The sequence below is a fragment of the Gossypium arboreum genome, chromosome 12, assembly GCF_025698485.1.
Source record: "Gossypium arboreum isolate Shixiya-1 chromosome 12, ASM2569848v2, whole genome shotgun sequence".
NCBI lineage: Eukaryota > Viridiplantae > Streptophyta > Magnoliopsida > Malvales > Malvaceae > Gossypium > Gossypium arboreum.
The window spans coordinates 110,806,392-110,878,480 of record NC_069081.1 but is presented as its reverse complement, the minus strand read 5'-3'; the positions used below and the strand labels follow the sequence as shown (position 1 = coordinate 110,878,480).

The following is a 72,089-nucleotide window of genomic DNA, read 5'->3' as shown; positions in this document are numbered from 1 at the left end:
TTGTAGATATGAAAATAAATTGAAAATTCTAACTATAAAATACTTAATTTTAAGAATTATTACATGATGCAATTTTCTGTGGGATTATAAATATTATTAGTAGAATTGTGTTTATATAAATTACATTATCATTTGTTTTGTAATAAAGAATCAATTGAAGATATAGACTTTGTTGCAATTATTGTGAATCTTTTAGAGGAACAATCATAATTATAAGGACAATACAAATTATAAATAAAATAGGTTCCATCAAATAAAATTAAATTAGAATTAGCTTAATACAATAGAAAAACACAATAAATTGAAAATTAGAATGTATTCAAATTAAAACTAGAATAAATCTAAATAAAATCTACACAAAACTCTCTAATAACATTTATGCATAATAAAATTTAAACTTGGTATCTCAAAGTTTCAACCCTCATTTACTAAAACTAGTGTACCTACTTGGAATTGTGATTTGAAAATTTCTGAAAATTGTTTACAAGGAAATAGCTAAAGCTCGGTAGATGTCAACGAGAGCTTATAAATTTCCCTTTTATCTCTCAACAATTTTTTTTTTATCAATTTTATTATATAATGTTTAGAACTACTTATAGTCTTTTCCCAACTCATAAATAGAAGGATAATACGTTTTAGCGCACTCAAACGCATGTCCTTTTACATTGGCAACAATGCCTATACTAACCGAGCTAAGACTCAATCAGCAACAATTCAAATTTTTAAAATTACTGTTTTTTTTTCTTTCTCGAAAGGATGTTATCATATGTTAATCATTTCTATGGGTAGAAGCAAATGCAATTTGGATGAACTGAATCTACATTTTACTATAAATATTTTTTGGGTAGCAAATAAAAAATACATGCCTAAAAATTAGGAATGTATAGAAATAAAATTCTCCACATGGAGAGAGCTATGAATATCCTCCTCTAGCAGTCTTCTTAAATACTGTAGTGGATATGTGAGAATAATGCCTGCTGCTACTTTGGCAAAGCAGTCAACCACCTTATTATTTCCTTTCAATATATGTTTTGAACTTCACTTTTCAATCCTGAGTTTAACCGAGTTTCTGCAATGTTACTAATTGATGCGAAACTATTTCAAATAGTATTAATTAACATTGCATTATCACAATAAACCACTACTTGATTGAAGCCTTTTGACCAAACCAACTTCAAGCTTCAACAATCATCTGTGCCTCAATCTGGAAACTATCGGACACCCTTGTTACCATATCAAAACTTGTCAGCCAACTTTCGCTTGAATCTCTCACCATATGAATTATTCATTCCACTGCCTTTCCACATTATTCACAAAAAGAGAAGAAAATCATACATTTTCGTGTGTGCTCCTCATTTGTCAAACATCTACTCCGGATAAGCAGCCACGTTATCCTATAAAGTCACATGAATCTAATATACATCACTATAAACATTTTTTTTCCTCCTTGATGCTTTTGTCTGAAAAACAAAATCGGACCAAAAATTAAATTGGTCTGACTTTCTGTTTCGATCTAATAATTGCTTCAACTGGTTGCCACTTGTCAGTTTATCTAAATGGATTTTAAAAATTCTTAAAATGATTTTAATGTTAAATAAATGGTAAATATATTAACTAATTAGTTACGATTTTAAGTCTTATCACTTACAAAAATAATCGAATAATAATTAAATGTTTTATAAAATAAAGATATTTTTATGCTTTCTTTTCCCAATTTTTACTATTTTTAATTTTTTTAAGGTTAGATTTAAACAAGAGATTTTCTAGCTTAAGAGGAATTCAATTTAAATAAGAAAATATTTCAAATTTAGATTTAATTATCAAATATATAAATATATATATTAGTGAAATGGGTTGTTGAACTAAATTGGACTAATTTAATTCGAGCTTAATCTTAATTTTAAAAGATTTATTTAATTTATAGATAAATCTAGTTTATTCGTTTTTTAAATAATTTTATTATAGATTTCAATCTATAGATAATATGCTTTAGAACCTACATCCTCCTCGTGTCAATACAACTAAAACTCAATTAACATAAATAAATTTAATTAAATAGATGTATTTGATTTGAAATTTTAATCATACTTTAATTTAATTATAATTTCGGATATATATAAAACAACATTTGTTCATTTTAAATTACAATTATTAGTATTTAAAAAATATTCCACATCAAGCACTTTCCATCGCACTTTCTCTCATCCCTCATTTCTAGTTTTCCTTCAGTAGTATAAAGCTCAAGAACTTATCTACCCTTTTTATTTATTTAATTAATTTTCTTTTGGTGGTGGGCTTTCAACTTTCCAAATGCTAACCTTATATACAGAGTGGAAATAAATCCTTATCCTATGTCTGCCCTGCCCAATTCTTCGGACCAAATGCTATGTATAATTAATCCGGCTCAAGAAAAAGAAAAGTTGCTTGATTAATTTGCTGACAATTTTTCTAATAATAATATATAATTTCATAAATGATAAAATGGAAGTTAATCTGACCTGAAAAATAAAGTTGGAAAAACATTTTACGAGAAATAAAATTAGTTGATACGAGAGAATGTAGCTTAAATCTTAAATTAAGTAGATAGTTAAACCTAATAAAGGCAGCCATGCATGTTGCCCACACCCACCATTGCTGCCCACTTTGGATTCTTTTTCTTTTCCGGAAATTTTACGTAATGAACATACGAATTATATTAAATTAAATTAAAATAAGAAAAGATATTTAGTTCCCTCCTTATTATTATTATTATATCGTATGGATGATGTTCTGGATAATGTAACCATCCATTTCTGTAATCCATACGAACATAAACAAAAGCAATGGATATTTCATTCTTTTTGCAAATGCAAGTTGAACCTGGATTAGGTTTTCGGACTTTAAACAACTTTCACAATATTTTATACTTTATATATTTTTTGTTATTATTTATCTTATTTCATCATTTTAAAATTAGTTATACTCACTATAATTTTAAATTTCTAATCTTAATGTTAATAACTAATTGTTGGTGGAGTGACAAATCACTTATTTTCAATATCAAATTTTCAATTAACACAAGTTCAAACTTAGACAAGATGATAAATCTCACACTTTATATATATATATACTAGATTTTATCACAACCAGGATATAGGTGAATGGAAATATTTTATATTAAAAAATATTTATAAAAATATATCAGCAAATGATGATTATTAGTGGAGTGGTAAGAGTTTTCTATATGATTGTTGGTCTTGTGTTTGATTCTTAAATAATGTTGTTCAATTGTTTTGTTTAAAATTTATATAAAAGTTTAAAAGATAAAAATACCCTACTAATAATATTAATTACCCTTTAAAATAAAGAGTATTTTAATAATTTTACAACTGAATTGGTGTTAAGTTGACTCGTGACACCTACTCAGTTAGCCATTGTTTATATAGTATATATATAATTCTGGCATTGTCATCTACTACTTTGGCCTTGAATATAGATTTATTTATAGATCGGATTTGGCTAGACTATGTCGACTCATATTATTTTTTTGAAATTTCATTTTTTTTTACAAGTTAAAAACTTATTAAATGTTTAAAATGATTTAATATATTAATATTTAAAGATGGAGTTGAAATAGTAAAATCCTTAATTCATATGGGCCAAACCTATTACAGTTGACAAAGAGTAGGAGTCCTGTATTTAGAATTAACTGCGAGAAGATAAAAAGAAAAATGAGAAAAAAGAGAAGTGTTGCTTGTTTTAGTAAATAAGAAAGAACATCAAGATTATGTTGCATGGTGATGGTGGATGGATTGTGGAGGGTTGGATGGGGATGGATCCATTCAGTTCATGCCTAAGCAAGTGCGATTACACCTGGGAGTAAAAAGATGTCACTAAAAATCATGACTTTTAAGATCCCTCAACTCAAAAGAACTCATCAGATGGAGCAAGTGGGTTAGATTCTCTTTATGTATGGATATCCATTATACATTCCTATGCAGTTTTGTGTTACCCTATAGCATCCCATCACCATACATACATACATCATCATAATCTTTTCTCCTCGAAGAAAATTTCATCTAACAAATAATTAAAAAAATCAAAATATGATTAGTTTAAACATTTTCATGATTATAAGTATTAATAATCTAACATAAGATTACGTGGGTCTCAATTTAATTTATTGATGAAAAACAAAATTACAAGACGAAAAACATTCAAAATCTTAAAAGTTCATACGTGTTTAAGCATAAATCATTGTATTGATTACATTATATTTGGATTTATCGAGTGACTAATCTACCTATAGTGGTTTTTGTTTTTTTTCCTTTTTTTTGTGAGACTTGTATCTCATTGATGATCATTTTTTTTAAAAACTTTTAATAAAATTTTGACTTAACAGAAAAAAAACATTTAAGCATATAGTCTTAAATCGAAGGTCTTTATCAAAATCATTTTAAACCATGTGTTTATATATACTATGTTGTTATGTGGTACTGATATGGTATGTCATAATGGTAGCAGGGCAACTTTTTCTAAATAGGGCAATAGATACCCAAGTTGTGGAGAGGAATGAGGAAATTACATGGCAAGTTCCACGAACCCAAATGAGACCCAATCAGGTGTGAGTTGTAAACCTTAAAACCACATGGTGGGTGACACATCATAAAGGGATCAATGTAGGACCCATATGGGAGCATTGTGTAAATATATGTGTGTAGTAGGAAATATATAAGGTTAATGTGATGTAGGGGGGTTTAATTAGGTGGGATTAGGGGTGCTTGCATTCAATTCAAGATCAACCGTCCTATTTGGGATTAATACACCTTTGTCTATTGCTAGGAAGGGAGCTTATTTGGAAGTTTAATTACAAAAGCTCTTTTTACCTATTGACACCTTTTGTATTTCTAAAAGCTCACTGCCCAAGAAAAAAACAAATTAATACTCTTTTAATGCATACCACACATTCAAAAATAATTTTAATTAAGTAGACTGGTTAAATGATGATTTATTTAGAATGACAAAATCATTTATCAATTCAATGGTTTTATGATTTTTTATTTTTGCTAGAATTGTGATTTTATATATTTTTTTATTTTTAGCTATAATTAATGATATGTTATTCTTTAATTATTGAGATTTATGTTAAATTTTATACTAGAATTACAGTTTTTAAATATATATAAATTATTTATTAAATAGTGGATTCAGAATTACAATTTTTAAATATCTTGTACTACAGTATTTAATTTTATCGTCATTGTTATTTTTACACTAATTATAAATAAACTCACCTTTAATATTAAATTATAAAAAATACAATTAAATTGAACATGAATTAGAGGTGTGATTTGTTTTTTTTTTTTTTTGTTCACAGCAATAATCAGATTTAAAAAGTAAGGAGAATTAAAAATTCAAATATTGCATATGATAAAATAAAACTTGACCTTCCTTGTCGTTTCTTCATCCCCAGCCCCTTCTCCTCGGCTATAAATATAAACCTTGATTGCTTCACAGATCGTGGAAGTAAGAGATAGAAAGAGCTTCTTCACTTTGACAACAATACTCACTTTCTCTTACAGAGATTGAGAGAAAATCACAAACACACATTTATATAGCACAGTGATCATCATGGCTCTTCACTTGTCTTGGGTTTTCGTTTTTGGTATTCTAGGTATATATACACACACACATATTCTTCATGTTTATTATTCTTCCTTTTAGTGAATATTATCAGCTTTACTATTCAATCCCTTTTGACGTTTCGTTAATTTGTCGTCATGTTTTCTAGGCAACGCTGTTTCATTCATGGTTTCCTTGGCTCCACTGTGAGTTTTCTCGTCAGCTCTATTATTTTTATTTTGCTGTATGATGTTAGTGAGAGTTTGTGTTATTAATGGAGGGTATTATGTTATCCATTAATGTTTCAGGCCAACATTTTACCAAATATTCAAGAAGAAAACATCGGAAGGTTTCCAGTCGATTCCCTACGTGGTTTCGCTCTTCAGTGCGATGCTTTGGATTTACTATGCACTGCTTAAGAAAGATGCCATTTTCCTCATTACCATCAACACTTTCTGCGTTTTCATTCAAACTTTTTACATTGTTACTTACTTTTACTACGGCCCAAAGAAAGAAAAGGTAACACTCTCTTTACATCCATCAATTACTTCTCAACATATATATATAGTTTATACATATCTGATTCAAATACGTTGAAATGGGTGAATTTGCAGATCGTCACGGTGAAGCTTATGCTTCTCTTCAACGTTTTCGGGTTCGGAGTTATCTTTCTCGCAACTTACTTCCTAAAAAACCCTTCCCTTCGTCTCCTGATTTTGGGTTACATTTGCATGGCATTCGCTTTGGCTGTGTTCGTCGCACCTCTCGCCATTGTGGTGAGGATAACTCATCAATTTTTAAGCTAATAATTAACATAATAAACGTAAACCCTTTAAACTAATAATTTTAAAATAGATTAATTTTTTGATTTTTTTTTTTTTTTGCAGAGAAAAGTCATAAAAACGAAGAGCGTTGAGTACATGCCATTTACTTTATCAGTGTTCCTCACTTTAGGAGCTGTGATGTGGTTCTTCTATGGCCTTTGTTTAAAAGATATGAATGTCGCCGTACGTTAATTATCTCATTTAACCACAAATCAATTGATTTAAACATTTATATCTACTTTTGTTTTTTATCTTTAATGATTGTGGGTTAACGTCTAATCAACAACAGGTTCCAAATATCCTCGGATTCATCTTTGGAGTACTTCAAATGATACTTTATGCCGTTTACAAGAACCATCCCAAGAAAACAGTGGAAGAATCAGACCCCAAGCTTCAATTATCGGACCACCCAGTCGTCGTCGTTGATGTTGCCAAGCTTGGCTCGAATGTAAACGCCATCATTCCTAACTCAACCAACTCTAACAACGGCGGCAACAACGGCGGAAGAACTGAAGGGAATGCTTTCAGCAAAGTTTAAAAAAAAAAAAAAAAAAAAGTTTATTTCGAGTGGGTGATATGAAAAAGAGGTTTCCACTTGAAACATGTCTTTAAGCTTACGTGTTTACTTTGATTTTTGCATGGGCTGAGGTTAACCCATGCAAAACAATAACTTTTAAAAAGAAAAAAGAAAAGAAAAAATTAATGTCTAATAATGTGGGTTTAATTTCTTTGTCTTTTCAGTCAACATCGTGAAATCTTTGTCTCTCTTTCATTTCTTTTCAAATCTATAATAATCATATGTAATCTGTAATTAGCATTCTGTACTTACTGTTTTATTAATGAAACGTACTTCTTTTATAATTATTTTCTTCATCCTATGTTTTTCATGTTATTACCGATTTTAATATATACTTTATAAAGATAAAAGAAAATAGATATTATTTAAATAATAAAAACAAAATTACATATAAAAATCGAATTTAAATATATTAAGTTACACTTTTATTTGGATTTAATAAGAAATTATTTTCGGGCATATAATTTTATTAATAAAAAACTCTCTTACTTTTAAGCCTTTTTTTGCGGATTGTTATCCTTTTAAGCTAGCCAAAACCGAACAGAGAAGACTTTAATTTACTGTTCCTTTTTGCCACTCATTTATGTTTCTTGTCTTTTTTCCTACCGAAGATTAAAGTTAAAAGGACAAATTTGGGTTTTGACTTTTCTTTATTATGAATAATTAAGTTCGACTATAGTTATACACATTTTTTTAAAAAAAAACAAAATTCTAAACATCCTTCAGAATTCTCAATATATTTATCTTAATTTTTCATTTTAATTTGAACAAATTACCCCTCGATTGTTAGTGAAGTTTTTTTTTATTATCATTTAATTCTCATATATAATAACATTATTTATATTAAGATTCATTAAAAATATGAGATATTAGTAGATTTTATTTTACATTTTACCCTAATTAAATTATTTTAGTTGTATAGAAATTGTTTCAATCCTAAAGTTTTTGTAAAAGAAATTTGAAACACCTAAATCAGCAATATATTCTTAGGTGAACCTCGAATCACAATTATAAAAGATGGTTAATAACAACAAAAGAAATTATAGGGCATATATATATATAAGCACTTTTAGGGTTGGCTCTTCGAAAATTGAACGGGCTGAAAATATATTGTAATGGATTATAAATATTGAGATTGGAATATAAAAACATGTAATATATATATTATCTGTGGAAGGGTATTTTAGAAATTCTCCTACTGATGGGTGTATTATATAATATTGATCATAGACTTATTGTTTTGAAATGGTGCAAATGGAAGGCCCACAAACAGGAGCAGGTGTCTTGCTGTTTATCAGGTGATTATTTGGTTAATGCCAAACCTGAAGCACTTCCCAGCATCTGGTATTATTTACTCATTATCTTCAGTTTGGGATCCCAGCACTTTATTGCTTAATGACAAACCCATGCCCACTATGCATATCTTTCTGAAATTTCAACACTCAATCATTGATACTTGTTTTTGGCTTGGGGTTTCACTAAATAATTTCTTACAATTTTATTGGACAAGTCAATTTTGACATGTTTAACTCAATCTAATTTCAACGTATTACAAGTTTTTGATTTTAATTGTGAATTTTATAACTATGAATTTTTTTAGTAAATAAAAATAAGATAGTTTGATTTAGGGTAGACTTTCTTTGGCCAAGGTGATCCACTAACCCACATTTTGCCAATTTGCTGTTTGTACCTTGTGAAATTGATTCTTTCTTTAATCCCTCTAGGATTTTATTTTATTTTATTTTTAAAATTTTGGCTCTGTAGAGAAGTACCTTTTGCACTCAAAGATCAAACGAGGAGCGCCTGCCTACCCTCCTAAGTCTAAATCTAAAATAGTGGAGAGTCTCAGATTCTTGTATCAATAGTGTTCAATGACTCTAAAGCAGAGTACCTAAATGCCCCACCACATCAATTTTCTACGATGCTGAAATTTTAAACCAAACAAATGGTAGGGGATTTAAATTTCTTTGAAAAAATTATCATAAAATTCAATTTTTAGTTTAATTTATTTGTACAATATTTCTAATAAGATTCTATCCTGCAACTTCTCCTCCATCCCTAAGTTAAAAATCACTTTATAATTTATACAAAAGAATAAATAAATAAAAAGCAAAATTTATTTTCTTACCCTAAGCTTACAACAACTTTACACATATAGGGTTTAGAATTTAATATTTAAGGTCAATTGAATTCTAATTTAATTGACATTAATTTTATTGCAATAATATGAAAGATGTGGTTCAAATTAACGTACACATAATACCCTTTATTGTTAAAAGAAAAAAAAACCCTTCTCTACCCCGAGCTAACAATCATATATAATTTCTTTTTGATCCCCGAATTAACTATCTCTTTATATCAAAAAAGAAAGAAAAAAAAAGACTGTAGAAATTTTCTTTGATGCCGTACGATTCTTTGGTTGAATACTAAACCATTAATTTTAGTGGTCAATGCTTAATTTGTAGAAAAGTTTCGGGATTTTGTTGAAAACGTATGTGATATAACCCTTTTTGCTTAAGAAAGAGAGGTACTATTTGTTTGGCAAGGTTGTCTTGGTTGAGGAAATTATATATAATTGTTTATGTTCAAAGAATTGGGTCTCATTGTTTCAACAAATTAGGCACTATTTTTAGGGCCCAAGGTGTGCCCTACATCTTAGTATTGATAGTGGATTGTGGGGAATATTGCCCTTAACATAATAGGTGTAGATAGATAGAACCATTCCCAGATCAAATTAATTGTTTCTTACCCTTTAACATTTATATATATATATATATTTCCTCGGATAAAATTAATATTAATTAACATTAATTTACTTCTAATTAATATATAAATATATTCATTCTTTTATTGTTGGTATTGTTGTGCTGATAAATTAATTCATTTTAGATGAAAACGAGAGAAATTAAATTCTTCTGTATTGAATACATCTTCTCGTTTGGGTTTCATATTTTCTTTATTTTCACTTTACTTAAATATTTTCCGATTTTAATGAATATATACTGATTTTTAAATAAAAATTTAGCTTTTTGAACAAAACAAAAGTGTATAATTAATTAATGGCTCATAATGACTGATGCAGATAATTAATGAAGATATTAAAATGTTTTACTTATTGTTTATTAATTTAAGTTTTAAGTAGATTAGTATATAATTTTATATAATGTTTGTAGATTAAATGATAATGAATTATTAAAACTTTTAAAATAAATCGATGAAATTTAAAATTTGATGATTTATCATAATCGACTCATAATAGTATATAAAATCATAAGCGAATATAAACCCTAAGTTTGATTATAAAACTTCATGCGGATTAAATTCTATTTTATTATAAATATAAGTATTTTATTATATATAAAGTGGTTGATTAAGTTGATGTCACGAGCCAATTTAGTTGTGAAATTACTTTAAAAGATATTTTCATCTATTCATCTTTTTATAAACTATTTAAATAAAATAATCAAAATATTATTTGAAAATCGAATACAAGATCAACAAATTTATATAAAAAACTTTAACTACTCTACTAATAATCATATTGATTGATATACTTTTTATAAATATATATTTCTTAATATAAAATATTCTCTTTTGCTCCTATTGTGAGTGTGATAAAAGATGCTGTAAATTAAATTATTTTTTATGAGAAAGCATTTATTAATATTTGTTAAGGATTTAAACCCTCATACACACCTCACCAAGATAAGAAAGAAGATATGGGGAGGTGCAGTACTTGAAAGATATTTGCATTGCAAACAACAGCAAAGTAGCCTTTTTTAGCCCAATAATTTCCCCTTCCTTTTACAATCCAATTATGATGAAAGCTCATGTAGAAAGAGATGAAGTTGGATTTATCTCCTAAATATAATGTGTTAGAATTTATTTGATTAGAAGGCACTAAATCATACGATTTGAGTCCCCCTTTTTTAAGTTTTTTGGAGGGATAAGGGCTGAATTGCCTGTAAGTGGAGGCCGCACGTCATATATTTCTTTATAAATTTCCCCTTTTTTCACTCAAATCTCGGTGATCCAAAAACAAAAAGGATATTCTAATAATTGAGATTGGTATCAATGGTGGCCAATATATTTTCCTCTTTATTTAAATTACAAGATAAGATATATGGGGTATGATTTTAAGCTTAGCCCTAACCCCCCACACCAAATTTCCCATGCAAAAAAGGAATTTTTAAATAAATAAATAAATAATTTCCTTTTAAGAAAAAGAAATGCTGAATATTGTGATGATAAGGTTGACACTTTGATACAAATGGCGTCAAGTTACTAAATAATTTCAGTCATATATATATAATATATGAAAAGGTTGAATACGATTTGAGACAAGCAAGGAGAAATACGTCATGATAAATGCTTTTTTCTTTCTCTTTACCGTTTCGTTTTTGCAAAGTTGAGACGATAAGATCACTCTTACATAAGCATATGTTTTTTTTTTTTTTTTCTTTTCCACTCCTTTTTTTTCGGTGTTAAAGTGCATCTCTCTACTAGGGTTTACATGATTATAATATGGGATTATTGTTCGCTCAATCATTGGTCCGATTAATAAAAAATTGTATTTAAATTTTTATAAACACTAATTTCAGATAACTTTATCATTTATCTTTATATCAATTATATATAAGATTATTAATAGTTTAGTTTGTATGAATTGAAATATTAAACATAATTAGCGTTGAACTTAATATAAAAATAACATAAATATAATATAAATACTTAAAATTTTAAATTTTGACTTAGTCTTAGATAATAATAAAAAAACACGTGGACTAATCAATAAACACCTCTAATCAGAATATATGTAAAATACAACGAATAAAATATGAATACATGAGGGAAACAAAACTTAAATAAAATACATATATAAAAGTAATATGAATAGAGGAATTATGAAAATGGAAAGAAAGTGGGGAATCACCAACTCAACTATGCTTTTCATCTATCAAAGTGTATGAATTATCCTTAGTCCATTCATCCTAAAAATAATGCAGCAAACTTTTTTTTTTTTTTTTAATTGGGCGTTCTTTATATCTGAAATATGCAGCCACAGCACAGTTTGCATGACATCAGAGAATACTAATGATTTTTCATTGCTCTTTTCTTTTTATTTCAATCATCGAAAAGTGCAGTAAATTTAAAACCACATGTTCAGCAACTCGAACTTTTGTCGGACGCCTTAACATTAAAAAAAAAAAAAAAAGACCATCTCCATCACTCACGTATCTATTTTTTATTTAATTATGCCACTTAGCTAAATGTTATTTAAAAAAATAAAAATCTTTTACACTAACAAAGATTAACACTTGACTAGGGTTCCCTGATGTCCCTGAATTTTTAAGGTTCTATCATATACTAGACTGATATAAGGGTCCATATGAATTTATCTTAAATGATATATCGTATATGCATATATATATATATATATATATATATATATATATATATGTTAGAATTAAGTGAACCAAATTCTTATTTAAATAAAATACGATGGAAAATAAAATAAAAGTAAAATCCATATAGAACTAGACTTCTTTTATTTTATTTTAGAATAAGGTTTTAAACCTTATTAAACTCCATCTATTTTATATTGATTAGGATAAGGTGTTTCAATCCTACTAGAATATGGCTTTGCAAGCCTATAAATAGACATAGTCTATTCCTCTTGTATTTGAGTAAAAATTTTTCGACATAGTGAATTTTCTTCTCCTCTGCCGTGGTTTTTTTTCCGAAAGGGTTTCACGTAAAATTTATGTGTTCTTTATTTTTATTTATTTTATTCTATTTTATTTTTCACAAATTGGTATCGAGCTTAGGGTTATTCATCTCGATCACGGTAATGGCGTCTTTGAAGTATGAAATTCATTGTTGGATCGCAACACAGATTTGCGTTGTGGCAAATTAAGATGCAAGCGTTCTTGCAGATGGATCTAGAGGATGCCCGCTAGGATAGATAAGATGCCTTCGACATTATGAGATGAAGAGAAGAAGCGTAAGGATCGAAAGGCATTAACACAATTACATCGCATTTGTCCAACGAAATTTTGCAGGATGTGATGAAAGAGAAAAGCTGCATTGCATTATGGAAGAGGCTAGAACAAATATGTATGTCGAAAACTCTAACAAGCAAGTTGCATATGAAGCGGCGTCTTTATGCTCATCGTTTGGAGGAAGGTGCGTCGTACACGAACACTTAACAAAGTGTTTAAAGAAATTCTCTCAAACTTGGAGGCCATGGAGGTTCGATATGATAAGGAAGATCTAGGGTTGATTCTTCTTTGTTCGTTGCCCCGTCTTATTCAACCTTTAGAGACACGATTTTATATAGCCGCGAGTCTCTCACGGTTGATAAGGTTTATGATTCTTTAACCTCGTATGATAAGATGAAGCATCTTGTGGTTAAACCCAACTCTCGGGGAGAGGGTCTCATTGTTCGTGGGAGACAAGACCGGAATGTTGATGATGATCGTGGTAGAACACAGAGCGGAATCCTCGTGGTAAATCTAAGGGTAGATCGAAATCTTCAAGCAGAGGTAAAACTTGCAACTTCGCAAGAAGAAAGGGCACATTAAATCTGAGTGCTATAAGCTACAAAATAAGATTAAAAGGGAGGTTGCGAATCAAAAGGAAAACAACGGAAAATTCGGTGAAGGCGATGTTGTAGAAGACTACGGCGATGGTGAACTTCTAGTTGCTTCATCAATGATTCTAAAGTGGCGAGTGGATACTTGATTCAGTTGCACCTTCCACATGAGTCCCAATCGGGATTGGTTTACAACTTATGAAACGATGTCTGAAGGTGTTGTTTTGATGGGAAATAATGCTTCATGTAAAATCGCGGTGTTGGAACAATTAAAGTTAAGATGTTTGATGGAGTTGTCGAACACTTAGTGACGTGCGGCATGTTCCGAATTGAAAAGAAATTTAATTTCGTTGAGTACTCTTGATTCAAAAGTGCAGATACACGGTGAAAGTGGGGTTTTAAAGATTTCAAAGGGTCCCTTGTTGTGATGAAAGGGCAAAGAAAGATTGCCAAGTTATATGTTTCTGAGGTTCTATTATTCTTGGTGATGCAATTGTCGCTTCCTCTTCCTTGTCGATGATGATATTACTAAACTTTGGCATATCGCCTAGGGCATATGAGTGAGAATGGCATGGCGAATTAAGCAAAGAGGACTTCTTAATGGGAAAGGAATTTGCAAACCGAATTTACGTGAGCCTTGTGTTTTGGGAAGCAAAGAGAGTTCGATTCACTAGAGGAATCCATAACACGAAGGAAGCGTTGGAGTATATCCATTACGATCCGTAGGGGCCGTCAGAGTGCCTTCGAGAGGTGGAGCTAATTATATGCTAACCTTTATTGATGATTTTTCCGAGAAAAGTTTGGGCGTTCTTCACGAAGCGAAAAGCGATGTGTTTTCCACATTTAAGTCTTGGAAAATTATGATTGAAAAGCAGACGGAAAAGCAGATAAAATACCTCCATGCAGACAATGGCTTAGAGTTCTATTCGATGAGTTTAATAGATTGTGCAAGTCGAAGGATCATGAGACACTTGACGATTCGTCATACTCCACAACAAAAGCGGCGTTGCGAGCGAATGAACGAGCGATCATGGAGAAGGTTCGATGTATGTTGTCAAATGCCAACTTACGAAGTCATTTTGGCGAAGCGACCTCTCTGCATGTTTTTGATCAACCGATCTCCATCCGTTGCCATTGAGAAAAGACTCCACAAGAGGTATGGTGCGTAATCCGCTAATTATTACGATTTGAAGATTTTTGGGTGTCCTGCGTATGCTCATGTTGATAATGGAAAATTGGAACCAAGATCCATTAAATGCGTTTTTCTTGGTTATAAAGTGGTGTAAAAGGCTATAAGTTATGGTGTCCTGAAAATAGAAAAGTTGTGATTAGCGAGATGTTGTTTTGATGAAGCGCTATGCTACCTAACTTATCTCTTAAAGACTCTTCCAATAAAGAAAACCAAAAGCGGTGGAGCATCAGTTAATCTGAATCAACTCCTCAAGCCAAGTACAAAATTGAGAATAGAGTTGCTTCTTCACCGCAATACTCTATCGCCAAAAACAGGACAAGAAGAGAAATTAAACCTCCAAAGAAGTATGCCGAGGTTGATCTAGTTGCTTATGCTTTAAATGTGGTGAAGATATAGATGCGAATCAAGAGCCATTTAATTATTCGAGGCGATTAGTGTGAAGACTCGAGAAAAGTGGATGTTTGCTATGCAAGAGGAGATGGAATCACTCCACAAAAGCAGAACATGGGATCTTGTAAAACTTCCTAAAGGTAAAAAGGCATTCGTTGTAAATGGGTGTTTAAAAGAAAGAAGGGACTCAGGAGTTGAAGAACCCGGATATAAAGCAAGGCTTGTTGCAAAGGGTTACTGATCAAATTCGAGTGGACTTCACAGATGTGTTCTCTCCGGTTGTTAAGCATAGTTCGATTCGAGCTTTGCTTGGTATTGTGGCCATGCATGATTTGGAGCTTGAGCGGTTAGATGTAAAAGCGCATTTTGCATGGAGAACTTGAGGAAGATATTTACATGCAACAACCGAAGGTTTTATAGTCTCGAAAAAGAGGACTATGTTTGCTTCTTGAAAAAGTCCCTTTACGGTTTGAAACAGTCACCAAGACAATTGGTACAAGAGGTTTGATTCCTTTATGACTTCTCATGATTTCAAAAGAAGTAGTTTTGACAGTTGTGTCTACTTTAAGAAAAAGCAGTGATGGTTCTTTTGTGTATCTACTTCTTTATGTTGATGACATGTTGATAGCGACAAAAGATAAAAGAGAGATAAGAAAGGTTAAAGCCCAACTAAGTGAAGAATTTGAGATGAAAGATTTAGGACCAACAAAGAAGATACTTGGTATGGAGATTCTCGGAGATAGAAAAGCAAGTAAATTGTACCTAAGTCGGAAGGGGTACATTGAGAAAGTTCTTTGGAGTTCAATATGCAGAGTGCTAAGCTGTTAGTACTCCTTTAGCGACCCATTTCGGACTTTCATCGGCCTTATCTCCTCAATCGGATAATGAGATTGAGTACATGTCACATGTTCCATACTCTAGTGCGAGAGGATCTCTCATGTATGCTATGGTTTGTTCACGTCCGGTTATCATATGCGATCGGTCAGTTAGCGATACATGGCGAATCACGGTAAAGAACACTGGAAAGCGATTCGGTGGATTTTAAGATACTTACGAGGCACTACTAATGTTTGCTTACAGTTTGGAAGAACTAAAGATGGAGTTATAGGGTATGTTGATGCTGATTTTCTTTGGAGACCTTGATAGAAGAAGATCTCTCACGAGTTACGTCTTTACAATCGGAGGTTGTGCAATTAGTTGGAAAGCCACTTTGCAAACTACGATCGCTTTGTCTACCACTAAAGTGAGTACATGGCGATTCTTGAGGCTTGTAAAGAAGCTATTTGGTTGAAGGACTATTTAGTGAACTCAATTAAGACCTTCAAATCAGCCACGATATTTTGTGACGATCAGTGCCATCTTTCTTACAAAAGATCAAATGTTTCATGAGAGAACAAAACACATTGATATTCGGTATCATTTTGTTCGTGATATTATTGCTCGTGGTGATATTGTTGTGAGCAAAATTAGCACTCATGAAAATCCTGCAGATATGATGACTAAGTCACTTCCTATAACCAAGTTTGAGCATTGCTTAGACTTGGTTGGTGTTCATTGTTGAAGTTAAACCCTTAAGGGGTTTTTGGAAGAGGTGAAGAACTTGTTTATTGAAAGTTCGCGATGAAGAACTTGTTCATTGAGAATTTGTGTCAAGGTGGAGATTGTTAGAATTAAGTGACCCAAATTCTTATTTAAATAAAATACGATGGAAAATAAAATAAAAGTAAAATCCATATAGAACTAGACTTCTTTTATTTTATTTTAGAATAAGGTTTTAAACCTTATTAAACTCCATCTATTTTATATTGATTAGGATAAGGTGTTTCAATCCTACTAGAATATGGCTTTGCAAGCCTATAAATAGACATAGTCTATTTCTCTTGTATTTGAGTAAAAATTTTTCGACATAGTGAATTTTCTTCTCCTCTGCCCGTGGTTTTTTTTCCCGAAAGGGTTTCCACGTAAAATTTATGTGTTCTTTATTTTTATTTATTTTATTCTATTTTATTTTTCACAATATATTTTAATTTTTAATTTTTAAGAATAATAAAATGAATTTTCAATAAAAACTGAGTACAGGGTTTTAGCAAATCCTAAATTGCGACCTGACCCATAAAAGGAATAGGAGGGACATAAAAGCACAATATTCCAAATGGTTTGAAATCGAGACCACTACTGCATGGATTGATCCTGTTTAATTTATTTCACATTTTAATAACTAAAATAAGCTGATTGAGTTATATTTTGATAGACATGAATATAAATTAAAAAATTTATGGCTATTCAAGTTGAATTTAATTTTATTTTTATTTAATTTATAATTGATTTTAATTTTAATAATGTAAAAATAAATACTTTATATTTAAGTAATGAAAATAAAATTAAAATTTTCAATTTTAGAAAAAGTATATTCTATAAAAGAGTTTGACTACTTTTACCAAAAAAATACAAAATTAATATAAAAATTGAGAACTAATTTGGACAAAATGGACGGTTTGAAAATAAATAAATAGAAGGTTGAACCGAGAGCAACTGAAGTTACCCCTACTAATTGACAGCCAAAGGAATGAAATCTGTACAATTGTCAGCAAATTATAAAAATGAGATGAGGCGTGCATTTTGTGATAAAAGGAACAATTTTTGAGTAAATTAGGTTTTGTTCAATCATTCATGATATGTACATTCACAAACCTATACCGGTCCAGTGTACGGAAGATAATGTTTTATGCCCATTTCCTCCTTCAAGCCCATTCTATCTGCTAGTGCATATATTGGCTTTTTTATAAAATTAACCTAAAATTTTAATTAATTACATAAATGACTTAAAATCTACGGTGAAAGTTTGTGGAGCCAAAGAGTTTGGCGCCATCAATATGCCACATCAGCAACTGGGATTAAAAAATTAATTTTTTGGTGGAGCCATGTAAAATGGCGCCACCTGTATAAATATTAGGAAAATGCTGTAATTTTTGATAAATGGGGAGACTTTAATAAAAAAATTTCATTTTCTGATAGAGCTAAATAAGTTCACGCCACAAGTTCCCAATGTGATTTTTTAAGTTTTCTAAAATTTTAAATATATTAAAAAATGTTAAATATAATTAATTTTGAAAGTTTAATATATTTAAAATTTTAATATACTTAATATATATTTTAATAGGAAAAGATAAAAAATTTCTTAATATATTTAAAATTTTTAAGTTTATATTAAAAATGTTAAGTATAACTAATTTTAATATTTTAATATTTTTAATATATTTTTAAAAATTAAATATATTAAAAATTTTAAGTATAACCAATTTTAAAATTTTAATATATTTTTAATAGGTAAAGAGAAAAAGATTTCTTAATATATTTAAAATTTTAAAAACTTAAAAAATTTAAATATATTAAAATTTTAAATATGTTAAAGAAAACGTTGAGTATAATCAATTTTAAATATTTAATATATTAAAATTTTGAAACATATTAAAAGAAAATTTAAGTATAAGCAAATTTAAATTTTAAAATTTTAATATATTTTTAATAGGTAAAGACAAAAGAAAAGTAATATATTTAAAATTTTAGAAAACTTTAAAAAAAATCACAATCTAGTGGCGCCAATTTATTAGGATCCACTCGAAAATGGAAATTTTTTATTAAAGCCCCCCATTTTTTAAAAATTATAGTATTTCCCTAATATTTATACACGTAGCACCATTCTACATGGCTCCACCAAAATATTGATTTTTTTATCCCGGTTGCTGACACGGCATGTCGGTGGCTCCAAACTCTTTGGCTCTACCTATTTTTCACTATAAATTTTAGGTCATTTACGTGTTTAATAAAAAAAAATGAGTCATTTATGTAATTAATCAAATTTTTTAAGTTAATTTTATAAAAAAGCCGCATCTATTAGATTTTTGTACTAAAGTAACGAATCTTCTAAGATTATTAAATATATGGGAAAAAACTTTTATAGTATAAAATATATATTTGACCCAAAAATTCGAATAAAATTAATAAATTACTTAAATAAATCAAAGTGCTAGCTACTTGTGTTGAATCATAATTTTTAAGTAGTCTTAACTCTCAGTTAATTTTTTGATTTGTTTATATATCGTATTTTATCTTTATTAATGTTGTGAGTTTTTTTTTTTCGAACAAAAACATCTATCGAAACAAACAACTCTCTTAATAACAATTTAATGCTGAAGGAAGAAAACATTCAACAACTTAACCCACCATCTTTCTTTTTCTCCCACAATTAAAACATAAAATCTATAGATAATGATGTTTTATTCAGATGGTGATATGGGTATTAAAGCCCGAATTGTTAGTAGTAGGCTTACATGTAAGAGGGAATGTTGAGTGTTGGATTGTGGTGATCCTAAATTCAACTTGGGCTTCCCCACCTAGCGCAACAATGACTTCATTTTTTTCTCATTTTCTTCTTGCACATGGATTTCATCTACTACAAGTGGCTGAAGAAGAGACACGGTTACGAGAACACACGTTTATTTCTGCACTGCTACTTTTCCCTCTCTTGTCTCATTGGCATCAACAACATGCTGAAACAGAGATAACCAAAATGAATGCCAAATGAGAAAACTACGTTACCAAATCTCATTTTAAGTAATGAAGAATGGTTTTGGTTTCGACAGTTTTCCTTTTACTAGCGGCAGAGCAATTGATAGCTAAATTCCTATTGTTGATTACGACAATTTAAATGGTCTAATTATGTTTCAATTTGTTAGAATTTATGCCAATGTTTTAACGGTAAGGCTTTAACATGTTTGTGAGCTACAACTCACAAAACAATATATCAGTCACGTGATTATATTCTCAATTTGGATTTCTATCTTTTACTAATTTCTATTTATATAAAATAAAATACCAAATATAAGATTTTCATGTTTTTAAGTCATTATTAGGAATCTATCTAAAGAATTTTTATGAGATTTGGATATTCTTATATCATCAATTATCTTTGTGAATTTGACAAGAATCCATAATTATTAAATTGAAAATTGTTGTTGTTTGGATTTTAATTCGATTGACATAAGCATTGTTCTCAATGTAAGATGATATGGGTTCGAGTATGCTTCAGCACATTATCCTCCTATTTATGGGCTGGGGATGAACTATGAGTAATTCTAAATATTGTGTAAAAATAAATAAATAAAATCAAAACCTATAATAATATTATTCAAAAAAATATTATAATTTTTATTATTAATAAATTCAATCGAATTGAATTGAGCTGAAATTAAAAAGCTAAACTTAAATACGATTGAAAGTAGACCAAATGAGCTACCTAAACCATGAATTCCTCTAAAACTAAATCTCCAAGTAAAGCAGTGTAATACATTATTCTAATAACGCAAAGATTTATAATATTCAATTTACTCCTTTTCATTGTTTGCAATTTAGAAATTGGAAAAGAAATTAAAACCACATTCTTCTTTCACAAAATACTGAAATTCTTTTTGGTGATAATAAAAAACAAAACTAATTACAATGTAGTATTCTGAAAAGAAAAAACATTATTAATCTTATCCAAATCTATTAACATGTGCGTCATCGGATGAGGAGAATCGAATACTTGCAAATAATCAGATCCGAACAAAGCTTGTTTAGCTAGACAATCTACAACTTGATTTTGATCTCCCGGAATATACCGCAAGCACCACCGTTTTTCTGGAGATAAAATACTTTTTTCTGGAGATAAAATACTTTGGATGCGCCTAATTAACGCGAAATTTTCCCCAGTAGAATTTCTATCAAAAATGGCTTTGACAACTTCCAAACTATCAGATTGAGTGATGCCTTCATCGTGACCCCTTCGTTGAATTAGCCTGAGACCCTCCAGAATGCCCCATAATTTCGCATTAAAGATAGAACATTTTCCAAGGTGACGATTGTACCCAAGGATCCAATCTCTATTAGCATTACGAATAATTCCATCGGCTGCAGCATTTCCAATTTCAATTTGTACTGCCCTATCCGTGTTAAGAAAAATAGGATCTTCAAAAGATTCCTCTTCAATGGTAGATTTAAAACTTCCCTTAACATCTGCTTTAAGAACTAAGAAGAGTTGCATCACCCAACTTAAAGAAACTTGAATAATCTCTCTCGCGCTCTAAGATTTTCCTTGAAAAATAGAAAGGTTACGGTTCTTCCATAAGCGCCAAACAAAAAGTCCAAAAAGACAAGCCCAACTAGATCCTTCCTCGCAAACTATGCTATTATCCTGCAAATTAGCAAAAGACCAGTCTTGAGAATTAGAAGAGAAAAAATTCAATAAACAATTACCTGGAAGAACTTGACTCCAGGCTTCCTTAGAAACAGCTCAATCTCTCAAAATATGAAGAATATCCTCTGAATGGAATCCACAAATAGAGCAAGACGAATCAACTGCAAGGCCCTATCTGACCCGTTCCACATTACTAAGGAGCCTTCCTTGTAATGCAGTCCAAATGAAAAATCGAATGCATTGAGAACCTCGCAGCTTCTAAACACTCTTCCATTTCTCATCTTTCGGCTTCCAATCACCTTATTTTAACATCTTATAAGCCGATTTGACTGAAAAACCTCCAGTCGAAGTGTGGCTCCAAGAATTTTTATCAACACTAGTAGATGGATGAGGAGGCGGAATGCCCTTAATACATTGAGTCACATCATCCGAAAGCCAAACCCTGAAAAAGATCAATGTTCCACGAACCATCTTCATTAATCATCTCATTAAGTAGACAGTCCAAATCTTGTATAATATTATTTGGAATATGACGAAGTAGAGGCCCTACATTCGGAATCCAATTGTCCTTCCAGCAGCGAATTTTATTTCCATCTCCAACTGACCAGAAGAGATTTTCATGAAGTAATGGCCAAATTTTAGAAAGAGATTTTCAAAGAAAAGAACTTTTGTCTCTAGCAATACAATCCGGCAATTCCTCCTTCAAATGATACTTCGACCAAAACACACGAACCCATAATACATCATTGTTTAAAGCAATATTGAATCCCAGTTTCAAAAGAAAGGATATGTTTTGATCACAAAGTTTCCTCAGCCCTAGACCACCACACCACTTAGGTTGGCAAATTGAGTCCCACCCCACGAGTGACATCTTTTTTTTGTTATCTGACGAACCCCAAATAAACTGCTTCACCAGACTTTCAATCTCATTGCAAATCTTCCTAAGAATCATCATAGATTGCATAAAATAGCTAGGGATGGTTAAAAGGACTGACTGAGCAAGAATAACTCGACCAGCAATTGAAAGTTTTTTGGAGTCCCAACTGTGAAGCTTCCCCTGAACTTTTTCAACCACAAAATTCAGAGTACTATTCGTCACCCTTTGGTGGAAAAGAGGTACCCCAAGGTAGAGCCCTAGATCGCTAACTTTTTGAAACTCAAATAAGGAACTGATCGTATTAGCTGAAGAAACATCCACCCCTGTAGAGAAAAAAATGTTAGTCTTCCTTGCATTAATGAGATGACCAGAGAAACTACAGAAATGATCCAAAATATCTTTAATAATCCTACCATACACCAAGTCCGCTTTGCTAAAAATAATGAGATCATCCGCAAAGAACAAATGAGAGATAGGTGGCCCTGTTGAGAAAGTCATATTGGCCTCCATTTATCCGCCGAAATAGCTGAGTGAATCGAATGGACAGGCCATTCCATGCAGAGCACAAAAAGATAGGGAGAGAGTGGGTACCCTTGTCTAATACCTCTAGCCGGTCTAAATTTAGACATAAGTATAGCATTCCACATAACCTGCATAATAGAGTTCGAAATAGAGAACATAATAACTTTAATGAGATACAAAGGAATAGCTGCAGCATAGAGAGAAACATGAATAAAGTCCTATCTCACTCTATCATAGGGTTTCTCCAGGTCGATTTTAATTGTCATCCACTTCCTATTTTTCTGGCACCTCATGGAGTGAATTACCTCTTGAGCGGTAATAATGTTATCAGTTATGTTCCTACCTGCAATAAGATCGGCCTGTTCCTGCGCAATAATTTTTGGGAAAAATGCTTAAAACGATTAGCAATTACCTTCATTACTAACTTATAAAGGACAAAACAGAGGCTTATTGAACAAAACTGTCCAAAACCTTCTAGGTTCGCCACCTTAAGAATGAGAACAATCAGGGTGTTATAGCTTCAATAGATCCCCCATTGAACATCTTACTGACCCAATGACAAACTGCCCCCCCAATTTTACTCTATTGTTTCTAGAAAAAGAGGGCATAAAACCCGTCACTTCTTGGGGCTTTAAGAGGAGCCATTTCAAAAAGGGCATCATTGATCTCTTTATTAGTAACTGGATTCCCCAAAAAATTAACATCATCATACTCCAGCTGAGGAAAATTACTAGGAGGAAAATCACTGATAGAACCAGGGCCTTCCCCATAAAACTTCTGGAAAAAAAAATTCACATTAGCCTTAATAGCCTCTGGGTCAAAAATCCACTCCCCATCATTATTGCGAATAGCAGTTATGCGATTACTTTTCCTTCTTTGCAAGGTTTGAGAATGGAAGAACTTCGTGTTTCGATCTCCCAAGTGCAGCTAATCACACCTCACTTTTTGCTTCCAAAGGAGTTTTTCATAATGTAAAACATTCTCGAGCTCTTGTCTAAGACTCAAATCTTCCTAGGCAAAACGATTCGAACCAGAAACATCCATTCTACTCTGAACATTAGCAATTTTATGAGCAATGTGTCTCTTTTTGGTAGTGATATGCCTATAAACCCACTTATTCCACTCTTTTAAATTAAGAGTAAGCTTTGATAAGGAATTAGCCATGTCTCTAGTAAAATCCCATTTATCATTCATAAAATCCTCAAAAGCTAGGTGCTCAGTCCAACAGGCCAAAAACCGAAAAGGTCTTCCTCTAAGCAGAAAAACCTCAAGATTTTGGTTCAGAAGAAGATGTCGGTGATCCGATTTGATCTTAGGTAAGTGAGTAACCAAACTATTGGGGAAATTACGAATCCAGGCATCGTTATCCAAAACACGATCCAACCTTTCAAAAAGCGCACCTGTATGCCAAGTAAAAGGAGATCCTCTAAAACCCAAGTCGTGCAACTCGGCTTTCTCCACAAAATTGCCAAACTGAGGATATCTCCTTCCTTTAGTACGGCCATCAAACTTTTCTGAAGAAGATAAGATTGCATTGAAGTCACCAATAGCAATCCATGGACTATGAATAGGCAGAATAGAAGACCTCAAATCATCTCAAAGATCTTTACGTTTTACCGATTAGCACTAGTATAAACAAACAAGATAAAAACCAGATGTGGAGATGACTTTTACCAAACTTTAGTCAGAAAAAACTGAGGATGACTACGGACCACCTCAACTTGAATGGAATCTTTCCAACCAAGCCAGATACCTCCAGAGTAACCAATCGCCTATATCCGATGAGAGTACTGGAAGCCTAACTTTGAAATAATGCAATCAGCTTTTGCACTACTGACTCTGGTCTCAAGCAAACAAACTATATCTGGTTTGTGTTTGATCGCGTGATTTCGTGATAGATTTTAAATATTTATAATTAATCGTTCTTGAAACTAACTATTATCGCCATGTAGGCAAGTGTACCTATCGAACAGTAGTATAGTTTTAGCAAGACCAGATTGTCGAACCCAGAGGAACTAAAAGTACTATTAATGACTGTCTTTTTATTATCTAGCCTAAGAATAAAAGGGTTTTTGTTTGAACTAACTAATTATCTAAACTAAGAACTCACAGAAAGTAAAATTGGGGGATTACTTTTGGGAAACGATTGAATTAAGACAATACCTAAAGAAAAATCCACCTAGACTTTACTTGTTATTGTGGCTCCGAATCGGACGATTTATTCATTTAACTTGATCTGTAGAGATCTCTAAGTTATGTTATTATCCCTATTCAAGACTAATAACGTCTAATCCCTAGGTTGAATAATTAAGACCTTTCTCTAATTAACACCTTAGGGTTGCATTAACTCGATCTATGGATCCCCTTATTAGGTTTCACCCTAATCCGAAAAAATCTTGTCACCCTATCTCTAGGCGCGCAATCCACTCCGCTTAATTATGACAAATGTACTCTTAGACAGGGTCTATTCCTCCTTTGAATAAGAGCTTATCTTGAATCAGTATCTTGGGATATCAAAACAAGAATTAAGAACACATAATTAAGAACAAGTTAAATATTTATCCTACAATTCAGAAAATAATAACAAGATTCGTATTAGGTTCCATTCCCCTTAGGTATTTAGGGGTTTTAGTTCGTAACTGAATAAGAAAACATCTCAGAATAATGAAAAATACAAAACATAAAGAAAACCCAAAACTCCTGAAGGGAAATTGAGGGAAGATCTTCATTCTTGATGATAAATTCGGCTTCTGAGATGGATCAATCGGCTTCCTTCGAGTAATTTCTTTCTTCCTCCCTCCGTGTGTCCCCTTTCTTCCTCCTCTAGGGTGTATTTATAGGCTTTGGAATGCCTAAGAGCCCTCAAAATTAGCCTTTTTCGAATTGGACTCAACTTGGGCTCGGTAGGGACACGCCCGTGTGCGATTACTTCAGGCCGTGTTCGAGCCTATTAAATGGCACGGGCGTGTAGGATTCCCGTGTGAGGAAGTCCAGCCGTGTTGATTTCGTACTTTGGCCTATTTTCTCCGTTTTTGGCCCGTTTCTCATTCATTTCACTCTCTTATGCTCACCTAAGTATAAAACATGAAATTAATGCATTAGGAGCATCAAATTCACCAATTCTAAGGAAAAATCATCCATAAAATGTGTTAATCATGGGGTAAGAATATGTATAAATTACAGTTTATCAAATACCCTCACACTTAAGCATTTGCTTGTCCTCAAGCAAAATCTTCAACTCATAATCAAAATAAATTCTTCTCAACTTACAATTTCTATTGATAATGTCTTAAAATAATCCATAGGTAATCATACATTGAGAATTCAACTAAAAGAACATCAAAGTTTCAAACATTCCAAGTTGAGCATTTTATCCTGAAAACATAGGTGTCTCCCATCATCTAAGTAATTTCTTTTGATTCAGAATATCATAGAGTTTCACATCCTCACTAAAGATTCACTCAAATCACTCGAGATGTTTAAGGACATTGAATGAAGCACTCAATAGTCAGTAATGAAAAGTCATTACCATAGGCTTGCATGAAAATCAAATCTCCACCACTATAAATTAAGTTGAAACATCAATCAAAAGGTCTTTAGAGGGTTATAACGAGGCTTGGTTAGGGGGTGTGGTCACAAGCTAAAAGAAAAAAGGTTAGAATCGAGATCGAATTGAAAAATTACCTAACTAGAAAAATGACTAGTCATTAATTGCGTACAATAGAGCTTCTTCTCAGAATATGGAATTTCACTTTTTTAGCTCAAAAAATAATTATTACTAATATGTATACATATTTTTTTTAAGAACAATTTAAATAAATACAAAATAGAATAAAACATAGCTAAGCAACTATTCCAACTCATATCTCGACAAAAATAGGGATCAATTTAATTGAGGGATTTCAACAATAATGGGTTAAGGGTTAATGTTAAGGGTAATACAAGAAATAAGTTGTTAGGCTCAAAGGGGTTCACTAAGGGTCAATCGTGGAGGTAGGCTTTTCATGGCATGAATGGGTTAATCCTAAGTGCCTCTATCATCTTGACATATCAAATCAAATAGTGTGGTCTTGACATGCATAATCAGGCAAGTTCTAGAATAACAGTTTAATACTGATGCACTCAAAGTAATAATAAAAGTGAGCATGAAAGAATTAATAGATACTCAAAAAGCTCAAAAATCTCACAAAAATTATGGCTTTTTGATGTTTAAACTTGTAAATTTCCAATTCAAGATAATACCTAGACTTGGGGGAAACAACCCAGAACTTTAAATTCTTAAAAAACAACTTATCACGCTTGATTCTCTAATGTCTTAAGGTTTAAACAATCAATGCATAAATGCCTATGTTTTAATTTGAGATATATCAATAAAAATCATATATCTATCAAAATTTATCCTAAATACGATATGAGAGCTTTTCAAGAGAACAAGGCAGTCATTCAGGGATTTTTCTGATAATGAAATGAAAACCCCCCCACACTTAAGATGTACATTGCCCTCAATATACAAAGATAGATATATTGACAAATGTAAGTGTAAGTTCATAAAATAGGGAGAAAAGTGAAACTTCCTGAGTTAAAAATGGATGGAATTCCTTGATTAACAAAAGCGAGTTTATTGAAAATAAAGCTGGAGGACAGACATGATTCTGAAAGACAAAAGGAGAATTGCGGGAATAATTTGATAGTAATCATAAAGATAAGTCGTGTTTAAAAACAAAAGAATCTTCGAAAATTAATAAAATAAAAATAAAATAAAATAAGATAGATAATCTAATTCTTCAAGTGGCACGGCCGGTTCACACGCCCGTGTGGATCGTGTCTCGCCCGTGTTTGTCGCGAAGTGAAATGTTGTCACACGGCCTTCGGGCAGGCCCGTGTGTATAGGCCATGTGTCTACATGATCATGTTACACGACCGTGTGTGATGTGGTTCGCTCCTTCCACGGTCGTATAGGTGCATGCTGCGCTTGCGTGTCATTTTGATGATCACTGTTCACGGGTGCTGAGACAGGCGTGCGAGACGTCCGTGTTCATTTGGAAGATTTGACCACGACCAGGTCACACGCTCGTGGCCACTTATCGCATCCCGTGTTGGGAAAGATAACTTTTATCCTGTTTTCACACGGTCGTATCACACGGCCGTGTTTCCATTCGTGGTTGTCACATGGCCTGAAGCATGGCCGTGTGATCGGTGGAGTGGTTTTGGGAACTTGTGCTCAAAGGCTCTGTTAGTGACCTAGATGTTTTTTTAAAAATTAAAATTTAAATAATTTAAAACCATCAGTACTCGGGTTACCTCCCGAGAAGCGCTTATATATAGTCTAAGCTCGGCTTTTACCTTATTGGTTTATTCAGGGTAGTTTGTGGAATTGTAGCTCCTCTCTATCGTCTTTAAAATTCTCACCATTATAAAGTTTGAGACGATGTCCATTTACTTTGAAAGTACCGTGTGATGGTAACTTACCTCTATTGTGCCATATGAGTGAACAGATTGAATTACGAAAGGTCTTGACCATCGTGATTTAAGTTTCCTAGGAAACAATCACTACAGGAAAATAGGGCTTTAGCGACGTTTTTAGCGGCGTTTTATCAAAAAACGCCGCAAAAATTATAAAACACGGAGCAATAGCGGCGTTTTTTGTTAAAACGCCGCTAAAAACAGAGCATTAGCGGCGCTTTTGGAAAAACGCCACTAAAAACCAAAGCATTAGCGGCGCTTTCGATAAAATGCCGCTAAAAGTCATATAATCCCTAAAACCCTAAACTCCAAAAAACATCATATGGATATTGATGTGTATATACATAGATATTAATGTAAAAGCTTATGTTCATAATAAATTATGGAATTAAAACTAAATGGGGTTTGAAACGATATCACATACAATTAAAGAATTTCAATTTGAAAGAGTGTAGCTTAAAACTGAATAGGGTTTGAAAGGGAAGAAAAAGGTCTAAACCTTTGAAACATGAACTACAATTGAACAACATTGGTGTGTTGGCATACAAATTAGACGACATGTTTGATGGTATTGGGATGTCACCCAACTGTTGACTGAGTCTTAGCAATTAACATTCAACGCCAATTGTGAATTGTGAATTTATTTAAATTTTCATTTATGGATGTAATTTAATTATGATTTTAGGGTTGTTTTAGCAAAAATTAATAACTAATATTATTATCTAAACATGAATTATCATCAAATTAACTCTAAAACTGAAATTAAATACTAAAAATATCAAACTCGGTACCAAATTATACATTAAACCAAAAGAAAATATAAATTATTATTTTGGTTTTATCTTTTCAAATAAGTAAAAGGAAATTAATAGCTTCGACTTCAATACTATATTCAAATCGAGCAAAAGTGACAAAAAAACGTCAACATTTTTTTTTATAAAATCTAACACTAAAAAACAAAAATTTAAATTAGTATTTTAGGCTTTGTCTACAGAGGAAATTCATATAATCAGCATTACATCATCAAATAAATTTTACTAATTCAATAAATTAGTATTTTAAGTTTTGTCTAAAAAGGAAATTCATATATTCAAACATTTTTTTTATTCAATGAAAAACTCAGCAAAAAGTAAACAATAGTGGCGTTTTTATATGAAAACGCTGCAAAAAATATTTTCCTTCAAACATCACGCGTTTTATCCCCAAAATTTTCCCCTGTTAAACCCTTAATTTTTCCCCCGTTGGTGCCTCTTATTCTTTCTTCCATTTCAGGTGCCTTAAGAATCGCTCCCTCCCTCCTACCACATCCACTCACTCTCCCCTGCTATGCTGCTCGTCTCTCTAATTACAGCCATTTAATAAAAATTTTAGTCTTTTTTTATAAAAATCCAATTTATAAAAATAGTAATAATAAATATTTTATAAAATCATTTGACTAATAATTTTCACCAGACAAAACAAGGGATTTTAAGCAAAATAAATAAAATGATTTTTTGTGGCGTTTTTTTGAAAAACGCCGCTAAAGATAAGCAATAGTGGCGTTTTTTCATAAAAACGCCACAAAAAATCATTTTTCTTAGAACAAAACTACGCCGTTTTACTCTACTAAAAACCTATTTTGTTTCTCATAAACCACAACCTCGAAATCCCTTATTAATTTTATCCCCAAATTTTACCCATTGGAACATCTAAAATTTCCCCCTAAAATCTCCCTCTAAAATCGGTATCCCCAAAACATATCTAATTTTTCCCCCAAATCGAAATCCCCAAATCAAAATCCTTCTACCATTTCCGTGTCGCCATACTAAATCTCTAAATCGAAATCGAAATCCCCTAATCCTCAGCATCTCTCTCACTGCATTTCTTGTTTCTCTAAATCTCCATCTCTAAATCTCCATCCCTTTGATTTTCGCCGAAATCTAGTAAGTCTAAGTTCAAATCTTGTATGGGTAAGCTAATCTTTTTCCTTTTTTGGGTATTTGTGGGAGATTTATCTTCAATACATTCAAACTTTGACCTTTTTATTTAATCTATTTCTGTTATGGATATTGCATTTTCTCCTCATTTTGTAATCTTTTACCTTTGGTTTTTGTTATCTGTTCTCTTCTCATATAGTTTCATGATTGCAGATTTTAAGAAATTTAAAGGATGCTTTCTGGCCATTTCAACGTGGTACTGCTGATAGTTTATTCTTAAAGGCAGCAAATGCTACTAACTGTATAGATAAATTTAATAGCTTTGAAGATAGGTATTTTATCTATATTTCAATTCAATCTGTATTTAGATGTTATTTTGGTGTTCTAGGTTATGATTTCACATTTATTTCATGCAGTAGGTATCGGCTTGCATCTGCAAAGGCTGCTCAACATAGGCTAGATCGGGGTGTTTGGACCAGTGTTTATTTTGGGGATATGAGGCGTGCTTTATCTGGTATGATTAGATGGTGTTGCATGAGTAAATACTTTTTTATTTTAGGTATCACATATCAAGATCATTAAATGTAAAGATAATTGAAACTTATTATTGTGCGTTCCTTCTCTCGTTCTCATTCCTTGCAACAGAAAGGGTTCAAAAAATTATTTGCACTATTTCCAGTTTTAGCATTCGATCTTTCTTCCTTTTCTTGTCAGTTCAAAGCTTTTGGTTTCAGCTATTAAGTTCATTATCCTTTTTCTCCGCTTTTGAATTTCCTTTCTCAAACCTGCTTTAGGTAAAATTTCGTCTTCTTTTTGCTCATGAAGTTGTATGGCTCAATTCATTTCTGATGTAATGTCAAGGTTTATGTACTTCTATTATGATGAAATTGTTACCATATTTCCAGCATGTAAACTCTTTATTCTTCTAAGAACCAATCCGAAGGAAATGAGAGATTATAGCATTCTCCTCTATCATTGTGGATTGTACGAAGCGAGCTCGAAATTTCTCAAATTGTATCAAGATATGAAGGTAAGTTTCATGGTACACCTTAATATGCAACTTGAACTCTGTTTTGAAGAATTGGGACAAACATGTTTAGTGAACTATTTTGAGTTCTTCCACACAAAATCCGTCAACAGATCCGATTAGCAACCCGGAAGAAGGTCTTGTGAAGAAATTGATTATGCGTCTCAATCTCATTGCAATGGAGGAAGGTTGGACCTCGCCATGGTATGTCGAAATTATCTTGGCAATAAATCGAGCCATGGTAAGAGCTTCATACATTTTCTGTGGCGTTTTAAATTTCAACATTACCTTCTCCGAGTTGGATGGTCAACTTAAGAGTGAATTTACAGAAAATGAGTTCACATGTCCCTTAACTGTGCAGTTTAGAATCATAACACGAACCTGCACGTAGCATAAGACGGATTGATCCGTACTTAGGATTCGACCTAAGCATATTGCAAAATGATGAAATAAGGTAATAGATAATTGCATTTGGCCTTGGGTTCTAACATATGGTTAATTTAGTATACGAGTTTTTTAGGCTGCCTTAGTAGTATTATCTTATCCATGTACGGCAACAAAGATTTTGTTTTGGCTTACCTTAAATGGTTGTAAATGATTGTTATTTGGACCTGTTGTGTATTTAACAGTGTATGAAAATAGAAAATATGAATACACCACAAGCTATTAATATCAAACCTATACAGTAACCACTATCAAAAAAATTGAATAATAAGGCTGCTGATTTCATGGCAAATATGAGCGAAACGACTCCCTTGGTCCGATTGTGTTTGTTGAGCCGTAGAGTCGATTTTCTCCATTATATTAATTGGAGTTCCTATTTAGACTTTCTGGCTGGATTATTGTTTTCTTTTATAATAAAAATATTTTACTTAAAAAGGAAAATTGTTTTATAAGCTGTGGAAGTTTTTAACTTCATTCGAGAGTTGACAAACATCTACAAAATTTTGTTTATGGACATGATCACTCATTTATCGTTTTCCAGCTTTGGTCATAGTTGATGAGATTAACATGTTTGATAGAGCAGAGGTATCAAATTTTCATCTAGATCTTTATTCTTTCACTTTGTTTTTGAATGATATTTTTGAAACAGTTAAAGCTACGCTGGTATGGTTCGAAATCTGTGTTGTTGCTGTAGAATACACGGTCTTATTCAGAGGTAATCCTTTTAGAGTAGTATTATATTTGTTTGCATGTCCTTGTTGTGTGGTTGTCTATGTTTTGTTCAATGCTGCCAACCAGATTTAGTATTGTTAGATATGGCACATAAGAGTATTAGTTTCAAGGTTGTATCTTTGGCTTGGAGAGAAATGATAAGTTTGATGTGCATCCCCTGAACAAGTATGTTGTTCAGGGGAATTAATAGCTGAGTGATATTTTTCATGTGTATTTGGATGTGATTAAATGATTAGAGAAATTATTTTTTTATACAGTATCAAAAACCCTTGACAACATAACCACTATCATTTTGATGTTTAAATTACATTTTAAGCTATTAATATGCTTAAATTACATTTTGATGTTTTTAAAATTAGCTAATAATTTATGAAACGTGGCAATTTTAAATTAAATTAAATTAATTTAATTTAACTAATAAAAATCAAATTTAATAAAATTAAGTTTTCATTGTTTTACTCTCTCTCTTAGCATGATGATCCTTTTTTTGATGAATTTTTTAAGCTGTTAGATAATTTTTATTTGTAATTCTTTTACTGTTTTTACTCATTTTTTTCAAGTATTTGAATTTAATGTGTTATCCAATTTTTTTGTTATAGATGTTTATCTAATATTAATTATCTTATACAAAGTATATAGAAAAGAATAAAAATTTTATTTTTAAAAAAATTAATAAATGAATTTTGAATTTGGATGAAAAATGAGTCAAAATTGAGATTTAAAACAAAAAAAGCTTGCAAGTTTAGGTTTTGTTATTGAAAAGTAGGTTTGGATGAACTTGAATTTTCTATAGCTAAGTTGTTGGGTGGAGAAAAAAAAGAAATGTATATATTTATAAGTTTTTTTTAGAAAGAAGTTTAAGGAAATAAAATTATTTTTTAGTTAAATATTATCATCTATCACAAAATGATTAGATAAGTGAATTTTTTAACAGATTGGGTAATTTGAGTAACATAATGTAGTTTATATGTTACTTTGAGTAATGAAGTTTAGCTTAGGTATCAATTATGACCAAAAAAAAATTCAGTTATTTTTTTGTGGTTTAAGCCAAAAGATTTCAATTTTCATTTTAATAAAAAAATTTCCAATTTCCAATTTCCAAATTACAAAATAAAAGTAAAATTTTATTAATAAGAGTTAGTGTATTTACTTTTTGATTGGTCCTATACAGTAAGTTGACTTTCTAACTCTCAGGGTACCAAAGTTGGTTGACTAATGGTCTAAATGTTTATCTTCTTTCTATGATTATATGTGCTTGTCAACTACTAGTTTGAGTGAAAAACAAAGACATTTTGTGAGCAAAGTGTCCTTTCCTTCTAAGATATATTTTGGTGGAGCTATTAAACTTAGTTTGACATAGTGTTTTTAATTGCAAAATTTTGATAAACTTTTTAGTGTTTTGTTTTAGTCTCGATCTTGTATTTGATGGCATGGCGAACACATTTATCCAGGATGGGAAGGAGATGGCATCAGTGCTTTATACTTATCGCAGTTGTGTCAAAGCACTTCCTCAGGTATTTTAGCCTTAGTTGATTCTAATTTATACATATTTTTAAGGTAAACAATGTTCTAATATAATCTGCTAGTTTTAGTGTAAAGCAATGTTCTTTTTTATGTGGTGTAGGGGGTATGTTGGAATTCACAATTCGGGATTTAGAAACTTGTCATAAAGCAAGTCGCTTCGATCTATTGTGGATTACGGTTTTGAACATCCTTAGAAGGCAAAGTTTTAAACTCATGTCGATGTTAACATTTGTGAATTCTATGAATTAAGTCATTTTGTTTTTCTTACTTTTAGTGACTTATAATGGTGGGCGTATACAAGTTTGGTGCTTTATTATTTTGATTCTATATTTATATTTAATCTAATTTTTATTATTTATTTTAGTTTTGATTCTATATTTTTATTTTTATTTTAATTTGATAATGAAATTTAATAGAAAATTTTTATATTTAAATCATGGACATAATTCTTCTCAATATTTTGATAATGAATTTTAATTTTTTTATATATATATTTTTAAAATTTCATGACCTTTAGCGGCGTTTATGGGAAAAGCGCCGCTAAAGGTCCTGACCTTTAGCAGCATTTTTTCAAATAAACGCCGCAAAATTTTGCGGCGCCGTCTATAGCAGCGTTTTTTGCGGCGCTTGCAAAAACTCCGCGAATAGTTTTAGTGGCGCTTAAAAGCGCCGCTAAAGGCCTAAAAAAACGCCGCTAAAAGTTAGTTTTGCTGTAGTGAATTTGAGTCTTGAGTTGTATAGTAAGACAAAATCTTCAACTTCAAATTATTTTCGTTGCTTTAAACGAGTGTCATGGCGTCGCTTTGTTGCTTCCTTGTATAGGCGTGAGTTTTCATATGCATTGGCTCGCCACTCATCAAGCTCATTCAGCTGCATCAACCTGTTTTTTCCTGCAAGTTCGGGATCAAGGTTTAGAAATTTAATAGCCCAAAAAGCTTTATGCTCTAGTTCGAATGGTAGATGACAACTTTTTCCATAAAAAGTCTGTAAGGTGATGTCCCTATGGGGGTCTTAAAAGCAGTTCTGTAAGCCCATAAGGCATCATCTACCTTCATTGCCCAATCTTTTCTATTTGATTCTACTGTTTTTTCAAGGATCCATTTGATTTCTCGATTTGCCACTTCAACTTGTCCATTAGTTTGAGGATGGTATGTGGTGGTTGTTCTATGATGAACTCCGTATTTCTTAAGAGTTTTTTCAAATTGGGTATTACAAAAATGAGTGCCTCTGTAACATCCCGAAATAGGGCCTAAACGGAACAGTGGTTGCGAAACCACAAATCCGAGGTAGAATGTAACGGCCTAATTTTCAGTGGTGTCAAAAATGGTGATTTGAGATCACTAAATCGGACAAATAAGATTGAACAAGATAGTAACTTAATATTTATGAGTCAAGTAAGAATTTAGAAGAATTTGTGAAATGGTGAAATTAGTGAATTAAAATAATTTATTAGGTCGACGGGTCAAAAGCGAGGTATCGAGACCTCGAATTTGAAAATCGAGCTATAAATATTTTTATAAATATTTATGAAGTGTCATTGAGTTAGTATTAAAGTTTCGTTAGAAAATTTTGATGTTTAGATAGCTAATTAATTAAAAGGACTAAATCGAAAATAGCTCAAAATTTGTTAAATTGTGAGTAAATAGCTTAAGTATTTAAAAGATGGATTTAAAGAGCAATTAGACCCAGAGGTTAATGGCTGGACGGTTTGGGTATGAAATAAGCAAGAAAACAATGTGAACAAGGGACAAAATTGGAATTAGCATAAAAGTTAATAGTTAAAAAAATGATGTAATTGAAAATCTAGACATTTCTTCATCTTTCTCAGCCGAAACGCCGTAGCAGGTCTCCTATGCTGGTTTTTCATATTTTTGCACCATGTAAGTTCAATTTTACTATTTCTTAGTAATTTTATGTTTTTGTGACTTTTACAATTAGGTCCAATCATCTAATTCATTAGTTTTTGATTTGGTGGGTGAAATTGGAAGTTACCCTGGCTGAGTAAGGGTAGTTTATGATGAATTATTATGAAATTGAAGTTCTAATTTCATATTAAGGTTGTTTTATTAAGTCATTTTGATAGAAAATGGTATTTAGGACCTAATTGTGAGCAAAATTGTGAATTAGATGTTGGTGTTGAAATTCAGAATATCAAAGGCTGTGAAATAGTTTATAATGATAAAATAAAAGTGTTAATTTAGAAAAAAATTAGTTCAATTGATGGGTGAATTGAGCAGGGACTAAATTGTAAAAACTGTAAATTTTGGGGTAAAAGTGAAATTTCGAATTTTGAACAGCATAAATTGTGAAGTGAAATAGAAATCAAATAAATGCTAATGGGTAGAAATATTTTATATTATAGATCAAGAATCCAAAGAAGAACGAGGAAAAGAAAAAGTAAAGGACTAAAGTGTAAGGTTTAGTCACATTTTGTATCAAGGTAAGTTTACAGTAAATAAATGCAATATTCTTTTATTTTACATTATTATTGTCAATTTCCAGCATTTATATATTATGTTATGAAAATATTTAAAGTCGAATTTAAGGTGAAGTGACAGAGGAAAAGTGTTAGAAAGCCCCGGTTGAACCCTAGGAATGTTAGGATATTAGGGTTGACAGGACAGAACAGAAATGAGCCATGTAAGTCCATATTAGAAATATGGCTTTGGAGACAGGATTGAGCCATGTAAGTCCATATTATATATGGCATTGGAGACAGGAATAATTCATTTAAGTCCATGTCAAAGACATGGCATTGGCGAGATATTGATGAGCAGAGAGCGACCCTAGTATCCTTAGTATTCCGAGTGGTTCAACGGGTCAGGATCTGAGTTAAATTACAGTGAATTAACAGCAAAGGAAAAGTAGATTATACTTATGAAAAAGGAAAGGTCAGGTAAGAAAGAAGGTAAGGGAATAAAGAAGAAGATAGAAATTGAGAAGTAAAGAAATTTATGATGTTAGATGATATTATGCATAATTATCCATTATGTTGAATGTTGTGATTTATTTGCTTGTAAGCTTACTAAGCCTAGTGCTTAATCTCTTTATTTTCTTCTTCTTATAGTACTTATCTAGTCACTCGGGGATCGAAGGAAATGTCGGAGGCCGATCACACTATCAAAGAAATAACTCGGTATAACTAGACGTTTTGTTTTGGGTATGGCATGTATAGAAACTTAGCTACTTTTGGTATAATATGAATAATGAATGATGTGTAAATACTTGCTAGTTATTAGCTAAGAAAATAGCTGATGATATACATGTTTATTAATATGTATGATTGAATGATGATTATCACATGAAAATTATGAAAATGTGAAAGTAACCTAAAACAGATTCAAGTAACAGAAATGATGTAACTTTGAAAAATCACTAAAAATTGTAGAAACATAGTTTGAAGATGAATAATATATGAAATTAAAGCTTATTATGTATATTTTCTTATGGAATAAGCAAAACAGGTAAAAGTATTATATTTTATGATATATCTGAGTTTTAGTGAAATAGGGTCAGAGCGATTTCTGGATCCCCTGTTTCAAGTTTGGAAATTCACCATAAATTGTACAAAACTAATTAGAAGGTATAATTTATATGGTTAGAATTATTGTTGAATCTAGTTTTGAGAGAAATAAACGACTTAGTCATATGAATTTTGTACAGGAAGAAAAATGGTTCGTAGTAAGAAGAGGTCAGTGCAGTCGAGTTTTGAAATAGGGGAAACTTTAACTAATAAACTGTACTAATTGGCTAAGTCAAAAATTCTAGAAAAAAATTAGTAGATATATATATGAGTCTAGTTTCATGAAAAATTTACGGATCTTAATTTCGAGTTTTGAAACTCGAGAAATGAATTTTTAAGTAACCATGATGCAGAAAAACAGTTTATTCCGAAAATTAAAATAAGTGATTTAGAGTTGTTTAAAAGGTAAGATAAGTTTAGTAACACCTCAAGCTTGACTCCGGTGACGGTTTCGGGCGTGGGGGCGTTACAGCCTCTGTCACTGATAATTGCTCTAGGTGTTCCGAATCTCGAGAAGAGTTTCTTAAGAAAACATACTACCACTCTAGCATCATTAATATGTAGCTTGGGCTTCCACCCATTTGGACATATAATCAACTGCTACTAAGATATATTTATTCCAAAATGAACTAAGGAATGGGCCCATGAAATCGATACCCCAAACGTCAAATATTTCACATGAAAGCATACAGTTTTGAGGCATTTCATCACATTTAGATATGTTACCTGTCCGTTGGCATTTGTCACATAAAGTAACGTAGCTGTTAGCGTCTTTGAATAACGAGGGCCAGTAAAAACCTGATTCAAGTATTTTATGTGCGGTCTTAGTTCCACTATAGTGTTCTTCTATTGGCCCTGAGTGGCAATGTTCCAACATGTTTGATGTTTCTAATCTTCTAACACATCTTCTAATAACTTGATCTGCATATCTGCGAAAAAGAAAGGGGTCGTCCCAAAAGTAGTTTTTCACATCATTAAAGAATCGCTTCTTTTGCTGATGTGTTTACCCTTTTGGAATAATGTCAGCGGCTAAAAAATTCGCGATGTCGGCAAACCAGGGCACCTCAGAGCCAGATATAGCACAAAATTGTTCTTCAGAAAATGAATCATTTATTTCAACTTCATCTAGTTCTTTGGTATTGGAGTTCTCGAGCATGGACGAGATTTTCAGCTCCTTTCTTATCCTAAATTTCCAAGTCAAATTCCTGCAATAGGAGAATCCATCGAATGAGTCGAGGTTTTGCATCAGTTTTAGATAAAAGGTAGCGAAAGGCGGAATGGTCAGTGTAAACAACAACTTTAAATAGTATGAGATATGATCAAAATTTATCAAATGCAAAAACCACAGCTAGCAATTCTTTTTCCGTAGTAGTATAATTCTCTTGTGCAGCTGTCAAAGTTTTGCTAGCATAATAGATAGGTTGAAAATGCTTGTCTCTTCACTGTCCCAATACTGCACCTACTGCAAAAGCACTCGCATCACACATTACTTCAAATGGTAAGTTCCAGTCAGGTGCAATTATGATCAGAGCATTAATTAATTTATCCTTTAAAGTATTAAATGCTTCTAAACATTCCTGATTGAAATTAAAAGGTATATCTTTTTCTAGCAATTTAGTCAAAGGCTTAGCTATTTTAGAAAAATCCTTAATAAATCTTTTATAAAAACCAGCATGTCCTAAAAAGCTTCTAATAGCCTTAATCGAACTAGGAGGGGGTAATTTTTCGATTGTTTCTATTTTAGATTTGTCCACTTCAATCCCTTTACTGGAAATTTTATGCCCTAATACAATACCTTCTTGAACCATGAAGTGACATTTCTTCCAGTTAAGGACAAGGTTTGTTTCCTCACATCTTATTAAAACTCGTTTTAAATTTTTAAGGCAGAGATGGAAAGAGTTACCGAATACCAACAAATCATCCATAAATACCTCCATGATATCTTCCACGAGTTCGTCAAAGATGGCCATCATATAGCGCTGAAAAGTGGCAGAAGCATTACATAATCCAAAAGGCATTCTACGATAAGCGAACGTACCATATGGGCATGTGAATGTCGTCTTTTCTTGATCTTCAGGAGCTATTGGTATTTGGAAGTAGCCAGAGAGTCCGTCTAAAAAGCAGTAGTACATGTGCCCGGATAATCTTTCCAACATTTGGTCAATGAATGGCAAGGGGAAGTGATCTTTTCTTGTGGCATCATTCAGTTTCCTGTAGTCAATGCAAACTCTCCATCCGATTACTGTCCTTGTTGGGATTAATTCATTCTTCTCGTTGGTCACAACCGTCATGCCTCCTTTCTTTGGGACAATCTACACTAGACTTACCCAAGAACTGTCAGCTTGAGAATAATCGTCAACTCCATTTCTTTGAAAAGAATATTTTTAATACGATCCGAGAAAGCAATAGTAGGCATCCCGTCTACCGTGGTTGTATTCACGTCTCCATCTAGCAGATCAAAATCATTATCATGTCCCTCGTTGGAGCCATTTCGATCAAATGCGAAGTGTGAAATTTCATCTAAAAGCATGTCTTTCCACGATAATTTTAGAGACGGAACTGGATCAACAACCATCGCAGCAGTTTCCTATTCCGCTTCTTCTTTGAATCTCACTTTCTTTGTTCCGATTCCCTTCGGAGCAAAGAACACCATCACCACTGATACCAGACTCACCTATTTTTTCCATTAGCCTAATAAGTTTTAAAGCACCTGAATTTTTTTTAAAAAAAAAACTACAAAATACTGAAATTTCATAGATGAGAAAGCGCCAAAGATAGGGGAATGCATAAGTCAGTTAAATTGGTATTAACCTACCAATTTGATTAAGGAGAAATACTAAAACTATACATTAATTATGGTTTAGTTTGTAATTATATATATGAACTTCAATTTTGTACAATTTTATATATAAAATTTTGATTTGATTCAATTTTGTAAATTATTAACACAATTATTGATATAATATCATTTTATGTTTATATATTCCATATATAAATAATTATATTTATCCAATATAAAAATAAATTGATGTATTTATTTCTTTAAATGTATATGATTAAATTAAAATTAAAGTTTCAAGTATACATTTGAATTATAATTAGAGTTTCACGTGTATAATTACACCAAATTAAAGTTTATGTATACAATTGCACATTAAATTAAAATTCATATATAATTTTGAAAATTTTCCGTTTGATTAAAGGCTAATTCACCATTCCCTTAGTTGAAAAGTATTTAAACAAAAAATGATTTTGAAAAGTATGGTAAAAAGTGTATTTATTAAATTTTATTGTTTTTCATTCTGTCAAAAATTGCAATTGAAGGTAAAATGTCTTTTTAGACATGATAGTATAAAGTAATTACTTAAGTTAAATGATATTTAAATAATTTAATATAATGATACATGAAATATAAATTTTAAAATAAATAATATAAATTATCTATAAAACTAGTGATACATAAAATATTTTAAAATTTTAAATATGATAATAGCGATATTTAAATAATTTAATATAATGATAAATAAAATATAAATTAATTTTTTATATATCTTTTAAATAGTTAATATATATAAATGTATTTTGATAATTTTCACTTCCAAACGCAAAAGTCAAAAACACTTAAAAACTCAGCTTTGACATTTGAATGTAAAAGCACTTTTGAAACTTACGCAATAAAAAATGGGGTCTCCCTATATAATTTAGATATCTTCTTTGTAGTGTATGTGTTTTTAGGATGAAATTACCTCATCAATCCTTGTATTATTAATAAAGAAGCAAATACATTCTCTAACCCATAAATAAAAGGATAATACACTTTAGCGTACTCGAATCCACGTCCTCTTACATTGACAGCAATGTTCATGCCACTTGAACCAAGACTCAATTGGTAAAATATAAAAAAAAATGGTAAATTTGTTAACATTTCTAGCAAAAACCATCCAAACTGATGACATAGCACATGATGATGTGTCACAAACAACGATGGCATGACATAATATAAAATAAGCATAATGATAATTTAGCTTCTAATATTTACCCATTTTATTATTTTGGCTTTAATTTTTTCTCTTTTCTTTTTTATCACTTTATCCTTTAACCTTCCAAACTTAATTAAATTGTTTTCTTTTGTAGTGGAAAAGTTTATTGGACCATTAAAATTTTAACGATATTCACTTAGAAACTCGCTAATTGTCCATGTGTACTTTATAAAAATTTAAAAAAAAAATTAAATTAACTTTAAAAATAATTTAAAAATTGATCCATATCAACAATAAGATATACGTTGACCCATACGAGATGTTAGATTAATACCATTAAAATTTAACAATTCAATCAACTTCCTATTACAAACAAAGCAACCCCAAGCTGCCCATGCCATGGCCAATTTGGGCCAGTGTACCCGATTATTAAACCAACCCAATTTTTTTGGACAATCCTCTCTTGAATTAGATAAAAACAGAAATCTATTGTTTAATGAAATAAATGATTAAATAATTCTTCCATAATTCATTATTTAAAATAATTAATTAGTTGTCTAATTATTCTTAGATCATGCCGATTTTACCATTTAAAATTTATGTAGAAACTTATTTAATTATTGATTATTTTAATACCAAATAAAATATAATAAGAGAATCTATATCAGCTATCTCTTAACTTTGATTAAAGTTGTATTTCAGTCACTAAACTTTAAAAAATTTTGAAATTCTCACACATGTTAGTGGATTATTACAAAATGATTAGGTTACCGTTATATATCGTTATTAGAATAACATGAGTTTGATGTGACACATTAACTTACCACCTAATTTTCATGTCATCCTTTATTACCCTCACTACCGCCATCATCGCCGATCACCAAATGTTCAACATTTTAACCATCTAACAAAACCATTAGGTTATCCAAAGAAAAACTTGAGTAAGACAATAAGGTGGTGCTACCGCCAATATCAATGTGCTCTCCCCTTTTAGGCAAATCTGCTAAAGAACTTCCCATCACTAAGTAGAGTTTTGCAAATTATAAAGAAAGTTGGCCATCTTTGTTTTCTTTTGAATATCTGCTATTTTAGGCTTTGAAGAATCTAGTACTTTTACTTTTGAAGCTGCCACCGAGAGTTAAATAGGGGGTGTTGAATCTGCTATTCCGACATCTATTTTCACAGGAGTAAGTCAATTGAAAAATATAAAGCTCTTCTCCTTTCTTAGATTGCATCACTAAAAGTCAACACATAAGAACAGTCAGTCAATAGGATTATAATAGTATCGTTACTCGCCTTCATTCCATTCTTATGCTTCCCTTTAGTCCAGTTTGCATCAAGTTTGTTTAAAGGGATAAAATAAGTGCTACATCTTCAACACTAAGTTATTGAACAACAATGATATTTTTCATAAAATTTGAATAGAGTATATTTAGTTAACGAGTTTTATTTTATTATATTAATTCAATTTAAAATTTTTAAATTAAATTAAGTAAAATGAAATTTGAATTGAGTCGATTTGAATAAATTTGTTCAATTAAATTGAAAAAAATAAATCATCCATATTAAAATCTTGTTGATTATATGACTAAATTTCAAGTTAAAGAACATAAGTACCATAGAAAACTCTTGAAACAAAATATGAAAAGAAAAAGCCAAGATAATTAGTATGATAAACTTGATTTAACAATTTACTTGTTTAAGGCCTTAAATTTATCATTTTATAATTTTTTAAAATTATAATTTAACAGTTTTATATAATTTTTAAATTCTTTTAGTAATTATTAACTTTTTAATTTATATATGTTTATAAAATCTTGGAAACAGATGTTTTATAAATATCTTAAAATTTGAAAGTTTATTTTGAGTTGTTTGTAATTTTTAAAGGGACCAATGTTCTCATTTTGAAATTATCATAGACTCAAGGGGTAGTTATGTCATTCATTATTCAAATTATGTAAATTATTTGAGTTATAAAATTTAATTTGACTTTAGTTTGAAAAATCAAATTACTTATTCGAATTGATTTAAAAACAATCAAATAACTTGAATAAATTAATTTAAATTTTTTAAAAATTGATTTGTTCTCAATCAAATTAATTTTGTTACCCTAAACCAAACAATGTTTTTCTTTTTCTCATCTTTGTGTAGAGACATTGGAGATAAATATTCATGTTTCCGATTATGATTTTGTTGCGTTAGTTTTATTTTATTTTACTTTTTTAATAAAAATTATATGATGTTCTCTTTGTAGATTTCCTATTATAATTTCTTTTCTTTTTTTAAATTTTTTTTCCAAGAGATAATAAAAGAAGAATACAACTGCTTTTTGTTTCCTTATACTTTCATATATGAGTTAGTAAATTTTATGATTTTATTAACTTTTTATTTTTATTACATATAATTTATATTGATAATACATATTAAAATATTTTAATTAAAAATCATTTCTTGACTCCAAAATCGAATATCAAAATCTGCCACTGTAGATGACGATGTGAGCCTTAAAAAGTAGTTCAAATAATACAAACAAATGAAATAATGAATCTACATTGCCGTTTGTTTGTTACATGAAGATTTTTTTTATTTACAAATTTTCCAATGTAATCGAAAATTAAAAAACTCGTATAGAGTAAAACATCTATACATGCACTAAAGTAAAAGGCTTTTGCTAACTAGAAATATGGATGTAGTGATATCATTAATAGAAGATTTAAGCTCAAAAAAGGAATATGCAATGAAAATTACTTAGTTATCTTTAGCTCGGCCTCTGAATTTCTTCTGATCGATTATTAATCTCGTCTGTCTGTACAAATTCTATCACAAAATTAAGTAAAATTTATAATCAATTATTGAAAAAGGATAAAACGAAAGAAACTAACATAAAAGAGAATCTCGAAGCTGTAAGATCTTACTTGACCATTATTATTATTATTATTATTTTGGATGATCTGATTAAATTGAACTGATTTTCCTTTGAAAATTCAATCTTTCCTTTTTTTTTTTTTTTTCTCCTCCTCTTTTGCTTCTTCGTCCCCCACCCCCCAGACAAAAAGAGGGAAGAGAATCGATTAAAACGACAGCGTACTATAACTTTTAAGACAACGACTTATCTACCTCTTTTAGCAGCGAAACGACCTCGTTTCGGTGGAGCGGTTGGGGGGGCTTTTGGACTTATTTGTCGTCTTCAGTTCACCGAACTCGCAATCTTTCAAAAAGAACCATAAGAAAAATAATTCAAGAAGCCTTCAAGAAATCAACTACTACACATTAATTCAGGTTTGAATTTCGATCCTATTTCTTTTGGGTCTTACCTAAGTCATAAATTTAGTTTAATTTTCAGTTCGGTTTTAGTTGTTGAAATTTAGGCGGCGGGGTGTTACGCGGTTTGATATGATTTGATGAATCGAGAGGGCGGTGATTGGTGACTCGATTTTTTGGAAGAATTGGAACGCGTGGCAGCATCTGGTTGGTGGTAGGTGGCAGCGGCAGCGGAGGAGGAGGAGGAGAATTGAGCAGAAATGCCGGAGGAGGATTTGGTGGATATAAAGTTCAGGCTTTATGACGGGTCGGATATTGGGCCGTTTCGGTACTCCGCCACATCCACCGTGGATATGCTTAAGCAAAGAATTGTCTCTGATTGGCCCAAAGGTTTATCATCAGCCATTCCCCTTGTTCCATTTCTTTTCGAATTGCTTACGAAGTTCCTGCTGTTGGGTTTTTGTTTTGTAATTAAAATTTACATTTTTTGTAGATTTCTGGGCTTCTGGTAAATTCAGAAGAAATGTTTTGCAATATAGTATATAGTAATATTGCAGAGGTGATCCAATTTGGAGTGCGCACTTAATTATTGTGAAAACTGAAACTAAATGAAGAAAGCTGTAGGGTTAGCAATGGAATTCAATAAAAGGGGGGGGGGGGTATAGAACAAGTTGATAGTTGAGTTTTATGGTAGATAATTTTAGGAATTTTGGTTCTAACCTCTTTGCCGTGAAATGTTGTCTTTAGCTTTGTAAAGTACCCACAAACTATGTTACCCAGATTTATTTTTGCTAAAGTACTTGTGTCGGAGAGACATTGCTGGACCTGAATATGGGAATATGAGCCTTCAAATATAGCAAAAACTTTTACAACTGACCCAACCATGTGCCCAAATAGCATATGATGCCAATGGCCAAACAAAAGGGAGGAGATCCCCTTTTTTATATTGTTGTATCTGCTCCGATGATGTATTCAGAATGATCAATTAATAAGAATTGCAAATTGTCTTATGAACCTAAATTAGGAGAGAAGGTTAAACTTGGTTGTACTGTAAATACATGTTATTATCGTGAACCATTAGGCTTTTATTGGAACATTTCATTGATGCTATTGTCTCTTATTTCTTTAAGTAAATGGATTGAAAAAAGAACGATTCATGATTTTATTTCGAATATTATGAAATAACTTCAAGGAGCACATTGACTTTTGCTCCATTGTCTTGTTGCCTACGTCTATCAACTGTCTTCTGATTTTTTTTTATCTGAAGACCCAGAAGAAAGCATAAAGGCTAAGAGTTTAAAGCATTTTGTTTTAACTTTCTGCTGTCCTTAGGTAAGACAGTTGTTCCAAAGGCAGTGAATGAAGTCAAACTAATAAGCTCTGGTAAAATTTTGGAGAATGACAAGACTGTTGGCCAGTGTAAAGTACCCTTTGGTGAAGTTGCAGGTGGGATTATAATAATGCATGTCGTAGTTCAGCCATCACTTGCAAAAACTAAAACAGGTATTCTTGTCTTTATCTTCCTGTAAAACTTTTCTCTTACAGTTTTAATAGTTCTTTCCTTTTTGCAATTAAGATTAACTTGCTTACTAAAGTTAAGGTTGGGATTTCCAGCTGTTTTACTTGCATTAGTAAATGATGCTACAAGTTGAAACTTGGAATTGCTTATGACTGGGAACCGATGTTTGGATGCATGATTGATGTTGTTCTGAAGGATATGATACGTAATCCCATTTGTAGGTGGAGGGTTTTCTCTATTTTTGAAAAGTTTTGAAAACTAATTCATTTTATACATGCATTTTGGGAGAAAAATGTGGAAAGTGAGAATTACCATTTAGACTTCGTCATTAATCATTGATGAGTGTGCTACTCAAGTTATGATGAACCTATTAGAGGCCATCTTTTCCTGTTCCTTCATTCATTATGATGAGATGCTCTTAGCCATGTTTTGCCTCTTAATGAGAATCCATTGATCTCTAGAAGTTATTAGCCATGGGATTGCTTCGTCTTTAAAGTCAATAATATGTGATTCATTGACACAGTATGATTGTAATAATGTTTCTTACTGCGTTAAGTGTAACTTCATGTAAGTGGTAACAATCTAAATAACATTGAGATGATACTTCTGCATTTGCTTGAAACTTCATGTATCATCTTTACCTAAGCTTGATTTTATGTTTGAACAGAAAAGAAGATTGACGATTCACCCAGAAAGACTGTATGCTCATGTTCCATTTTATGAAACCAAGCATATAGAGTTGGAACTTCTTTTATGCTGTTAACGATGTTTAAGAACGTAAAACGTCGTCTTTGAGTACCTCTGTGTGTTCGTTGCAAAGTCCATGTTTTCAAGTTCTTAATGGAGTGATGAAGATGTGCATTTTCCCTTACTTGGGTTCCTTTAGTTTCATTTATGATTGTTTCCAAATACTAGCTTGAATCATTTGTAAAGTTGTATAGGACCACTACATGTAAACAGAATATGCACACCAAATTGTAAGGAGAAATGTCTTTGTATAAATGCTTTCTGTTACTAATAATTTGTATAAATGCCGTCTTTTATTTTGTTATTCGGACTCAGGGTGTGATAAATATGGATATTCTTTTTCTATATATGTGAAAAATAGCTGAATTATGTATTGACCATATGTGTTAGGCGGTAATTCAGGAAAACTGAAGAGCAGGTAGGAAGAATAGGCCCTTTTTTTCCTGCAGGTGATGGAAGATTCAAACTAACAAGCTTTAAATTTTTGGATGTCTTCAGAAGAATACAAACTGTGAAGGTGCAAAGTGTACACCTTCCTCCAGCATTCCCCTGTAGAAGAACCTCGCAAATTTTGCTGTAACACTCTTCTTTGCATTGTCCAAGTTGTGAACAGGCCCTCCGCAAATTGCATGTCCCGTCCTCTTTCCTGCATCTAGAATGCCTTGAGCAAGCTCTCCTGTGATCTTGTCTAAGCATCATATGTTCCGGGCTCCTTCAACTGCCGGCTGTCATTGCCAGTGGGCTCCCACTCAAGGTCCCACCCTGGTACATTGGCTCTGTTGGTGCCACCATCTCCATAATCTCCCTCCTTCATATGCTACCAACAGGTAGACCACCACCTAGTATCTCTTCCTTGTTGTTGTTAAATTGGGAGTTACTCCAAAACACTCCTGAGCCCCACGATAAGACAAGCTTGGTTAGGCGACAGATGGCTTGAAGGAAGTCAGGTTTAGGTAGCCCAAGTTCCCAGCAAGAGGTTCAAGAATAATTGCTGCTGGTTCTCCTTTGTTATCTTAAAATTATTTTCCACAGCTGATATGTCATTGTTAAGAGTTTCAGAAGTGGCTGCCTCTAACACCGGAGGAGTGAGGCAGCCCTAGGGTAGCAACTCCACTACCATCCTTGACAAGAAAAGGATCAGTAACATTCCCCAAATTTGATGATCTTTGCCATTCGGTAAAAGGCACAGGCAAGGCCCATGCGTGCTTCTGTACAAGAGTTTACAAATCAAACCATTTTGATGCTAGGGACAGCTGCGATTACCATCTCTGCCAGAACATTCTCAGAAAGACAAGGAGTGCCAAAGCTGGTTCCTTTCTTCATTGTCTCAGCCAGGGCTGCAAGAACCTACAGATATCTGCAAACTCAATGAAGAAATCCTAGTATATCAGAAGCAAAATTTGTCAATTTCTCTCTTTTATTGACCTACAAATTCTTAGCTGCGACTATCTTGCACCCCCTACAACAAAAATAATAAATCAAAACTAGATCTGCATACGGGGCGTCAAAATAATTTCTGAACAAATTTAGTATGAAGAAATTCGTAAACAGTGAAAGGGAAGTCTGCAATCTTTCTCAGCAAGTTAAAACAGTAGGATAGATGCAACATATCAAATTATGGTAGACCAAGGAAGAAAACATGTAACCTCGTCATCATCTGCATGGCCCCAGGACCCAACGTAGTTGACATACTCATTACCGTCTGTGTCCCACACGCAACAACCCTTAACGGAATCAATTACGACCGCTTGTCCACCAACCAAATTAAAAGCACGAACAGGAGAATTTTCACATCCTGGCGTCAAATTCTACCTTGTAGAAGTTCTTGCGGGAGTCAGAAGGCAATGACTTGGCAAAACAGTGATTCAAAATCAATGATCACTTCATGTTTGGCAAAAGCAAAATAGTTACTTTCTGCCTGCCACTGTTGTCTGTATAAAAAGCAATAAAAGAATGCCAAATATTCAATTAAGCACGGGCAATTCATTTCTTCCAATTTCAGATCAGAATTTAATCCAAAATTGAAGTAGGATTAATCTACAATATAACATTCTAAATTTCAACTCAAATCAATTCATCCGACATATATTATAGAGAATTCAAAACATATTTTCAGTTCATAGCAAACCCAATTGACAAATCAAAATATCCGCTAAGAAGAAACAGATGATAAAAGGAAAAAAAGAAAAGGGGCTGAAAATTACCTTAGCAGGAGTGAAAGCTTCTTCAGATTTTTTCAAGGGTATAATTCTTCTTCTTCTTATATTCACCAGAGGATCGCGGTGAAAGAAATGCTTTATATAGCTTAGATCCAATTGTTATGATTGTAAATCTTCTTTCTTGTCCCAAGAAGAAGCTGCTGAAACTGTAAAGAAAGATTAGCCTTTGGAGACGAGACAAATTTGGTAGGTCAGCCGTCAATTATTTTTCCTCAGGAAAACCGTTAAAAGTCAAACTGGGTGGGCCGGGCTTTTCCCTTGTCTTTTATGCATTAATTTTTTTTTCATTTTTTAATCCAAACTGTGTGTTAAAATCGGATATTGAAGTATTTAAGCTTTTCCTTTTTCATATTTGTATGTTCTTCCGTTGTATTTCACCAATCCAAACATGCAGAAGTAATAAGGGGAGGAGGGTGAAGAAGGTTCATCTTTTTTTGAAACAAACAAACATGGATACAAAAGCATGGAGGGATGGATCATCATCCTCTAAGTCACAGTTTCAAATTGTCGGATATATGTATGTATGCCTCAAAATATAGAAAAGTTGCTCTTCATACCTACAAACCAATCCATTATATGCCCCACTATTTACAAAATACCCTCAAATCAAAACTCCCGCATCACACACTATTCGACTGACACGAAATCACACTTTACAGTATCCTATCAACTCTTTTTAATCAATCGACGAAAGGACTCAGACCAGTAAATGACATAAAAAGAAAAGCTAAAGCAGTATCAGCAAAAACCCAATAGGATCCATTCATGATGATATATGCATGGAAAACTAACCAAGTGTTTATGGGTATATTACTAAGAACACACCACACGAGAGACGGAAAGTGGGTAAAGGAAGGTATTAGCGTATTGAAAGGAGAGAGTGCCACCGTTGATCAATGGCTTGCCGTCGTTCACGAGGCAGTCATTGTAACGAAGGCGCTTGAATATTTTGGGGTTGATGAGACGAGCGGAGCTGAACCAGCCGCAGGTTAAGTGGATCCCTGAGATGTCACAGCCACTCACACATACGTTCAGAATTTCCACCGTGTAGGTGGGAATGCCGCTTGGCAGTGGGGCGGTGGGTCCCTGGTTTATTACTATGTCAGCTTTGCTACACTTCTCTCCCCATATCCGGTTGGGTTCCGCCATTGCTGTTCCTGCACACACATAACGACAAAACCAAATATGCCTTTTTAAAGGTCCCACCCCCAAATAAACCCCATTCATATCCATTTTTGTTTTCAAGATCAAATCCATCCCATACTTTAATATTAAAAATTCAGATAGTGTGAAAAGGCCTAAGCTATCAAAATTTGGGTTCCAATTATGGAGATAATATTGTTAAAAGGATATAGAAGATAACTTGGTTTAAAAAAAATTGTGATGTAGATTAAATCTTAGATTAGTTGACATCAACATTATTATAATAGATAGTATTAAGTATTGTAAAAAAAAATTGTGAACCACTTTTCTTTTCTTTTCTTTTTTTCTGTATGACAAACAAATAAAGAAAATAAAGCAAATGTAATGTGAAAAACCACCAAACTAAACCAATAAAGGGGAAAGGTCTACAGACAAAATACACCTTTTAGGAGGATGATTCACAGGAATTGTAGGGAAAATGATAAAAAAAAGACAAAATTTAACCTAAAAGGCATTGCTACAAAGGGGGGACAATATGCAAATTGCTTTTAAAGCTTTAACCTTTTCATCTAACTTAAATTTTTTTATTGAAAAAGAAAAGAAAATTTTCAAACAAGGTTTTGAGTTAGCTCTAGAAAAGCACTTTTCTCCAAATATATCAAAAGATTTTGTTAAGAGTGTTGGAAAGATACTTTTTTTAGATTAATAAGTATAATAGCTTCATTCAATGCATCTTCCACTTTTCATTTTGCTTAAAATACAAAAAATTAAGTGATAAAGGACTTGTAATTAAATTTTCACTTTATACATCTTAAATTCAATATTTATACAATCCCTACTCCTAACTCTTATTAAAAATAAATACTCAGAATTAGCAAACATATTCAAACTTAACATTTACATTAGTCGTAATGACAAACAAATTTATATTATAAAAATAATTTGAAGGCAGTAGCATAAAAAGATGGCGCTAGATTGTGGAGTAGGCACAGTGCAGGACTGAACTCGGTGGGCTAAAGACATTAGACTTCCAATTACGAAGAAGGCTAAAGGTTGATAAAACTTTGATGGGATTTAAGGACTCCCCGTCTTAATTAAAGAAACTGAATCATCAATGGCAAGGCAACATGACAGCCATTGTTAACAGTGCACGTTAGCTTCAACCATAACAGAAGAAAAAAAAAAAAGGACAAAGAAATACAACAGACGTGTGCGCCTCTGACATTTGAACCGTACGCATTGCTATTTGTTACTACGAATTTTTGGCATCAAAAACACCCGTCATATCATAAGCCCCCACACATTCAAAAAACAACTACCAAAAAAATCCCAGTTTTGTTTTAAAATTCATTTTTGCATTTTATAATGAAGAAAATTTGTGGGTAATTCTAGTTGTTTTTTTATTGTACTTACGAAGAAGCTTGCGATGTGGCGTTAAAAGGGTGTGGTTCCCTTGGTTGATCCTTAGCCTCAATAGCTTCAAACCAAATGAGCCATTGATGTTTTTACCTTGACCTGCAACAAAATCCCACAATTTTAGTTAAAGAATGCCTTTATTATACTATAATAATAAGCAATAGAAAAAGACAAAGAGGAAGATAACAAGGAATTTATAAGGAAAAAGAGAAACATGGAGAAACCCCCCATGCTTCTGAAAGAGAGGTGTCCATCATCCACTTTGATAAAGGAAACAAATATTTTATATATTAAACTAAAAGGAAAAAAAAAAGAGAGTATCTATGACTATGCATGTAAATCACGCACCTGAGAAAAGGGCGACGAGGGAAAGGAATAATACGGCGAAGGACAACGATGATAGTACAAATAGGAATCGCCGATTCATCGGTGAAAGCAACCAAAAATTCAAACGAAGAAGAAAAAGGAGAAACCCTCTTTTATCAGATTCTCTTCTCCAAGTCTTAATGGTCAACGAGTAGACTCGGGGAACTTGAAGCAGGTGAGTTGAGCCTCGAGTTGATAAGGAGGTGCTCAAAACGCCATGGGGGAAAAAAAGACAAACGAAGAGTTTTCTTATTTTCCTTTGATGGGTGTTTCAGATACCAGAAAATCTGCATCAAAACAACGTTGAAGATTTATATATATATAAGAACATCACATCCATCCATCCATCCATCCATCCATCAAAATCTAATTATATATACGAAAAACGAAAAGGGGACATGAAAAAACAACCGTCAGATGAGGAGTAAGGGGCGATTAAGATTTTGACTAGAACCAAAAAGAAGGTGTACTAAAACCGACTAGGTTTCACGAGAGCTAAAGTTTAGGGTCCAAAACAGACTAAACAGTGACCTAAACGACGGCGATTCGTACCACACCAACTCACTAAACAAAGAGTTTTGAAAACCCATTTTCATTTCTTGTGTTTTCCTATTATCTCAATAAAAAGGTAAGTGTTTTCTAATGATGCTAAAAAGTAGCAGTTCCTGAGAAAAGAGAATGAAATGTTTGCAATGAAAGGGAAAAGAAAAGAGTTAGACAAACCCATAAAAACACAGTAGAACTTGAATAAAAATAATATGCATAGAAAATCAAACTCCCAATGGCTATAAAAAAAAGTAGTGGAATTTACTGAGCAGATGACAGAGCAAATAGTACACTACACAAACAATGCAACAGCGATGCAGAGGAGAACCAGGCCAGATAGAATTGCCTTATTTATTATTCATTTGCATGAATTATAGTAATGGGCTTAGCTTCTTTCTTTTTTCTTTTTTTTTTTACTAAGTATAGTTGAGAGGAGAAATTTTGCAGAAAGAAGATCGTGAAAGAGGGAAATGACAATAAGAAATAAAATCCCAGAAAAGTTAATCGCAATTATTGAACTAAAATTCAAGTTTTTACTACATTTAACCCCCTTTTTTTTCTCAATTTAATAAGAAACATAGAAAAATAAAGAGAGATTCTTCACCTTAGCATCCGTGGCAGAGAAGAGAATCAACAGTTAAACGCATGCGTTTGGGATTTCTTTTAGCTCGAAAAAGAACTCGGATTTAGAAAGAAGATAAGCAATGCCAAGGGCCAAGGTTGAAGGCAAAGAGAACTATGTGAGTAATATTTATAGTTGAGAAAAAAAAAGAGTTAGTTTTCAAATTATTATTTTTATTTACTTTTTTCTTAATAGTTAGTCTTTATTTTTATCAAGTAGAATTATTTTTTTAACCTTTAAATAAAATGATAATATATTTTAATATATTTAAAATATGTCTTTTATATTGTTAATAATATTAATATTAACTACGGTAAAACTCAATCCATGTAATTTTCAAATAATTAAATTAAAAAGTTTATTACTATTTAGAATTTAAAATATAAATATATATAATTTATAGACTATCAAACATAATTTCAGGTTGAATCTAAATTTATAAAATAGATTTCAATAATGATCTTGACCTCATAAAAATATAAAATTACAATTTAATTCTTTTAAAAATTATAAAATTAAATTAATACATTTTAAAATATAATAATATATGAAATGTTTGCAAATATGTTTGTACAACGAAATTTGTAAAAACTTAATGTTTGAAATAGTTAATTTCTTTGATTAATAAAAATATATTGATTCAATACTTAATATTAGAAGTTATTCAAATACATAATTATTATTTAAATTTAAAAGAGAGAGAGTATCAAATGAAGATAAAAGGACTGATATTAGATCAATGTGTGGGCGTGTGGGGTCAGTGGACAAAGTCACGTGCGGCCTATTTGTATAATTTAATTATATCTATAATTATTATAATCATTATTACACTTTATTTTTTCAGAATATAATCATTATTACATTGTTAAGTAGGGAATGTTCACCTTTGGTATTAGCTACTCTTATTTGAAAATGAAAACAAAATCTCTCAAAATAAATGAAAAATTCTATAAATATTTGTGTAATGTTTTTTTTTCCCTAAAATGTAAATTCTTGAAATTCTCCCAATTCTTGAATAATTTAGATGTGTTGGTTATTATTCTCTATTAAAAATCTTCTGAATTTTTGGTGTTTATCTTGAATAACAACAGCTTGTGGTTGTTGTATAATTTTGATTGAGTTGAATTTATGTTTTATTAGAATCTTTTTATTTTCTGTTGTTCCAATTGATACGGTGATATTTTTATTTGATATTCTTTATGTTCATTTTATGGTTTATATTTAGGTTTGCAGTTGATCCTTTTAATAGTATTATCTTCAAGATTTAAATTTATATTTTCTCCTTAAAAATATAATATGTTTTTACCATTGTATCTAAATCAATATGGTTTTAATTAATTGCATAGCCTAAATCAATTGGTATTCTTTTTTAAAACATTAATCTTATTGTAGGTTTTATTATATCTATTTTTTTTATATAATGTTTAGAATTATCTAAAGCCTCCCTTCAGCTTTTAAATGAAAAGATAATGTGCTTCACCGCACTCGAACCCATATACTCTTACACTGATAATAACATAAAATGTCAATCAAACTAAAATTCGATAGGTAAACAAATATTGAGAAATTAGAGAGTAAAAATTGGATGAAAAGAGAAGAAAAGGGAAGAAGATGATGAAATGAAGCAAGTTGAGAAGCCCCAAAAGAGAAAGAATGGGTGATGTTAATAATTACATAAGAAAGGAAAGGAAAAGGTCAAAACAAGCAAATGGGTAAGTGATGAGTAGAACTTGAATGGGTAATGAATTAAAAGTGGATTTCCACATTTATCATTATTCTCATTACTAGATTTTGACAGCAGAATTTTTTTCCTTTTCAAAATGAATGCTAATTTCCTTCGAATTAAATTTTGAATAAATTATTTTCAGTTAATTTTATAAATGTTTTTTTTCCTCTATTGAATTTTTTTTTCATTTTACTAATAATGGGGCAAAGTATAAACTTTTGATTAGCAAAGTAACGACTTCCTTTTGGATAGAATTGGAGCATATAATTATAACTTTTATATATTTATGTATAATTCCAAAAAATCTTATATTTTATAGTAATTTTATAACTCCAGATCATATTTTTATGTTTGGATAAATAATATTATCTTGAATTATGACAGTACTATTTGATTTTGTTTCTTTTACGATGAAAAATTATTTTATGTTGAGTGAATTTTTGATTATATTATAGTTTGTCAATTAAATATTTTTTTATTCTAATAAACGAATCAAATAGGATAATGTAACATTTCTAATAATACTAGACATCCCCAATCCAAACACCTTTAGTAGGATGAAGATGATTATCTTGAACTAATGCTAAAATTTGATAATATAGGAAGTAACTTTGATCCTAAGGTGATGCAAGATTTTGAGCAAGTGTACACTTTTATACTTCCACCTTTTGCCATCGTTTTTTTTTTTTTCTATATCAAAGTTTTTCTTTATGATTAGTTTTAAACTTATGTTGTAACACCGGTTATTGAACTAAAAACAAACTCAAATAAGTGATGTCACATTTAAATGTTTAAATCAGCCATTCGATTCCAATCACTCCATCATATGATTAATCAGCCAAATAACGCATTTACTTCTTATTTCTGCACCATCATACTTAAATATAATTATTTATTTAATATTCAAGTTCTTTTTTTGGCCCAAGTCATCAAACAACAAAAAAGAGCACTTTCGAGTCAATTTATAACACTTTGATTCAAAATGAAGCAGAGGTATCGATACATTGAAATTTTATTTAGCTATTAAATTTATATGTATATATGCTAAAGTAGAAAGACATAAAATAAAACTCAAAAACACCTTCAATCAACTCCAAACATCTCCAAATCAAGCCATTGATGTAAACATGATCAAATCAAATAAATAGCAAATGTGGTATTTAAATATTTATATAATAATTTCATAAAACATCACCAAAACACTATCATAGATCCTTAGTTCCAAAATAAGTAGAAAACAATTTAAAAGAGCTATAATAGGAATTCAAATTTTCAATAATTATAATTATCATCAATTGCATATTCAATATCATTTTATTATCTTGATCTTTTTCAGACTTATCATTCAAATTCAATAATAAATTTTAATAAATTAGTGGTGGAATGTCAATCTGATATACAAAATCTTATCCAACCAACTACACCAAATGTTACAATATATAAACAATAGGAATCATGTTAATGTTAATCTCCCTCGGACACATGAATGCACAATAGTACATACAGTATTCCTAACATATCACACATTACATAATTTGTACATGCGTGAATAACTATTCCTATCAGCATGTTTATCATTTTCAATTAATTCACACCAAGTTTATTAGGGCAATATTTGACAATCATATCTCAATTCTCTCAAAATTTTAAAATATAAATTATTTAGTAATCTCAATATTTAAATTTAATTAATAATCTTTATCCACTAATTAAAAAATAAAAATAAGTTAGAAACTATATATAAAAATAGAATTTTGCACAATCTACTATTATAATATTATATTTAAAAATCAAAATATATATTTTAAATTCAATCTAATTTCAATTATCAATTAAACTTTTTTTCTCATCAGTTAATTAAACTTTTATATTATTATATTGTAATTTTATAACCATGTTATTAATAAAATGTTACAACATTTATAAAAATAAAAACAATTAAACTTAATTTGATTAATACATACAATCAACCAATGCAAAAAACTAGTTATAAATATTATTAAATTTTAGTAATACACTATACATTCCATTAAAATATTTAATGTTGAAAAATAAAAATAGACTAACATATAAATAATATTAAAAACTAAATAATATTCATTAGAATTTACTAAATAAATATATATTTTATCTAAAATTTGAAAGATAAATCTTAATACATTAGATGGTTTTAAAATTTCCCATAAACTATTTTTCTATTTAGATAGATAAATAAATTAAAAAATGGCACAAATATAAAAGGTTGGAATTAAATACTAAATTGCAAATTAAACTACCAATTATATATTCATGACTTAAAAGATCAATAGCTCAATTCTTTGACACCAGTTTAGTATTATATTTTCCATATTTTTAGTATTGATCGTCTCCTTGGTCTCTGCCATCAATTTTTCTTCTTCATATTAGGTGCAATAGCTCACTTAATATTTAAAAAAACTAAAAAGATATGACTAAATATTAAAAAATCAATTTAAACCATCAAAGTAAAACATGTACATAACCAAGCTATTCATAGTTAAATTGGACAATTTTCAAATAATTTCTAATATATTTGATTAAATTTTAGATAATAAAGGTAGATAATGTATTTTAGTTTTAAATCTAAAATTTAATTATCTAGTTATTTAATTGTTAGATAACAAATATTTATAATCACTTCAATTTTATTCTTTAAATAATATTATTTAAGATATTTACTTTTAAAATTTGATAATTAATTTTAAATTTTTAAGTTATACCCAAAATTTAAAATAAATAATATATAAATAAATCATTATTTAATTTAAATATGGATAAGTTGTATAGTTGAATTTTTATTTTTTAGTTAAGTATTTATCTAATTTATTCTAAACAAAAGTTGTCCATGTAATTTCTATAATTTAACTCAAATGATTTAATTTATCTAATCAACTATTTAATTATAAAAATATTTATTAAATTTAATTTTTTAAAACATTCAATAACGTGCCAATAAATAAAAGTATCACTTGTCATAATATTATATAAATGTATGTGCTAAGTAATATTATATTCCAATTATCTTAGCTTCAGTATTTTGTTATTAGTACAAAGTAATGTTATTATTATGGGGCGGGGGGACCAATGAATGGGAAGGTACAGCAGGCCTTAAGCCTAAAGACAGACAGACGGGAAGAGATCAAAAAGACTCGGGGGGGATTGGCACTTTGGCTTTTCCATGTTTTTGGGGTTTTAATTTATTTGAGTTTAAAATTGGAAAAGGTAACTTCTTGCTATTAATTCGCCTGCAAATGGAGATTTATCTGGACGCCACCCGGAAACGCACTTAATGCCAAGCCAGACAGACAGCCAGAGAGAGGCTACCACCACCCAATGCCGCTTGCCTTCGCCAGGCCTTTTGCAGGCGACTATGAAACCAGTTAAAACATATTTAGTTATTAAAATTTAACCGCAATCCAACATCAAAATCAAAATATTCCCACCTCAGTAAGATAGAAAAAGAGTTATAAGTTGGCAAACTACTCAGTAACCTCCTATAACTATTAAAAAGTTCAAAAAAAAATAAAGAAAAAAAAGGGAAAATACTATATGCATAGCCTATTTGGATTGCTCGACAACCCAAGCTCAAGTATCAAAGCGTTTTTCAATGTACAATGGCACTATTCATACGTTAGAGATGTGAGAATATGGGGCCAAGTAACAAAAAGAATATAGTTCACGAATCACTTCGGTTGCTTGCTAACGGAAAAGCCGATAAAATAGTCCTCTACAGTGGCTCTCTACGCTCCTGCTTGATGTTGGGAGTTTTCATCTTCTCCAGTATCTTAACTTTGTCAAGCAACTCTTGGATGGTATTCGATGCGTCCTACAATGCCCCAACCAGTCTCAATATTGTTATCCCTTCCAGGGAAAAATGAATATTTGATTGGATAAAAACATAACAGATAAAATGAATGAAACTCATGCTTTTGTTAGCCACGAAACAGGTGCAGGGAAACCAAAGAATGAAGCCTTATGATTCATTCACAAGTTTTACTTGGGAAATGAATCACATTAGATAAAGGGTGGACAGATCATCACCTTTAGCTTTTTTCTTAACTTCTCTTCCTCTTTGTCTCTTCGATCTCTCTCCTCCGAGAAGATGCTAATGATACTTTCTTGTTCATTGTTCAGTTGCTCAATTTTTTTCAGCGCCTCCGCCAGCTGATATACAATAAATAAACAAAGAGTGTAACAAAACCAGAGAAATTATACCAGACAATTCCTAGCATTCTACTTAAGCTAGTTGGAAATTGGAGCATACCTCAATTTCAAGTGACTGGCACCGGTTTCTTTCCTGTTGCAAATCATCATGCAATTGTTGTTGATTCCCTCCCTCATATTTCTCTAATCTACAAAACATAGTAGTATCTTTTAGGTTGAAGTCATGTAATACTGAAACCATTAATGATACAATATAATCGATATCTTCTAAAAACCTTTCTTTCAATTCAGAATTTTCCTGTTTCAACTGCTCCAGAATATGCAGATCAGTCTGGGAATGGCAACGCTCATCATTGAGACCACGCTCCTGCCAGTTCAACAAAGCGATTATTGAAAAGATCATTTTTGCAGACAAAAAACTGTAACACAAATATAACACATCCGAATGCTTGTATATAAGAATGAAAAAACATGACTGCATGCAGATAAAAGAACATCGCAAAGAAAAAAGTTGAATTAAAGATAAGAGATGCATAAAAATAACCTTCGACTTTGATCGTGTAACAAACTTTTGACTGCTCCCATTAGCTTGTCTCTTGGGCAAGACCTCGCACACATCATCGCTGTCATCCTCTGCAGAAGGAGAAGATGTTTCAACTGAGCTTAATCCTTTTCCAGGTCTCGTGGTGACCTTTGCACTACTATCCATCCATGCCGTTTTCCTATTTTCACCCTTGCTAAACACATGACCATTCCCATTTCCACCACCCACTGCTTTAGGTAAATCCTGACATTCTTTTCCTTTTTTATTCCAATTTGAGGGTGAATACAACTTGTCCGAGTCTGTAGGTCTCTTGGTGCTGCTTGTACTCTTCTTATTTGATTGAGTAGATTGTTGCGCATCATGATCAGAAGAAGGATCTACAGGATCAAAAGGTTAGACATCAACCACGGATAACTTAAAGTCCACCGTCCACAACAATCTTAACTTTTAAAAGAGATAGATCACATAATTGAAATAAGATTTCAAGTGCACACCTTTGCCTAAAGACTGTTCTATACCTTTCTTATTACGCCGTGGAGCATAGCCAATTCTATGACAATTGGTGGTCCTAAAATGAAGTGAAAATCATTAGAAATTAGTTTGGATCCAAAGCAGCAGTAAAAAGAAAGGGTTACATTGTTGACAACAAACCAGTAAAGTTTTTGAATTTCTTTTAGTCGTGTTTCAAGTCTAGAAAGAACTGTTGTACGCTCAAAACCCTGCTTATCATGAGCTGGCTCAACAAAATTAGCCTCCAAAACACCTGTCATAAGAAGGAAGCAAATTAGAACTTTTTATGGCAAACTCTGCACGTTAGGATATATAAGTAAACTAACTAGGTGTGTGCATTGCTGAAAACATACCTATAACCCCACGACCATCACTCCCAGCAGCATTCCAAACCCTCCAAAAAGGCTGGAGAAGAGATTAAAAGGACGAATTAGGCAAAAGCATTGTCAAAAGGAATTATGTGGATTGTAAATTTGACTATCATGTTAAGCAAAGTGCAAAAAACACACTGTCATTAAATACATCATCAATATACAAGCAAAATAAATGGAAGACCTGTGTAGAAGAAAAACATCACAGATTAAACTGCCAGAGAAAACTTAACAAAGGAATATGTATAAGCAATCTGTGTGATACATTGCATGCAAAACAAATATAAAGCAAACCTTGATGAGTCGGTTTTTATGATAAACATTGAAACCTTGAACATCAATGTGATATTTGGCATCTTTCACAAAACCAATGGTCACCAAAGCAGCCAGCTGATAACAAAAGTGCAAGAGAATCAGGCATCGGACAAGTATGTAGTGAAGGAAATAGAAGATAAATATAATACAATTCAGTACTTATTACATTCAAATCCTTAGGAGCCCCCTCTGCACTGGGATTTGGTCGATATGTTATCATCTCAGTGAGCATCATATCATTCACTATGTTGTGGTGCTCAACATCTTTCCCACGTAAAATGATTCTGAAGTTAGGTGGAAGTCTCAAATAAAGTATTGATGCATAACTCTGCCAAAGGAACACAGAAAATAAATCAAATAATATAAGCCAAAAATTAGATGTGCTATCTCAAGCTAGACATGACATCAGTTAAAAGCAAGTAAACCATCCAAGCTTTAAAAATCTTCATGTTTTAACCAAGAAAGAAATAGCTGCAGGTTCAGTTTTTGAGAAAAATTTCCAATTCACCTTGTTCACTTTAGATTTCAATAAAATGAAGTCAAATTTCCTTCCCATGGATAACAATTAAAAATTGAATTTTTTTAATATTGCTGCATAAAAGGTCCAACTCAACAGCTATGGCATGATAAAACACAAAGAGCCATTATCAAGGGTAAAAATCATAATTTGTGCCATGGTAAAAGAATAAAGTGATGATGGTTACCCTCAATGAATGTCTATATGTCAGAAAGTGCCTAGAGTTTGGAAACTCTTTTGCCATTTGTATATTTTTCTCATCACGGTTAACACCTCTGAGTTGAATATCCTGCCAATAATTATTCACTCCCATAAGTTGAACATCACAAATGCTTTATATAATATTCTGTTCGCCTTAGATTTTTAATAGTAAAGACAAAGTCAAAGATATTTGAGACATACATGCTGGTCGGCATGAAAATCAAGCTCCAATAGCCCTTGGTCATCCTCCCAGAGATTATAAATAATAATTCGTGTGCCATGGTCTTTCATCAGATTGAACTACAAGCAGGAAAAGGAAACAATTTATCACAAACAACAAATGGAAAAGCGTAAAGCAACTAAAGATTAAAAGACAGGTACTGACAACCAAACTGATAATGACAAAATATGGACAAAAAGATTATGTAAGCTTATATATTGACGACAGTGCAAAGTAAAGAAAGAAAAGATGGGTCGGAATATGAGCAACTACTTTCCGAAACACCACAGCAACAATCATCTTTCTACTGGCATCAAAATGCTTGTTCCCTTCTGCCAATCAAAAGGATTTTTAACACAAAATAACATTTTTGGACCCAACATAGAAGTTGTGAAAAATGAACCAGAATTACCTGACGAAGGAGGTCTGCTTCACTTGAAAATGGAGACCACTGTACTATAGTTTCCGCATTCCTATCCCAATCACTGACAGTAGATCGTGTTATCTTGCTCCACTCATCTTGTTTCCATTCAAAATCTAGCTGTTCAATTCAACCCACATAATGATTAAAGGGCTCGACTAGAGCACAGTTTCTGTCATAGCGTACCAACTATAAGTACATAAAATACCAAGCAAAATAGAAATATGATCCAAAATTGATCCCTACTTTCTCTTTTATTTTTTCTATAGTGAAATTGATGATGATTACAAGCGTGAGTTGAATTCGGAAAATACAAAACAGAAATGCTTGGTGAAATTATTTAAACTTTAGTTTTATGCATGCCATCATAGAAACAACACCATAAATTAACAACCTCTGCAGTGAATAATGGGATGAAGTAAATCACAGATTAGCCCAACAACATGGAGTAATGAATTAGTGATTTATTCACTTCAGCCAAAGAGAGAAAGAAATAATGTCACTAACACAAGAAAACTGAACCAAAAAAAAATCTTAACATAATTCTGTCAAGTTTGCATGTTAATGAAAACATAAGTTCCACAATAGAAATAAGTCTACTTCTATTTCATTGAACCCATATCCACTTGGCTATAAAATTTATAGTGCTTATCTTTTGTCTTTTCATGTCCCATCCCAAATGCAATGACATTCCTACCAGTATTTTCATACAGACAACATAAGGTTCTAGTTGACATTACCATGGGTACCACAATGTCTTCCTTTCCTGTGCTTGTCAAAAACGTGTAGGACAACAGTCCAATGCTCTGTGTGGGGCTAAAAACAAAACCAGATAATATGATTACTTGCTGCAGTGACCAAAAAAATGAAAAGCAGAGTAAAAGAGGAAGCTGAGGAATTTTGGCATGTCAAATTTAAAAGTGTAGCATAAAATCCAATAAATGATAGCAGATATGCTTGAAGAGAAAACAACCAAACACAAACTCAGATATTTGAAAACTACTGCCACTGCTACAACAATCCATCAGTGTTAATATGGACAGGGATAAGTTAAGGCGAAGATTATTAAACACACCCAGTATTAACAACCAAAATGTTCAAAACTGAACAAGAAACCATAGAACGATATCTATTTACCCACTAAAAGCTCCCATTCTGCAGAACTTTAACCACTAGCACCTTGGATTAAGGAAATACTGGTGAACCAAGTCTAACTCTAATCACTCTGATCTTACATTCATCATTCCCAAGTAACCACAATAGACAGTTACTATTTTACCAATAATCGAATAAAAACAATTGAATTAACAAAGATAACTCTAGTCCAAAATAATGAAGAAAGACTAACCGCTTTCCATCTTTTCCACAACACCGAGAAAATACAATAACATCTGCACCAAGCCTCATGGTACTAGTCTTGAATCCATTTCCATCTGAAGAAAAGGAATAGGGATATTAAAAATGTTCTATGAGAAAGACAAATAGGCAGCTAAAAAGTATCTCTTTTCCAAATAGTAGAAATTAGTAAATACATTGTCCAATGGTGTTTGCTATTTTGCTTTTTACAGAATATCCAAGGGACATGCACTGACGCATTTTATCAGGATCCATCCCACCACCATTATCTGCAATGAAATGAACATTCAAAGCTTACCACGTTATGAACAAAAAAAAAATGAAAATCTTAAGGAACTGAGAAAAAATGGGATTAAAATGGTACAGAAACTAAATACTCATTGAAAATAACTATTTTCAGTAGCAGCTTCGCACATATAGAATAAAGAACTCCAATGAAGTACCTTCAATGACCAACATTTGACTCCCATCCTTCTTACTTTTGAGCACATCTACATTAACATATGTAGCTCCATTGCAAACCTGAAATCAGAAAACTAATATGCTTGCAAAACTGGGAAAAGGAAAGCAACTATCACACACTAGGAAAGGTGTTGGTGCTGAGTACCTCATCCAAAGAGTTGTCCAGAAGTTCCGCAAAAGCTGGAGAAGTGAAATTAAAAAACATATCCAAAGGTCAAGAAAAAAAAAAGAAAATGTTAAAAGAGAAAAATAGCTAAAATGCATAGCAAATATATGTATATTATATATATGTTTTATGACAACTCTACCTCCAAGGGCCCATTTATGACTCGTTGCATTGGAATGTAGAAATTTTGGATGAACCCTGACATGATCCATACCACCTACAAGTCAAACGTAATTAAGTGAAGAAGCATTGAACAAAATCAACAAATAAAGAAAAAATACAGAGATCAAACAATCATCCGTTTACGCCCCGCATGACTAAAAGGGAAATTTGAATTTCCCAACAAATTCAGCAATTTAAAAAAAGTGATCCGGGTATAGAGAGGTAAGCATATTCATCAAACAATGCAAAATTCAAAATGCATATACCCCACTGGATTGAACTTCTCTCATAACTCATAGAATTTCATCTTCTGATGGCAACATACAGTATCGTGTACTAAAAAAGGACTACAAAAATTTTTCGTGCCAGTAGGTTCCAAATTTGGAACCAAATTAATATCGCCATCTTGCAAGCAAGATATAAAACTAAACTTATAACATAGCATAATTAATCAACAGTTGTACCTGTAGATAACTCCCAAGCGCTAGATGGAGCTCCTTCATAATCCCCAGCCTTCCAGAACTGCTTGCAAAGCACACTTGAACTTGGACTCAAACTCGCACTTGCCGCCTGTTCCAGCGGGCTCACCGTCGCAGAAACCTCCGCAGCCGCCGTATCATAGGCTAACGGAATAGGAGCGGGATCTTCCGGCGGTAGAGGAGCCAAAAACCCCAGCGGTAGCACAAAATCGACATCATTCACCTTCCGCTTCTTCGAAGCCCTACCTTCAGGTCCTTCCCCTGCAGAAACGACACCGTTTGGGTTATCGTTCTCGTCCAGATCGTCCGAATCGCTCGAGTCCGAATCGCTGCTACTGCTGCTGAGCTCGATAACCGAGGCAGATTGTTCCCGCACAGCGCCGCTTAGTTTCCGTCTTTCCGCGTTTAACGTTTCCATAATCTCTTGCTTCACGCGAACGTTCATTGTTTAACCGCCAAAAAAGATTAAAGGGGAAACACAACCGAAAATTCAAAAAAGTAATAGAAAAAAAAGATTCAATTTTCCAAGATTTCCTTAGCGAAGCCGCTTTTGCATGCGATAATTGAAAAGTTAGAAGTTTAAAACAAATGCAGATTCTGGAGAAAATTTTCTCTTTTAGTTTCGCTTGGAGAACAAGATTCGAAGAATGAACTAACTTGGATTGAAATAAGGTATAGTAATAAATAAAGAAACAAGACTGTTGGCGATGGTGTTGGCGTTTGGGCTTCTGGAGTAAGCCGAAAAGGTTGATTTCCAGTTTTTACGTCGGCTACTCGGCTCCCCCGACGGTTTTATATTTTCAGTTGTTTATTAATGGGCCAGAGCCGAAGCCTTTGCGGCGCCAACTATCTGAGTCTAGCTGTAATACATATGACCTATATTTGGGCCTTATACTTTAGGCCCATCTTCAATAATGTGTATTTTTGTTTGACGTGTATAATGCGGAAAATGTACTTTACAATTAACACTTACGTGAATAACGTAACAACGTAAGAGAATATCTCGATAACTAAAATTTAGATCTTAGAGTATCTCGATGACTAAAATTTAGATCTTGATAATATTGATGTGATTTGATATTTAATTTTTTTATAATCATATTATTATAATTTAAAAGAAAAATATTTTAATTTTAATTTAATTATATATTTTTTTAAAAATAAATGCATCTATTTATTTTTATATTAAATATGTACAGCCCAAATTTTGCCCGGGGTAAAAAGCCCAACATCTAAAAACCCAACAACCTCCAAAGCCCAATCACCTAAACCCTAATGGCCCATCTATGAAATAAAAATAAAATAAAATAAATCCAAATATCTTCACTCCAACCACCCCACTAAACCACCCCAACCACCCCACTAAACTACTCCACTAAACCACTCCAACCACCCCACTAAACCACCTCACTAAACCACTCCAACCACCCCACTAAACCACCCCACTAAATCATTCCAACCACTCCACTTGCCTACAAAAAAATTAGTTGTAAAATTGGCTATAAAAGCCATTCAAGACTATGTTAGAAGGGGTTTTTTTTTTTAAAGGCTAGTTTTTGGAGATTAATCAAAAAATCAAAACAAAAGAGGTTTCTTTTGTCTATTCTCTTCTTAAGTTCTTTGTTTATTTATTGTTTTTCTCTCAATTTTATTTTGTTTTTTTATACGAAAGTAAAAATAAAAGTAAGAAGCTTACCCATATTTTCATTACCGAAAAAGTTTTTTTTAAGGTCCGACCGCCGTGTACGGTGGCGCCGACGGCGGCCCATGGGGCTCCGTGACCGGAGCAAAGCACAACCAATAGCCGGATTTAGAAGAGAGGGAGAGAGTGTTATTTTTAATATTGTTATTATTTTCTACTATTATTATTATTACTAATACCACTATTATCATCATTATTACTGTTATATTATAATACCTTTTCATTATTATTACTATTGTGTTTTTACTATTATTATTATTATATTTTCTTTTTTGTATTTACTTATATGTTATTATTTTTATATTAACTAATTTAATAAATATATATTTTTAGCATATTTATTTTATTTACATATCATTATTTTTTTATTTCATCATCTATTCTACTTATAGTTTTTGAATAATTTCAAACATTTAGCTTATTCATTATTTCCCTTTCTTATTATTTGTTCAACTCATTTATCTTACCTTCGTATTTATCGTTACTATTTATATTTGTGTTTATGTTTATCTTGTTATAGTTATTGATTTTTATTTGTTATGCGTTCTTCATTATCTCGTTCCATCACGAATTTAGGTTTTATCTAACCCAATAATAATTCTTTCATAAAAATAAATATTCCGTATTTGATAATTCGAGACAATCATGCCCTAACTTACTGGGTCTTGACTTTTCTCATTTAATCTAAATACGGAATACTCTTTTAAATCGCAATACGAGTTTTGTATAATACTTATTTTCGGAAGTACGAGGTGTTGTGCCCTAACTTACTGGGTATAATACTTCGTTACCTCGAAGTAAGAATTTGTTTTAAAATAAAGGCAGGATTCGGTATTAAGAAATTCGAGAAAACGTGCCCTAACTTACTGGGTTTCGACTTTTCTTGTTTATCCTAAATAATCGAACAACCTTTTAAAAAAAATTTAGAATATATGAATTTTAAATAAAGGCAAGCTCATTCTCAAAGTTTGAGATGTCGTGTCTTAACTTACTGGGCGTGACATTTTATTACTTCAACATGAGAGAGTCTTTAACGTTTGTTTTAATCTATTCGGTCATTTTCAAATTAGCGTTTTTACGAAGAGGGATCGTATTTCAATGTCTTTCAAGCTTTCAATTTTCGACACTAAGATATTAATTAATCAACTAGGTACCAATTTTTGGGCGCTACGAGGGTGCTAATCCTTCCTCGTGCGTAACCGACTCTCGAACATGTTTTCTTGATTTACGTGGACCAAAATTGTTGTTTAAATAAATCAAACCATTTATTAAAAACAACCACTTTTACAAGGTGATCCAATCACACCTAAAAAGATTGGTGGGGACTCCCGTTTTCGTTTTTCTCCAAGTCGATACCCGTTTTTTTTAAAAAATGGTTACGACAAGATATATAATTATTTGTATTGTAATTTATAAATTTAAAATGATACTATATCAATAGCCATGTTAATAATTTATAAAAATTGAATTAAATTATTACTTTATATATAAAATTAAATGTTAAATCAAAGTTTATATATAATTTTAAGATTTATCTCAAATTATTCTCTTTTATTTTATAATTAAATTTATTTTTAAAAATATTTTAAACATGAATATGGGAAACTAAATATAAGATCACAATACACATATTCTCAAATTTAATTAAACATGCTTTATATATGATTTTAATTTTGTTTAATAAGGTGAAACGAAAATTGAAGGAAGAGAAAATTAGACATATAAAAATTAAACATGCTTTAGTGTCTGAAAGAAGCATAGCTAGTAAAACTATATGTGTTTTATTAAATTACAAGTTAATAAAACAACTTTTCCATTAATATTAAAATTTAGTTTATCGTTAAAGTTGAAAAGTATTGATATGAGCTTACTTTACGTAATATCCCTAAAATTTCTATAGTAAGATATTATCTTTGATATAGAAAAATAAGAAAATAAGTGACAAAAAGGGAAGTTTTGAGTTATGACAACATTGGGAAGTAAATTATGATATCTTGATTCAGGAAATGACTAAATTGTAAAAGTGTGAAAATTTTTGTTGCCTAAGAGCAAATACTTAAAACTTGAGGGGTTAAAGTGTAAATATGGAAAAGTTAAAGGGTCAATAGTATAAATATTTTAAGGGTAGAATAATCTAGAAACTAAGGAAAATGGATGAATTAGGACCAAATTGAATAGGTGAAGAATTATGAGGGATTAAATTATAATTTTACGAAATTAAATTATGACTCAAGGATGGAATTTTAAAAGAAAATAAAGGACAAAATGGTCAATTGGAAGAAAGAGAAATCTAGAAAGTAATGATGATATTGATGATATTTTATAATTATTTAATTAAGATAAATATTATTTTAATATTTTAATGAGATATTTTATTATTTATTATTATTTAATTACTAATTTATTTAATATATAAGGAAGGAAAGATGAAGAATTTCTTTCATCTTTCCATCCATGCAATTCACGTTAGAAGAAAAGAGAAGAAAGAAAGTTTTCTTTTCTTTACAATTTGGACCTTCCACCAAAAACCCACATTTTCACTTAGAAATTAAAAGAATTTCCATAGCTATCCAGAGAGAAAGATGACAAGTGTAGCGACGTAAAAAAAAATTTTGTTTCACTTGGTCGCTAATTGTGGCAATTTATTGAGAACTTTAAAACTGAAGTTTGATTTTTTTTGAAACATAAACTGAAAAAACAGAAATAAAGATGGGAGTCGCCACCGATCCTTTTTATAGGTATGATCGGACACCTAATAAATTTATTTTTTTAAAAAGAAGGCCGAGTTTAGGTCTACGTTAAAATCGGAGAGAAAAGTAGGGTTCGGGAGTCGATTTCTGTGAGGAAGGTATGAGCACCTCGTGACGCCCAAAATTGGTATCTTTTAAACATGTGTTGTCTTAATTTTCAAAATGCTAGTTCAATTTAAATTCCAATCGTGATCCAATTTAAAAGACGAGAACTTTCAATTTTGATTTTTGAGAAGGATATACCGTTTTAACACGAGCCGACAAATTCCATCCAACATAGCGATGAAATTTACGACTTAACGTTAAATAGGTGTATTGCCTCGACTAGTAATTAAAACATAAAAACTATTCATGAAATAAGAATTTGAAATAAATCAAATATGCAAACAATGACATTTTCAAATGAAAAATATTAACATAATACTAGAGCAGTAGCAAAACAATAATAATATTTAAAGAGAAATAAAAACCAAACATAAACAAATATAAAGTACATTTAGTAATAATAATATAAGGTAATATATACATAAGATAATATGCAAAAATATAATATATGACATATATACATGATGTATGAAAATATAATGCCTAATAGACATATATATGCAATATTACTAAATATATACGTACTAGATACAAATACACATAGTATAATTCAACATATACAATAATATTAGGAATACTATGGACAAGGAAAATACATTTATACTAATAATAGTAAAAGATATATATACACCAAATAATAATATAATAAGTAGCAATAGGGAAAATAATAAATACAAAATCAATAATGCAACATACACAAATAATACAAATAAGAAAGGTATATACATACGGATTATAAAATAAATGTATTAAAATTAATAATAAATACAATATGGGTAAAAATAAATATATACATGATATATACATAATGTGGTACTAAGAATATATATATATATATATAAATAATAGTATTAGAAATCATATAGTATATATAATGATAATATTAAAATATATACATAATATTATATATGAATTATTCATATAATATATATTAAAAAATTGACTATTAATACGTACTAAAAATATATATGGGGTAAGCGGCATACACTAATAAATATAATAATAATAACCATGTAATACAATACCAAAAGGTAAATATAATAAAATGATATTAAAATAAAGGTATTAAAAATAGTAATATACATATGTATACATCTAACAAGGATATATAATAATAATAATAATAATAATAATAATAATAATAATAATAATAATAATAATAATAATAATAATATTGAAACACAAAAGCCATTATAATAAAAATATTAAAATAAAGTAATAGAAACATTACTACATATATATATATATACATACATGAAGATATACACTAATGTATTTCAATAACAATAATAATAATAATAATAATAATAATAATAATAATAATAATAATAATAATAATAATAATAATAATAATAATATTGAAATGCAAAAAATGTAATATTTAATAAAGAAACAAAAACAAATAAAAAAGGACTAAAATTGAACAAATAACAAAGTTCTGGGGCAAATGAGAAAAGAAATAAAGAGAAAAGGGCTTATTTGAGCGCGCACAAAACAAAGGGGGACCGAAACAGCAATTATTCCCTCCCATTAAAACGCAACACATTAGCGGGGACTAAATCGAAAAGCGCGAAAAATTATGGGGCCAAATTGAAAATAGAAAAAAATGACTTAATTGCAAAACTTTGAAAAAGCAGAAGGACCGCGCGCATAAATAACCCATTCAAACAAAACACGCGGATCCTCCTGGCGGGTCGGGTCGGATGGGTCGGGCATGGCCAAAACGACGTCGTTTTGGGGCTTAAGTGTAGCCCCCAAAACGACGTCGTTTTGAAGGCTATATAAGGCCTAAAATAACAAAAAAAAATCATTTGGGAGAGGAAAGAAAAAAAAGAGAGAGAGAGGAAGAGAGAAGGAGGAATCGGCCGGGGGCGATCCAGGGACGGCCACGAGGCTCAAAGCGTAGTGCCACCACCACGCATGATGGCCGGAAAAGGTAAATTTTTTTTTTTATATTTTTTTGTATATTTTTTTTTTGTATATATTTTTTTTTATGTTTTAATATATATAGGTTAAAAAAACTTAAAACCGAATTTAAAATAGAAAGAAAAAGAAATCACCTTAGGTTTTTTTTAAGCTTTCAATCCTTTGATCTTGGTATTTTTTATACTTAAATACTATTTCTGTATTTAAACGCTGATTGAATCACTATATTGAATCTGAGATTGAATGTTTCACTTTCTTGTTTTTGTGCTCATTTCTCACTGCAAAAAAATGAAAGAAAAAAAAAGAAGAAGAGTCCCCCCTATACCATCTTTTCATTCGGCTTTTATAGCCTTATTGACAAATTATTTTTTTACTATTTTTACTATTGTTGCATGTTTGCTTCCTTCCTCTGTCTTTGCAGGTGCGGTGGGAGTGTGTGATGGTGCTGGTGGCAGACAGCATGGGAGAGTGGGAAGAGGCAAGTGGGAGTCTAAGGTTTTGGGATTGGGCTTGGATGTTGGACTAGGTTAATTTTAAGTTTTGGGTTTGAGGATGAGTTAAATGGTTTAATGGGCCTGGGTATTTTGTAAACGGGCCAAAATTGGCCTACAACAACAAGGAAACTATGAGGAGCTAGAATATCAAGTTAGATTCAATAATTAGAAGTTGGAGGAGAGAGAAAATCAAGTTAAAGATTGAAATCAACGAGACAA

At 31.4% G+C, this 72,089-nt stretch overlaps 3 protein-coding genes, 1 long non-coding RNA gene and 1 pseudogene across 6 annotated transcripts; 3 read left to right on the top strand and 2 right to left on the bottom strand.

Annotated features, from left to right (window-relative positions):
• The first annotated feature begins 5,330 nt into the window (after positions 1–5,330).
• Positions 5,331–7,286, top strand: LOC108478291 (bidirectional sugar transporter SWEET10-like). The gene is made up of 6 exons (XM_017780734.2): positions 5,331–5,653; positions 5,771–5,807; positions 5,910–6,120; positions 6,216–6,377; positions 6,489–6,608; positions 6,715–7,286. Exons 1-6 carry the CDS (start codon positions 5,611–5,613, stop codon positions 6,961–6,963), a joined length of 822 nt encoding a protein of 273 aa, XP_017636223.1. The 5' UTR covers positions 5,331–5,610; the 3' UTR covers positions 6,964–7,286.
• A 28,963-nt stretch (positions 7,287–36,249) lies between these two features.
• LOC128285130 (uncharacterized) lies at positions 36,250–37,141 on the top strand. The gene is made up of 2 exons (XR_008275546.1): positions 36,250–36,359; positions 36,987–37,141. It is a non-coding gene; the product is annotated as an uncharacterized LOC128285130 (long non-coding RNA).
• A 7,350-nt stretch (positions 37,142–44,491) lies between these two features.
• LOC108476542 (membrane-anchored ubiquitin-fold protein 3) lies at positions 44,492–47,253 on the top strand. 2 transcript variants are annotated; one of them, XM_017778771.2, is made up of 4 exons: positions 44,492–44,701; positions 44,791–45,073; positions 46,016–46,186; positions 46,870–47,253. In XM_017778771.2, the coding sequence occupies exons 2-4, from the start codon at positions 44,944–44,946 to the stop codon at positions 46,923–46,925; spliced, it is 357 nt and encodes a 118-aa protein (XP_017634260.1). In that variant the 5' UTR covers positions 44,492–44,701; positions 44,791–44,943; the 3' UTR covers positions 46,926–47,253. The 2 variants fall into 2 exon arrangements, with proteins under 2 accessions (XP_017634260.1, XP_017634259.1); XM_017778770.2 differs by having other exon boundaries at positions 44,509–44,701; positions 44,777–45,073.
• On the bottom strand, positions 46,872–50,317 carry LOC108478103 (glutamate-1-semialdehyde 2,1-aminomutase, chloroplastic-like; annotated as a pseudogene).
• An 8,068-nt stretch (positions 50,318–58,385) lies between these two features.
• LOC108476594 (protein MICRORCHIDIA 7) lies at positions 58,386–65,731 on the bottom strand. Of its 2 annotated transcripts, none has more exons than XM_017778840.2 (20): positions 64,879–65,731; positions 64,395–64,469; positions 64,232–64,266; positions 64,068–64,146; positions 63,801–63,893; positions 63,617–63,701; positions 63,009–63,084; positions 62,260–62,388; positions 61,829–61,927; positions 61,614–61,715; positions 61,076–61,237; positions 60,889–60,984; positions 60,577–60,628; positions 60,365–60,476; positions 60,208–60,281; positions 59,714–60,090; positions 59,445–59,536; positions 59,270–59,357; positions 59,047–59,169; positions 58,386–58,831 (listed from the first exon to the last, which is right to left on the bottom strand). In XM_017778840.2, exons 1-20 carry the CDS (start codon positions 65,336–65,338, stop codon positions 58,733–58,735), a joined length of 2,508 nt encoding a protein of 835 aa, XP_017634329.1. In that variant the 5' UTR covers positions 65,339–65,731; the 3' UTR covers positions 58,386–58,732. The 2 variants fall into 2 exon arrangements, with proteins under 2 accessions (XP_017634329.1, XP_017634331.1); XM_017778842.2 differs by having other exon boundaries at positions 60,232–60,281.
• Positions 65,732–72,089: the final 6,358 nt, after the last annotated feature.

What these genes read in the sequence shown, in the direction of transcription:
- LOC108476594 (XM_017778840.2), bottom strand. Translation starts at nt 65,338, where the DNA reads ATGAACGTTCGCGTGAAGCAAGAGATTATGGAAACGTTAAACGCGGAA. An exon ending in TTACACGATCAAAGTCGAAG is followed by an intron (nt 59,537 to 59,713) that starts GTTATTTTTATG and finishes TTGAACTGGCAG; the next exon opens with GAGCGTGGTCTCAATGATGA. An exon ending in AATTCTGAATTGAAAGAAAG is followed by an intron (nt 59,358 to 59,444) that starts GTTTTTAGAAGA and finishes TATGTTTTGTAG; the next exon opens with ATTAGAGAAATATGAGGGAG.
- LOC108478291 (XM_017780734.2), top strand. Translation starts at nt 5,611, where the DNA reads ATGGCTCTTCACTTGTCTTGGGTTTTCGTTTTTGGTATTCTAG. An exon ending in TCGCACCTCTCGCCATTGTG is followed by an intron (nt 6,378 to 6,488) that starts GTGAGGATAACT and finishes TTTTTTTTGCAG; the next exon opens with AGAAAAGTCATAAAAACGAA. An exon ending in TAAAAGATATGAATGTCGCC is followed by an intron (nt 6,609 to 6,714) that starts GTACGTTAATTA and finishes AATCAACAACAG; the next exon opens with GTTCCAAATATCCTCGGATT.
- LOC108476542 (XM_017778771.2), top strand. Translation starts at nt 44,944, where the DNA reads ATGCCGGAGGAGGATTTGGTGGATATAAAGTTCAGGCTTTATGACGGG. An exon ending in TGTCTCTGATTGGCCCAAAG is followed by an intron (nt 45,074 to 46,015) that starts GTTTATCATCAG and finishes TGCTGTCCTTAG; the next exon opens with GTAAGACAGTTGTTCCAAAG. An exon ending in ACTTGCAAAAACTAAAACAG is followed by an intron (nt 46,187 to 46,869) that starts GTATTCTTGTCT and finishes ATGTTTGAACAG; the next exon opens with AAAAGAAGATTGACGATTCA.